This window comes from Neltuma alba, unplaced genomic scaffold (genome assembly GCF_004799145.2).
Source record: "Neltuma alba isolate B1F8T4 unplaced genomic scaffold, ASM479914v2 tig00012485_pilon, whole genome shotgun sequence".
NCBI lineage: Eukaryota > Viridiplantae > Streptophyta > Magnoliopsida > Fabales > Fabaceae > Neltuma > Neltuma alba.
In genome coordinates, this window is record NW_021636959.1 from 50,580 (window position 1) to 121,514 (window position 70,935).

At 33.5% G+C, this 70,935-nt stretch overlaps 3 protein-coding genes and 1 long non-coding RNA gene across 4 annotated transcripts; 3 read left to right on the plus strand and 1 right to left on the minus strand.

Annotated features, from left to right (window-relative positions):
- Positions 1-7,377: 7,377 nt before the first annotated feature.
- LOC114727562 (signaling peptide TAXIMIN 1-like) lies at positions 7,378-7,752 on the plus strand. Its single transcript, XM_028914261.1, has 2 exons — positions 7,378-7,530; positions 7,629-7,752. The coding sequence occupies exons 1-2, from the start codon at positions 7,400-7,402 to the stop codon at positions 7,750-7,752; spliced, it is 255 nt and encodes an 84-aa protein (XP_028770094.1). The 5' UTR covers positions 7,378-7,399.
- Positions 7,753-10,766: 3,014 nt separating this feature from the next.
- LOC114727560 (F-box protein At2g02240-like) lies at positions 10,767-11,652 on the plus strand. Its single transcript, XM_028914259.1, has 2 exons — positions 10,767-11,009; positions 11,113-11,652. Exons 1-2 carry the CDS (start codon positions 10,767-10,769, stop codon positions 11,650-11,652), a joined length of 783 nt encoding a protein of 260 aa, XP_028770092.1.
- A 25,266-nt stretch (positions 11,653-36,918) lies between these two features.
- Positions 36,919-60,430, plus strand: LOC114727561 (F-box protein At2g02240-like). Its single transcript, XM_028914260.1, has 3 exons — positions 36,919-37,211; positions 37,322-37,440; positions 60,115-60,430. The coding sequence occupies exons 1-3, from the start codon at positions 36,966-36,968 to the stop codon at positions 60,428-60,430; spliced, it is 681 nt and encodes a 226-aa protein (XP_028770093.1). The 5' UTR covers positions 36,919-36,965.
- Positions 43,062-46,938, minus strand: LOC114727555 (uncharacterized). Its single transcript, XR_003738589.1, has 3 exons — positions 46,675-46,938; positions 43,982-44,053; positions 43,062-43,477 (listed from the first exon to the last, which is right to left on the minus strand). It is a non-coding gene; the product is annotated as an uncharacterized LOC114727555 (long non-coding RNA).
- Positions 60,431-70,935: the final 10,505 nt, after the last annotated feature.

Sequence of the window (70,935 nt, forward strand, 5' to 3'; positions counted from 1 at the left end):
ATCCTCTAACTTCCCTTCTCCCTTTCTCCTCTGACTTCCCTTCTCTCTTTGGTGCCTCTTCTCACTCCCCTTCTCCCTTCCTCCTCCCATTCCCTTCTCGATCTCTTTAATCTGCTGCTCAAATGCTCAATACTTACCTTCACTTCACTGTTGAAGACTTATAGCCCCTTCATTATCTTTAAATGCTCGTTGTAAAGCTTGTTAGTGTCCTTCTGTATTTTATTCTCACAGAAGTGATGTGGAACAGTTATGGTGAGAAGCATAAATAGAGTCCTATCTCCTCCTCTAATTCTAATTTTCTATGTTTCAATCAAACTTCTTGAGATTTTGTGGCCTGGGTGATTTTTCATCATGAATATATTTCTTTTCCAATTCTTTATATATGTATGAATTTTTACTCTTCATACTGGATCTTCACATTCATCTTTCTAACCCAACTAGGCCATTAACCTTTGGTGAAAAAAAAATACCTAGACCATTAACCCTGTCCAGTCCAGTTTAGTCTGCCCAACCCAATGAATAGCGGGTTCTCTACCGAGTTGGACTAGTCTTCAGGTCAAAATGACCAGCACGAAGTGTAACATCCTAATTTTAATCTCTAAGACTTAAGTAAATTTGTGAGTAAATGTTTGTTGACATCACTTTAATAGTGGTTAATTATATATATAAACAATTAAAATATTTATGATTATATGTGTGTGTGTATATAACTATTTATATATGAACTGATAAATAAAACAAAAAGGTTAAGAAGTCCCACATCGACTAAATGATATGAAGATGAGACTCTATGAGCCTATAAATAGGTGGTAGTAGGGAAGAATTAAGAATGAGTTAAATATTTTCACACAAAACTGAGACTGTCTCAGTAAAGTGCCATGTACAAGTACGTAAACCGTTGGATCGGGCCAACATTTGGTCTTCTAGTCCAAGACATCTATTTCGTCAATTTCAACGGTTGGATTAGTGGTTCAATATCTGAGGTATGAGTTACTACATATGCATTAAACTCTTTATTTTCAGATTTTATGGATAGGACACTGAGTAGTAAAGTATTATTTTTAAATTTCTTCACCGTTAGATCAAGCCAAAATTTGGAGAAAAGACTCAAGACATATAATATTTTAATTTCAACGGTTAGATTAATAATTAAACATCTGTAGTGAGAATAATTTAACTTGTATTAAATATATTTTTCTAAGTTTTCGAAAATAGAACATAAGCTATAAGTTGAAGGTTTTGTACTTGGGTTATGAATAAATTATAATGACATGATTTAGAAATTTAAAGATAATATAAGCTAAAGAAACTTAAGAATTGAATCTAAAGCATAGTATTCATGTTCTTACTCCAGATCTTAGAAAAACTGTATGAGCTAGAATTCTGAGTAACAATTCGGAAACCTTAAAGAGGGAGTTATGGGTTAAAATTTGATAGGTAGCTTACCCAAAAGATATTGTAGTAACGTATATTTTTTGTTTGTAGATATGATAATTGGTTTGACGATCCCAAGTTCATGGTCTTAATCTTTAACTTGTAAGCACTTGTTGGACACCAGGTAACGTGAATTCTTACTTGTTTTCTCCTATCAGTTCCTCTAAGAGGAGTTTTTAATTAAATTGAACCCTTTTAGGATAGGCTTGAATAATATGGAATAGGAAAGCTATTTTGAAACTATCAGAAAACTTTATAGACATTTGAAAGTTGCTTGATAGAAGTGATTTGTGAAAAATGAATGAATTGCTACAACTTCAGGACTGGATAGGAGCCTGATGAGTGATTTGTGGATGCAATTGTGGACTTGGGATGCACTGTGTAGTCTGTTGTGGCGAAAGGTTATTTGTTGACCAAGGCAATTTATCCAAGTTGCTATTTTATTTGATTGTGTTTTATATGTTAGCATGAGCTTCTGGAATGATATGTTTATGCCCTTGATTATCTAAGAATGCTATTGCATGGTATGATATTAAGTATCTTATATGGTTAATATATGTTTTGAATCTCTTAAGATACATGTTCTTGAGATACCTGATGAGAATTTAGAATTGTTATGACTGTGATTAATTCGTTTAATATTCAGGAAGATGTGTGGTGATGGAGCTTGATATACACATATTACCACGTGGTTTGCCTCCATAACGCGCACTATGGTTGGCCTATTAGAGAGGGCAGTATCCCCTCATTTGCGACACTCCAGGAGTATCCCCGGGCAGTATCCCCCGAGGGCAGCATCCCCGTCAGGACACTGGGCAGTAAACCTATTGGGGCAGAATCCCCCTTTTCTGGAGGAACCCATGGCCCGCGTGTGCTCTGCTGACTTTGGCCGGTCCGCATCACACGCGTGGGAAGCTCGTCAGATTCATCAGTCACATGAGCAAGACTTAGCCCATGGGTTCAAGTCGACGGGTATAAGGAGGATATAAGGCAGGAATCGAATGATGAATAATGATAATAAATGATTAGTAAAGCAAGCACATATGTTGATATTTTCTTTTAGCTTATGTGTTTATGATATCTAGTATCTGGTATGTGATAGTAACATATTTAATGATTATCTTAATTGTTAGTCCCGCTTGGCGCCTCTTAGGGGTGCTGGTAGGTGAGGTACGTAGGAGTTTTCGTTACTGAGACGGAAGTCTCACTCCGTTACATCTACAATTTTCAGGTAAGCATAACAGAGGAGCCACAACGGGGAAGGAATCGGAGGTGTGAGGTCACCTTCATTTGTGATCACACCCCGAACACTGGTTATTTTTAGTCATTAGTTATTTGCCACCTAGGATATCATTATGCATATCTTTTTATATTATCAATGTTGAAACATTTATGATTAAACATTTATGAGGATGTCTTTGAAATGAGTTAAACTTTTAGATTAATTGTGACAAACTATGTCAATCAGGCATATGAAAGGCTTTTTATAACCATGTTAAGGGTATAGTCCTTTCCTAACATGGTTATGCATAATGAGTAAGTATAATCCTTTTATAACCATGATAGGTTATATTGGTAACTGTATCTCCCATTCTTTTATATCATGGTTATGACATAATAAGTAAGAAAATTTTGAAATAAAGTTTGTAACCTGTTTTCTTTAATTACCATGGTAATAGTATTGACATTCCTATATTGTATTAAATATGGCAAATTTCTAGATAGGGTGTTACACGAAGACCAAACTAGACCAGAACACAGGGTAATGCCTTGCCCAGCCTAGTCTGGTCCATGTTCAGCCCTAGAGAAGAATATGGCATATGTGGAGAAAATGGAAAGCAAAATAGCTATCATCCAAAAGGAGCTTATAAAGGAGGAAAATTTTTCATGTGAAGAAAGAGAGAGGTTTACAAAGGTAAACTACTCCAACACTAAAAAAGTATTTTTGATTATTTATGATAGTTCGATCCTCGTATTACATAAGAAACCCCAGAATGTTTAAATGTTAACTTATTGGAATTTAGGGAGAAAAAATTCTCTTCTCCTATGAGAGCGAAACTCTTTCCTCTGTGAGAGCTCAAACTACCCCTTTGGTGAGCATTTTCCATTGGCGTCCTCTCCTCGGCAGCCACCGGGGAAGAATGAGTTTGGTGTGTGTGAGATGGTGTGTGGGTGAGTTGACAATGTTGAATGCAAGATGTGGTGCAATGCGATTTAGGGATTTGAAGAAGCCAATGGCGGGTTCAATTTCGTTGCACCACGGCTATCGAAAATGCTGCTATTCTGGCAACAGCCACTTCACTCTTCGTCGGCAAGTATGGGCCCTTTTTGACCTAGCTCCTTTCCAGCTTGTTTCTTCTGCAATGTTGGTGCGTTTTGAATAGGGGCCCTTTTTCTTTCTTTCTTTCTTTTTTAATTTTCCAAATCAGATCTCCAGCTCCCCAAGCCATGTTGCCAAGTTAGATGCCAAATCATCATAATTGACACCGTTTGTGCCAACTCAGCAAAGTGTAATGACGCTTGACTAGCAGGGACTAACTTTTTGTAACGGAGTAAATTTGAGGGACCAATACCTCAGGTCTCAAATTCGAGGGACCAAAACCTAAATGGGCCTAAATTTGAGGGACCAAAAGTCATATTTTCTCTGTTTTTTTTTTCAAAAAAGAACACACAAATGAAGTTCACATAACTTCCCATCTCACAATGGAAATGAGTTAATTTTGCTTTTGCCAATAATGCTGAATTTCTTATTAACCTGCAAAATGAATACTAGTATAGCTTTTTTATTTTTTTGCTAGTTACATGCATCCTCCTACTAGAAGCAATTCAATTTGTGGTATTGTTGGGTATTAAATATAAACACTTTTTTCAGTAGAAATTTAAATCTTGACTTGTCAAGTTGTAAGAAACTAATCTATTCCACCGTACTCAACTCCTAATAGTAGTAGTTTTTTTTTTTTTTCCTAGTACAAGGCAATATAGATTTTGTGTTGTTTCATGCGCAATAAAGTGTCTTAGATAAGACACAAAACAAGTATTGGCCTGATCTAATATTGTCGTTCACATTTCAACCCAGTAGACTATGCTTACAGTCACAGAAGAATAATCTTTTTTTTTTTTTGGTCATAAGGGTGAAAACAGGCTAAGTCAAGTTAGGCTTTGTCCTTAACAGGCCTTTTTGGTAATAAGCTAACTTGAGTCTAACTTGTGGTCTGTCACAGGCCTTTTTCCTTGCTTAAGTCTGGCCTGTCAAAAACTTGACTTGGTTTGGCTTGGGTCTGTTAAAAAAAATCTATTTCAAAATATATAATAGAAAATACATGAATTAATTTTTTTAAAAAAAGCAAAATATACATAATACATAATAATTATTTTTTAATCTTGTCTTTTATTTAATTTTTATGTCATTTGACTATTTTAAGTCTTAATTATAATTAATATTATTGAAAAAATTTATAATTATATGTTAAAATTTGGAATGAGATTAGACATAAATACAAAATGAAAACTAAAATTAAGACAAATAAGTAGGGAGAAAAATTTATTGACTCATAACGAATAAGGAGGTATCATAATTTGATCAACATAACATATAAGTTAATTAATTTATCAATTCTTTCCCTTCTTTTTAGCTCTCCTTCTAGAATAATTTTTTTTTCGCTGCTATTTTATCTATATTTTTAAAATTTATTGACAGTAATATTTTAAATTATGTCCTCATCTTTACTTGGAAACTAAATTTCAAAATTCAATGATGCATTAACTGTGGAAAAAAATTCAAAGAACACATTAAAAATAATAGTATTAACGAATTTTTCCATATTATTATAATTTTAAACTTATAACAGGCTGAGGCCAAACTAACAAGCTTTTCAAAAGATATAAACCTAAGTTGTCAGGCTAAATAAGCCTTCAAAAAAGCCTAGACTTGTTTCTATTTTTAAATAGGTCAAACCACAGGCCTTTGACAAGCTGTCTGATCTATTTTCAGCTTCCTAACAAGTCAAAGGTTCTCAAATTTTATCTACTATCAACTTTATATATGGTCTCAATTTCCATCCCTGATCCCTTATGTAGATATGCTGTATATGCTATGACGATATGGGGGGGGGAAAAGTCGAATTCTTATCATCAGAACCTTCAACATGTTTCGTAACATGACATATGCTTTAATTTGTCTAAAATATTATTTTTTTTCTACATAATATTTAGAATTTTCAGCTAGGGAATTTTATTGAGAATAATTTTGACATTTTTGAAGAAACAACTAATTTTAATTAATTTTATTAATGTACGTAAAGTTATTATCAAGTGTTTACAACTGCAACTAGAGGGAATAATAATAGATATTTCTTGTATCAAACGGTCTTCCATGGCCCAAGCCTTTGCCTGTATTCGACTTCGACAGAATCCAGAGGCCCAATATAAGACTAAAAATCGGAAAAACCTTTGAAATAATAATAAGAAACAAAAATCAAAGTTTATAACTGCAGGAAAGTGGCGTGCGCAGAGAGAAATGTTTCTTAGTATCCGTTTAGGGTAACCATTGAAAGAGTAACTTATTTGTAATCTGATTTTTAGAAAAGTGAGATTAGATAATATGAATTGTATTTGGATCAGATTTTATAAAAATTAGATTGAGTAAAATATTGTTTAGATTATGATTAAGGGGGTGTTTGGATGAAGCCAAACCATTGTATGGAGAATAGCTTCTGGAGAATAGATTCTGAAGAGAATAGATTTTGAAAGAATAGATTTTTCTGAAAAAGTGATTCTGATAAAGTGAGAGTGTTTGGATAGTTGTTATCAGAAGTGCTTTTTTATATGTAGAAATTACTAAAAAGGACATAAATTTAAATGATAATTACATATAAGATATATTTCATAATATATGTTTACTTGAAGTAATAAATTTGTTAATAATATATATTTTGGCAACATAATAAATAAGACATAAATAATATAAATAAAAAAATTAAAACGTATATATATTAATAAAATAAGTAAATATGTTTTTTGTAAAATAATTTATTTTGCCAACAAAAAATACGATTATTTCTTAAAGATTTTAAAGATGAAGAAATCACATAATTTGTTTTCACAAAATTAAAGAACCACACCATGGGCCCACCACCAATGTTCAATTATTTCAAGCAGAAGCGGCTCCTCTGTGGCTTTATCCGAAACCAAGGTTTTGGGGGGCAAAACCATGGTTTCCCCCAAAACCATGGTTTGAGATTTTTGAGGGATGTTTGGCAAATTTTTTTTCAAATCATGGTTTGGAGAAATAGCCAAACACCCCTTAAATAAAAATAAGTTTAAGTTATAAAATTATCAAAATAGACATGAGTTTCACGAGAGAATAATGGGAAGAGTGAGAGGAAGTTATCATTATGACAATTTCTATCGGTCCTAAGCCTGATTGCTGCTACTTGAAAAAGCTGCCTCCCCAGCTTAAGGTGAATCGCGCGTTCGGCCCTCAAGTACAGTCTTGCACAAGCTCTCTCAAACAAGTTTACTTTTTCAATCGGGCTTCCACTGCAAAATGAACTATTTCTGGCCCATAAATCACTTTCCCAAACACACTTAGAGGGTGTTTGGATAAAAACCAAACCATAATTTCAGAAATGCTTTTACGGTTTACGAAATAAATATGTAGATAAATTTACCTCGTTTTGCGGAAAAATGTTTCTAAAACTATGGTTTGGAGGTTGCCAAACACCCTCTTAATCATGTTGGATCGAGAAGGACAACGTGGGATTCTGTGATTGGTTTCATTTCGACCAGTTTCGTTCTTGGAACAAGATTAGGCTGCTATTGTCTCGCCAATAATTCCTAATATACATAGACATAATTATTTAATTAATATATCTTGTGCTTTCCGTCAATTGTCATAGCTTATATTGTCCTTGATCTCTAAGAAGCAAGAAACCGGCATTAAACACAGAGAATAAGGAGGAGGAGGATGAAGAAGAAGTCCATCATGTGCTGCTCTGAAGACTGTAAATGCAGGCCTTTGGGGTTTCTGCTACGGCTTCCCTTTGCCTTCCTGTCTCTGCTCCTCTCTCTTATCGGTATTATTATCTGGATTGTTGGGTAAGTCTTTGTTATTCGAAGAGTCCTAAGTAAGAATCGTTGGAATTAATATCTCAGGAAAGATATCACTAGTAAGATGGATTCTGTGTGTTTTGTAGGTTGATATTAACATGCATATACCCATGTTGTCTGTGTGTGACCATTAGTATTGAGTTTTCTTTAGCTCGGATCAAAGCTCCAATATTGGTGATAGAGTGGTTCATCTCTAAGATTCCATGTTAGACATATATGGTTCTATTAATGGTTCGATTCAGAACATTCAAAGGGCATTGTACGTGCAGTTTAATTTTCACTGATTCATTTCTTCTGATTTTGTTTGATCATTTTCATGTTATTTTAATTTGTAAGCATGTCATACTTTTGATCTCTCTTATTAACATCTTATGATTTTTTTTGGGAGGAATGAGATAGAGAGAAGGGAGGAAAGAACAGGAAGAGGAGAGGGAAGGAGAGACAACAAGAGAAGAGGTTAGGAAATATTAATTCTTATTTGATTATCAAAACTGAAAACTGTAGTCACTTTTATAAAGCTTCTAGAAATATAAAATAATAATAAAATCCATAATTAAATCCTAATCATAATAAAAAAACAATAAAGATAGTTGCAAGATATTAAAGACAATTAATGTCATAAATCCTAATTCTAATGGATAAATGTCCTTATTTAAATCCCCAATGGATATTCTAGATATCTAATTAAATCCAACTTATTTCACATCTCATTCTCTATCATGTAATCTTGCATTGGGCCTTTGGATTCTTTTTTTCCCTATACAAGTGAAGGCTAAGCCCAATTAAGAAAAGCAAACACTAAAGAGATTGGATTCCATACACTCTCCAACAAGAGTTCTCGGGATTGGGTCTAGTGAAAGGAATTAGTCCTTCACAATGTAACGAACCAATATTTTGAATTCTTGTTGGGAGATGTATCCACAGTTAGTACCCAACAGCGTGTCAAATAGGATTGTCTCCAATAAAAAGATAACTATGCGTAGCCAAAAAAAATTGTACAAGACAAACCGAATCCTTACTGAAAGAGGTGTTTATATTTAGTACTCGACAATACCTTAAACAAGATTACCTCTAATAAGAGGATACTTGCACCTACAAAAAAAAAATAGTGTACTAGACAAACATCTAGTAAGCTAAGGAGGATTTAGATAAGCCCTCCTTTGCCCTTGCATCCGCTAAGCGGTTTTGAAAAGTCAACAGGTTATCCTCATTGTTTATCATGTATCTACGAAAACAAATAAACATCTGCCCACAAACTTTTGGCTCCATGCAATTTGGCGCCACAAGCATTGTTGAGAGAAGAAAGCCTTTTAAAACCAAGTCCTCCATAGTGTTTAGGCAGCAGAATTTGATCCAGGCCTTGGGCCTTTGGATTCTATTTTTTGGGAAGGGGGGGATACGCTTGGGCCGTGGAAGAACCGTTTCGTACAAGAATTATCTCTAAAGTTATTATTCCCTTTGCTCATTATTATAAACTCTGAATAATGAATAGCTTTACATAAACAAATAAAGTTAATTAGAATTAATTATTTATTATAAAATATAAAAATTATCATCAATAAAAGTCATTAATTAAAGAAATTTGGTTATTCAGTTAGAAAGTTTAGTAGTTAGTTGGGAAGTTGATTTTTAGAAAGGTTTAAGACTCGAGAAAATTTAGTCAACTGTTTAGGAATTTTTCTAGTAAAGTTGTTTGATGACGAATCCAGCCATTCTAAATTCATCAAATTTCTGATTGAGTTAGGAATTGTACCGGTGAGCTCGTTGTGTGAAAGATTGAGCCCTTTCAACGCATGAAACTCTCCAATAACTTGAGGAATCTTTCACTTAAACATGTTATTGCATAAACCAAAACTTATGAAAACAGTCAAGATCTTTTCTAGTTAAGTGTCTAATTCTTTATGTGCTATTTTTTTCTGACTTTTTTCTAAATAAATCTTCTTCTGCTGCTAGGTTTTTATCCTTGTGCTTTTAATATAGCAATGTGTATGCGAGCAGGAACAATTTGAAAAGAGAAGAATATGGAATATGCGGAGAAAATGGAAAGCAAAATGGCTATTATCCAAAAGGAGTTTGCAGAGGAGAAAGAGAAAGATTTACACAAGGCAAACTGCTCCGACTCTTAAAAAAAAATGTTTTTTTTCCATTGTTTTTAATAGTCTAATAATCCTCGTGTCTCATAACAAGCCCAAGAATGTTTGAATGTTAATTTACTGTATTTTGACAATTCTAACGTCAGCATGTATGGATGAGTTTTTTCTTTTCGCCCACCACAGCATATATAGATGATTTATTGTTTATAAACTTACGACATTCAATATTATCCGCAAAAAATTAAATCATATGGCTGAGTTTCAACTAATTATTCCGTAATATTATTCAATTTTTTGTGTTGCCAGGAGAACTACCAATTCATTTAACAGATCAACATATAAAAGCGCCAAACCTTGTGCTATTTAAAATATTACATGTTCATCCCAACGCATCGCATGGGGTCTGTATTAGTATTGTTAAAAGCAAAATCCAGTCGGACGCGTTGTGAGAGGGGAGTTATGTAAACTTTGTTGTGTGCGCTTTTTCCCGGAAAAGTCATGGTGAATTATTTTGATGCTCATCAGGGTTAGTCTCCATACCTCACTATCTTATGAATTTCATTATTTTTTTGATAATATAATCTGGGCGAGTTGTTAATGACTTGTAGCCCTTCAATTGATATGTTCTCTCAATTGAATTTTTTTTCTTCCTTTGAATATAAAACTGAGTAACATTAAAATAAAAGCAGAGTACAACAAGAAACGACCTGCTCTCCTTCGTTAACCTGTTGAAACAGAGGTGGGAGGTGGTTTAGGATAAAAGATTCCATTCTTAGCAATTAAGGGATCTTATTAATAATTGGATTGTGATCTAATGGTGTTGAGGTGGCAGTTACAAATTTGTTCAAAAAATAAACAAAGGAATTTATCTCAACACCTGCCACAATCGGGGACCGAGAACAGTGGATCGCAAAAAGCCAGAAGACTTTTGGGGAGCTGTGATAGTTCAAAAGTCAAGAGGAGGGGAAAACCGGGAGAAGTGAAGGCTGTGGAATAAATAATAAATAATATACCTAAAAACGAAAGAGAAAGCTTAAACGCAAGGAATTCCTGGCGTGTATAAAAGTAGCCGTCCGCACCCCGAAGCAGAACACTACACTAGCCATACCTCCATACAAAACTCAGGCCCTTATGGATAACCTCCCCGAAGCTTGCATCGCCCACATCCTTTCCTTCACATCCCTCCCCGACGCCTGTAGGCTTTCCTGTGTTTCTTCCTCCTTCCTTTCCGCCGCCGTCTCCGACGCCCTCTGGAATTCCTTCATCCCTTCCGATTGCCTCTCCCTCCTTTCTCCTCCTCCCTCCTTTCCTTCCAAGAAGCATCTCTTTCTCTCTCTCTCCCAGCAACCCCGCCTCATCGACAACGGTCTTAAGGTATTTCTTCCCCTTCTTTCTCCTCGGTATCTCAATCTTATTTCATTTTTAACTCTTCCAGTCTTACTGCCTTGATCTCATGTCTCTTTATATATATGCACAGAGCTTTTGGCTGGATAAATTTAGTGGGGCAAAATGTTTCATGCTGTCCTCGAGAAGTCTCTTTATTGTCTGGGGTGAAACTCCCGTGTATTGGACGTGGCTTTCGGTGCCGGAAAGCAGGTTTACGGAGGTTGCTGAACTTCGTGACGTGTGTTGGCTGGAAATTCGAGGGCGCATCAACACGCGCTTGCTGTCTTCTTCAACTCTGTATGCCGCTTACCTTGTGTTTAAATTAACCGCTCACACCAAGGGGCTCAAAAACAAGCCGACGGACGTCTCCATTGGGACTGCCGGGAATAAAAACTGGCGAGTCGTCTATTTGGTTCCGAGAAAAGCACAAAGCCGTGCCATTCCAGTAGAGAATCTTAATCGACAGTATCCAAACAAGAGAGCAGATGGATGGTTGGAGATCGAATTGGGGGACTTCTTCAACGAAGGAATAGATGACCAGGAGCTAGAAATGGCTGTTTGTGAGCTCAATGGACATTGGAAGAGGGGCCTTGTCATTGAAGGATTAGAAATTAGGCCCAAACTCACTTAGTGAATGGTGAACCTGCGCTGCGAGTTTCTGATAGATCTTATTTATCTCCATATCAGGTCAGTGAAGTTATGTAAAATTAAGAGCTTCACTTCCTTCTCTATCGAATCTTTGTAATAGTGTGTGTTAATCGAGTTGGACAATACTATGGCCTTCTTATTGCAAAATTAAACAAAAAAAAAAAAAAACGTACAAAGGCCAAGGCACTAATCAGTAATCACAGCAAAGAAAGAAAAAACCACTAATCAGTAGTCAGTAATCACTGATCTGTATGTGTGTGTATTCTTTATTATATTTTGAGGTTTTGAAAGTCAATGGCATTAAGGTCAAGCCTTTGAAGCCAACTACAATTGAGGTTGAGGCCAATTATGGATTGCAAGTACTACCATTTTTTGGGGTATTATATATTGTTTTGTTGTCACGCCTTGAAAATTGAAAAGTGACCAGCATAGAATATAAGAACTCGTATTTCTAAAGTTTTTAAGATATACAAACAAATACTTAATAATTACAAAAATCTTAAGGGTTCATCTGTTATTTCTAGTTCATATATAAATTTATTTCTTATTATCCCAACAGTAAGTTTTTTTTTTTGGTAGAGATTTTGGAAGAGCTTTCCTTGCAAGTCTTTTTTTTTTTTTTTGAAAATTCTACAACAGTCCAATAGTCGAGTAGCAAAAGAGAGCTTCGTTCCATAACCACAATATACATGTACATATATCCCAATGTATCAAAAAGAAACAGGGGTCTTGCCTATAGGCTACATGGAGCACCTAAACTACAAAAATAAATACTTAAATGTAAACTTAGATTTACATTACTAAAAGATGTTTTGAAACGCATTTACAAGTTTTGATTATCAATGAGTGTCTTTGCTGTTCAATTGGAGGTATAGAAGCAGTGATGCTGTCTGAAGACAGAATGGTTCCCATTAATAAAAATAATTAAGGTAAAAGAAGTGCTAAAAGAATAAATTATGCAACATAATCATGTAAAATAAATAATTTACCATTGCTTTTAAATTCTTAATAAGCCGTGAAAACATAAAATAAAATATATGGAAAGCTTTTGATATGCAAATTAAACCCAACATAAAAAAAAAAACTTATTTATAAATTCAAATCACAAAATAGGGTGAAAACTCTTTTTAGTTGAGGATTTCAACAGAACGAATAATAAGTACGGACACACAGTCCACGAGATAAGTAACTAACGTGCGCAATCGAAGCAATGAATTCAAACGCAAGAACGACACCCATGAATATCAAGCAAGATGTTAACCATGATGTACCATCACAGGCGCAACCAAAACCATGAATACAAGCCGACCGAAGCCACGAATGACAAGCGCGGCTAAAGCCACGAATTACAAGCATAGCTAAAGCCACTGATACAAGTGTGAGAACAATTCCCATGAATAACAAGCACGGCTGAAGCCACGAATAACAAGCAAGCTTGATATTAACCATGGTACACTAAGGGCTAACAGTACTGTTGTTAGCAACTAACGTTCTGTATTCAGTACTTAGAAAAAAAAGAAATTTTGAAGCATGCATGGGGTCAATATACCATTAAATGAAAGATATCTTCATCCTATAATGAAACCTCATAAAGAAAGAATATTTTGTAACAATGATCCAAGCATGAAAGTTTCAAATAACATTTTCAAAACTTTCTTTCAAATTCCATTAGTGACTGAAGAAGGATTCTTCTCAAGGAATATAAGTTCGCACAGGGACATTTTCAAAAACATATAAATCATTACTTTGTCCGGGCATTCAAATATCAATAAACAAATGTTATAGTTCCAACAAGCCTATTTTCAATCAAACAATATTTAAAACAAAAACATTGATAATATGAACAAATATAACATTGAAAAACATATCATTTATAAAAATTATCATGGAGCTCTGTTCACTAACTAGCTATTTATCTTAATCATACTATTTACTTTCATTTATACAATTCTGCAACTCTTCAATCTCGTAGTGTAACAGAAACAAAGTATTAATACTCCAACCAAAAGAATTTTTCATAACAATTTATTCAATGAAATTTTAGTAAATAATTCTTCTTCAGTAAGTCTCAATAAATTGAAAAAAAAAACGAGCTTATGTGTATAAATATTTCACTCAATGCCAACATTCAAGGGGTTTTATTTAAATTGATTTGTGGATACTGCACAATAATCCAACTCCTTTTTTTTTTTTAAAACACTATTCCATAAATCAATTTATAAGTGTCCACCAATCTTAGTTTAATTAAATTCTTCTACAAGATTGCACAGCTATTCCAAGCACATCTTAGCTCAACTCACACAGTAAATATCACGCTATAAAAATCAACAACCATATAGCTCTTAAGCATCCAAATAGCTAGTTACAACACCTTCATTATCATGTTCTATTACTGGCCAAGCAACTACAAACACCCTTAACACAACACAAAGCTGCATAAGTTAATTTCTCAACACTATTTACATATACATAACAAGTGATTAGGTTCCATAGTTCTTATTTTGCAATCGTCAAAATATTAATACAAACATATCCAAATAAAATTCATTCCCTCATGTCCAGACCAAACAAAATCTCCCTCGTTCTTCATTCACACAATTCGTCTAACACCTTAAAGGCATTCAACTTGACTCAACAACCAAACATAATCCACAAGTCGGCAGCCATGAGTCATTTCTAATATATAAACACAAGTATATATGTTTCTGCATTAACATTCAAATAAACATCATATAGTCCATCGAACCCAAAATTTATCAAAATTCAATGCAACACCATAGCAACGCCAAAAAAATGAACTAACAAAACCAATATAAACCCACACACCCACGTCCATTAGTGAAGAAGATTAAATAGAAAATAGGCAAATTAAGTCCAATCTACTCCCCACTACAACAGCAACAAAAGCAGGCGAGAAGAATAGTGAAACTCCTCTTAAATACACCGTTACTCAAGCAAAATAAATAAATAAATGAGTAGAAGATTTTAGCTTACATAAATCCCTACTAGCAGCGGCTATGAAGGGAGAAAAGGGGGGGGGGGGAAGGAATAGAGCTCAATCTTTTCCAAGCTACCAAGGCACCAATCAGAGCAAAGAAGAAGATAGAATGGCAAAGCTTGAAGGAAGAAGTGCAGAGATCAACATTACTGGCACACCCGTAGCACACAAGCTGCCAATGAACGCACGGACAGGAGAGGATAGTGGGCGAAGTGATTTTTTTTTTTTTTTTGGCCAGAGGGAGAAGTGATGGAATCACAAGATGGAGTTATGGATTTTGAGATTCACATTCCAGGAGCTCTCCCCCCAATTTTTATTTAAACTTAAATTTTCAGATTTTTTAAGGGCAGTTTTGTAATTTAATTAAAAAAATAAAAATTCTTCTTTTTAACAAACCCAAAATTTGAAGTAAATGCATGTTCAACAACCTCTATTGCCATTTAGCCACCGACTTTTCTTGATCACTAGAACACAATAAATAATAAAAGAATTAATTAACTTATAATTACATTGTCAAGATTTTCACAATTATTATTTTACTTTTCTCCATTTTTTATCAATTTTTTCTTCTTCTTTTGAAGACGTGCTTTCTTTCAACTATGCCTATTGTCATTTTGCTTATCTCTGGTTTTTAAGTCAATTTTTTCTCTTCGTTTGAAGATGGGCTTTCTTTCAACTATACCCATTATCATAAAAAGAAAATCATACCCATTATTTCTTTTTGTTTTCTCTGTTTTTTTTAATTTACTTGATCAATTAATTAGTATTGTAGATCTTAAGAATTTTTAAATTTTGACAAAGCTCAAAAGTCAAAGAAGAAGGATGGGGTTTTTGAATGGAAAATGAGTTTTTTGGAACTCAAACAAAGCTGACCTTTGATCAGGACGACGTGACGAGAAAGCAACAGAAAAAGAAAAGAAAGGAAGAACACAATTATAGACTCCTCATTTGTGACTGATAATTTATTCTGGTTTTTGATTGAGATATAAATATATTTATAACTAAAGGGAGAATTAATGAGCATGTTTGTATCTATGCATGCAAACTGAACAAGGTTGGTTTGAACTGAATGACAGGGGCCAATTGACATGGATTTTTTTCATCCAAATTAACGCAGTACTGTTGGCGAATCGATTTTTCCCATAAAAAAAATGAAATTTAGTAATTTGTAAATTAGAAGGCTTGTGAACTTCATTAATACAACGGGACTTGAAATGAAAGTTGAGGTTAGATATCAACATAAGTAATTAATAATGTTACTAAGAAGGGGCATGAAAAAAGTTGTGCTTTTTTACTTCTATTAGGAGAGATAATTGAAAAGAAAATGGGATGAGAGAGGATTGAAAATAGAAAATTAAAGATAGAATATTTTCTTTCGCTATGTTTAAATAAAAAAGAGAAAGATACTAAGAAAAAAGTGACTAAATTCATGATGATAGTAATATCCATATGAATAGGATACGGGCAACCTGTCTCTTTTTTATTTTCGAATTTCTTTACCTGACAATAAATCTTTGGGAAAATCATTAAAAAAAGACTGCTGAAATTAAAAATTTACACACAACAACCCATTCATAAAAATTGTTGTTAAAACTCATACTAATGTTGTAACAGGTCCTTGCATTTTTTATTTTTTATTTTGGCAGTTCTTTTAACAATTTTTCCTAAATTCCAGCAAACATATGGGCTTTAATTAAAAAATATGGGCCTTAAGTTGAACTGTTGGACCCAACTAACAAAATATTTGGGCTTGAAAAAAAAATCCTAGAATTAAATATCGCAGCATTTTGTCATAAAAGAAGAATTCATATCATTTTTGACTCTGGCCGCTGCAAAGAGAGGCCGAACAAAACATTTCAACAAACCAATTTAATTTATTCAAATAATTTAGTAATATATAAGGCTAAAGTGATCGCTAAGTATAATATGGAAGATAGATATTACCATGTTAGAACTAACAGAAAAGATTAGTCTTCCATAATATAGTGAATTAAAATTCGAATTCCCATACCCATCGTCCGTGGGTTCAGCTGGCGAAAGGGTGAGACATATGACCAAGTTGGCATGTGTTCGATCCCTGGGGAGTACCACTTTGTTGTGGTTTCAGTCGCGGCGCTTGGGGAGGCATCCTAGCTCCTGGGTGCCTAGGTAAACTTCTGAGGGTAATTGACGGCTCGCCCTGTCCAACATTGGTATGACCTAGGAGGAAGGGAGATTTCACCCTGCCCTTGGATCGTGGGTGAGTCCAACCCCTTTCCAAAAATTTAGTTATCAAAAAAAAAATTCGAATTCCCATTATGAGATATACCTATAATTAGTACCCAACTATACTTCAAATAGGATTGCCACCAATAGGAGAATCACTATGCCTGGCAAAAAAAACCAGGTAAGATAGATTAATCACTTATGGGACCTACAAATTAAAAATACTAAAGTATCCAGATAAAATTTTTAAAATTATTCAAAAAAATTAATGTATCTTACTTGTAGGAAAAATGACATAAAAAGAATTTGAAAATTGTATTATTCCAATTTAAGCATCTAAGATGTCAAAATCTCAGGGAAAGAAGTGGTTTCTGATCTAATATTTTTCAAATATAGTAAAATGTCTAAAATGCCCTTGCATCAAAGTTGTTTTTCCAAAAAGCTAACTTGGGTTGGGCTAAAAGTCCAGCCCATACATCACCCAAAAAATAAGTCCAGCCCATTCATCAAGAATATTGAGTCCCGCTCCCCCCGCCCCCGGTACAGAGGAAAAGAGAGCCCCAATCTTATATGCTCGTCACAAGGAATAATAATGTACTAAATTTTTTTGCAAACTTGGTTAAATGCTATACTTAGCAACTGATCTTACGTTTGGACCCAAAAAAAAAAAAACAACTAATGTTGGATAAGGTATTGGTGTAATATTTAATTAGTCCCTTTTTCTTGCCATCTAATCGCATCTTTTGTTCATACTTTAACTCTTTTAAGTACTTATTTGGTATCAACTAGAAATTTTTCTTTTGTGCCATGCATGGAGTATTATATTTGATTTGATTTGGAATTCTAGTAGATTATATTATCTTAGATAGCTCAAGATTTACTTAATTATTTATTTCTCCCTTTAAGCCTCCAACCGAAAGACTATTTAATCATAATGCTTCCCATTTAATTCAATATATTTAATCCCAATTAACATATTATTCATATTCAAAATTAATTACTAATTTTTTGTTTGAGCCTCTAATTAAAAATCCCATTTAATAATGATGCTCTTTATTTAATTCAATATATTCAAATCCCAACTAAGATATTATTGAAATATGAAATTAATTATTCAAAGGGAAAGAACAAAGTTGGCAAAAGAAAAAAGGGAAAGAACAAGAAACCATTGAGACGGCCAACGACTTCACCCAACATTACATCTAACACCCTTAATTATTGAATTGAGAAAATAAAATATAAAAATTCTTTTGTTTTTCTTGCACGCCCCCAGGCTCGAGAACAGCATCCAAATGGCACCTACCTATTGAACTTCTGTTGGTGCTAATCACTTCACTATGATCATGAGATTTCTCTCTCGATACAATTTTAAACGTTGAAATTTAAAATTTTTAAAAACTAATTTTTAAATAAAAATTATTTTTTTTGGAAAATTAGCAATTAAAAGATGACATTTATTTCAGATTCTGCATAGATCAATGTATTAAACTATTAAGGCTCTGTTTGGCTCAATGGCAGGGAGAGAACGGGATGCTAATTGGGAAAGAGGAGTTATGATTTTGTTTGGTTCAAAGCGAAGCGATGGGAAGGAATTTTTCTTATTCGGTTCAGAAGGGGAGGGGAGGGAAAAGAGAGCTAATTATCAAGTGACAAATAAACTCTTATTTCTTTACTTAGATTTATTATTATTTTATTACAATATTTATATTAAAATTATCATTCTCTAATTTATGAGTCTCAAGCAACTAGTCACAGCACCTATACGCGACACAAAAAATTATATCCATTTTAAATAATGATTTTGTTAATTATAACATATAATTTCATTAATTTTATAATTATAACGTAATATATGCGTGTATAAAAAATAAAATATATACATATCATAAAAATATATACAGTTGTCCCGTCATGAAAAAAATATTATAGCCATGATAGAAATATTAGCATGACAACAATCAAATATTAAATAATTAGTAAGGATAATTTAATCAGAATGACATATAAAATTTCTCTCCTTTCGAAAAAAAATCTTAAGTTTGAAGGGGAGCAGAGGGAGGTGAAAGGAGCACTAAAAACAATTTTTTTCCCTCCATTCCCCTTCATTTTTTAAACCAAACATGCTGAACCCATATATGTAAAATATAAAAATAAAATTATATTAAACTTGAACCGTCTAATTTTGACCTGGACAGTGTAGATTTAGTGCTAATGACTTAGGTGGTGACCATCGAAATTGAATCCCCTGCCTAAAGTTATGCCTCTTGTGCGCAAAATCTTTAAAACTTTTGTTTTGATTAATTAGGTAAACAAAAAAAAATTTCCAATTTTTCAAAACACTCGGTGTATGCTTCCTCATGGTAATGGCCAACGAAAAATATATAAGGCTGAACTGGACAATTAAAAGGGGCAACCGAAGGAGACCCTGATAAATGGAAGTTAGTTAAACAAAAAACAGAGAGCAAGGGAAAAGCTATTACTATATTACATTTACGGAAAGAAAAAGCCATAAGATGCAATAAGCAAGATCAAAAGTATGATAAATTCTGAATCAGAAAAAATAATCGTGAAAATTAAACTGCACGTACAATGCCCTTTGAATATTCTGAATCGAATCAGTAAAAGAACCACATATGTAAGTCTAACATGGAATCTTAGGGTGTGTTTGGTATGAGGGATTTGGGAGGGAGGAGAGGGAAGGGGAGGGATTTTAATTATTTCTCTTTGTTTGGAGATATACAAATTTTAGGAGGGGAGGAAATTTTAAAAAATTTTCCTTCCCCTCTCCTCCTCAACCTCCCCTCCAAAATTGGGAGGATTTGGAGGGAAATGACAATATTTTATCATGTTGTGACTATTATGTCCATATTTTGTCATGTTGTGACTATTATGTTCATATTTTGTCATGTTGTGATCATTATGTTCATATCTTAAATAAAATAAAAGCAAAATTGTTCATATTAAAATATTTTCCCTCCCCTCCCCTCTTTTTTTATAAATCCAAACAAGACAATATTAACATCTTTCCACTCTCCTCCTTTCCCCTTCCCTCCATTAAAATCCCTCCCCTCTCCTTCCTCTCATTGAGCCAAACATATCCTAAGAGACGAACCACTCCATCACCAATATTGGAGCTTTGATCAGAGCTAAAACAAACTCAACCATGATGAACACAAAAAGGCAACATGGGCACATGCATGTTAATACCAACCTGCAAAACACACACAATCCTTCTCACTAATGATATCATTCCTGAAATATTAATTCCTACGATTCTTACTTAGGATTCTTCGAATAACTGAGACTTACCCAACAATCCAGATAATAGCACCTATGAGAGAGAGGGGCAGAGAGAAGAAGGCAAAAAGAAGCCCTAGCAGAAACCCCAGAGGCCTGCATTTACCGTCTTCATCAGAGACGCACATGATGGATTCTTCCTCCTCCTCCTCCTTATTCTTCATGTTTAATGGCTGTTTCTTGCTTCTGAGAGATCAAGGACAATATAAACTACAATATTGACGGAGAGCACAAGATATATTAATTAAATAATTGTGCGTATGAATATTAGGAATTATTGGTGAGACACGTGTGTGTGTGTGTAATAATAATAATAATAATAATAATAATAATAATAATAATAATAATAATAATAATAATAATAATAATAATAATAATAATCACCCCGTTCCAGGAAAGAAACTGATCGATAAGAAACTAATCACAGATATGAATTCTTATTCAATCATTAAAATTGAGTACAAACGAAAACCCTAGTTCTTTTTATAAAACTTCTAGAAATATAAAATAATAATAAATTTCTAAATCAAATCCTAATCATACTCAAAGATAATAAAGATAATAGCAAGATATTAAAAAATAAATAGTGTCATAAATTTTAATTCTAATGGATAAATATTCCTAGAGTAAAATACTCTGACCTCCTTCTATTTTATCTTAATTACATGGACCTCCCTCTATTTTGATAACATACATTTTAATTCAAACCATTAACATCGTTAAGGAATATTCTGAAAAGATTCTTTCCATACATTTTTTAATTAAAAAATAATTAGAATAAACCTTGTTTCCTACTTTATCGCTTGTTCTTTTAAATATGTAGTTTATCTTTTAATATTAATATTTATTAATAATCTATTTAATATTTAATAAATTAAGACATAACTTTATAATTTTATTGAAAATACGTATATACAATTACAAAACATTTTTTACTAATATGTATTTAAAAAATTACATCACAAGTAAGTTTAAATAAATAAACAAGATTTATTGTAAAATAAAAATTTATATTTATAAAATTAATAAAATTTATGCTATGGTAATAATTGAATAGTATAACAAAAAATATTAAAATATTTATTAAAATTATTTTTTGATTTCAAATAAAGATGTATGATATGTTATTAAATGATAATTATTAAGTAATATTTGTATAAGGAAGGGACAATTTGGTCAAAATAATGGGTCAATCCTTTGATTTAACGGTCAACTAACGGATGGGTGGGTGGGAGTTGAATTTCAAAACTAGAAAGGAGGTTTGTGCAATATATATTTTGATTTTAAGGGAAGTCCATATAAATTTCCAAAATTAAAGGGAGGTCTTTGTAATTTAGGTTAAATAGGAAGGAGATTGATGTATTTTACTCATATTCTTATTCAGATCTTAAAGGATGCTCTAGATATCTAATTAAATCCTAATTATTTCATATATCATTTTACATCATGTAACTAACTAAAAATAATATTTTAGGAAAACTAATTACACACATCTATATAAATAATTAATATAACTATTGTTTTAAAAAAAATAGTTTATAGCTAACTCAGATATTTAGAATTGGAGAAGTTAGAAAGATAGAGAAAAAGAAATTAGGAGAACAACCTATGCTTCTTTAAATATTAATTACTGTTGTTGTTGATCAATTATTCGTTTCTTGTTTTTCTTCTTCTTCTCCTTCCATTTTCGCCCATTGAATAGTTTACTTATGATTGGCGGTTTATGTTTCGGTATTGTAAAAGTAATCATCTCTGATAACTTTATATATGGTTCTTTTTTTCCCCCCTGTTGGTGGACAAAACTTGAGTTTTGGAGATGAACCATGTACGAACCTAACAAGAAGACGTAGCGAAAACGCCGTTAAAATTAAATAGAGAAAATAAAGTGCAATGAAAAGGAAGTGTTGAACATAAAGTAATAAAATAATGGAAGCACAAGACAATAGAAAGGGAAATTAGAAGCATTCTTTTTTAATATTATTGATTTATTTAAAAACATCGCCTTCAATTTTAATTTTTTTTTTTAAAATTCTTTGTCACCTTTCAAAATTCATTTCCTTTTTGTTTTTTTCACATCTACTAGAAATGTGTATAGAAGATGCATCGCTTTTAACATATTACTTTCGATCTTAAATATAAGATCTAGTTTGTACTTTGTAGTGTAATTTGCATTACAAACTAGATATTATATTATGACATTTAGAACTAGATGTAGTGTCTTGTTCACATTTGATACCTGACAGTATTTTAAATAGAATTACTTCTGGTAGAAAGATGCATGTGACTAGCAAAAAAAATAAAAAAGCTATACCAGTATTCATTTTGCAGATTAATAAGAAATTCAGTACTATTGGCAAAAGCATAATTAACTCGTTTCCACTGTGAGATAGGAAGTTATGTGAACTTCGTTTGTGTGTTCCCTTTTGGGAAAAAAAGATTATGCTGAATTATCTCGATGCTCACTAGTTTAGTCTCCACACCTCACTATCATATTTATTTTTTAAAAAAAGTAAATAAAGGTATTTATCTCAACGTTATTGCATTACGATCTAATAATTAAATTTCTTAATTGAGACTCCATTAAAGGATCACAGTCCATTGTCCAGAGGCTTACAAAAAATAACTTTGTATTTTCTTCGCACACGCACACACATCATAGTTTTTTTTAAAAAAAATAATTAATTACTATGTAAATATTTTTTTTAGTCCGCTCATAGAAAAAGCACAGGCCAATCCCATCAAATTTTCTAAACCTCTCACAACGTCATTTCCAACTCAAAATGATATTCGCGAATAAACATTGACTTCAAAGTCTTTTTTAACACAAGAGACATGATAATGCATTTTCACGGGTTTGATTTTTCCTTTTGCTAATCCTTTTATTTTCTTGTTGTTTTGTTTTTCCACATTTAATTAGTTCGACCTCCAGCGAAGAGTCATTATACCCAAAAAAAAAAAAAACAAGTTCTTCGATGCGTCTTTATTAGTTTGATTTTTCTTATTCTCCTCTCCCTCTTACGGTCTTGTTGCAATTATTTTTTTCGTGAATGAAGTAAATTTGGTATATTTCGAAATTTTTAAGATCTGTTTATGATCTGATCTTGCCCAAAAAGTATAAATAGATATATTTTATCGTTTTTTACTATGAAAAATAATTATTTATTTTAAACTTATGATATAAGAAAAACGAATAGGAAAATGATTAATGTGATCTCCCAAGATTAAATACGCTAAAATATTAAGCAAAGAGCACAATAACTCAATAAAAAAAGAGGAAACCTTTAATTAAAAAAAAAAACCAGGGCCGGTTTCTAACGCTTCTCTTCCTCTACTTTAGCGGATCATTCACCAGACTTACAACCCATTGAGGTTTGCCTCTGAACATGACAACCTGAAACAACATTGCTCCAAATGCGTTCACATATATCCCAACACCACAGGTTTCCATCCAAATTCGAATCCAACTTCAGAACTTGGAAGTGGTTCTTGTCTTTCCTCATGGGTAGTGCATGGAATCTTAAGTTGAAAGCCACGCAGCTCTTTGTTTCCTCTAAAGGAATTCCTTGAGAAAGTCTCAAATTGTTGGCCCCTAGGAATGCAACCTTCAAGTTGATTCTTTGAGAGGTTCAAGACTTCAAGAAAATTGAGATTAGTCAACTTAGTAGGAATTCTCCCAATAAAGTTGTTTGATAAGAAATCCTTCCAAATTCCTCAAATTTCTTATTGAGATAGGAATTGCATGGGTGAGCCCATTATGTGAGAAATTGAGCCCCTTCAATGCACGGAACTTTCCAATAACTAGAGGAATCTCTCCTTCAAACATGGTATTCGACAAATCAATGCTTGTGAAAACAATCAATATCTAGAGTTTGCATAATTCAAGTACTGCAAAGCCAGTTTTTCCATCTAATCTTCTCATAGCTTCGAAAGATTTGAAGAATGATGCAGGTAAACGACCTTTCAAATTGTTGCTTGGCAGGTCAAGTACTCTTAACATACGGAAGTCATGGCTTCTATTGTCCTTAAAACTGGGGATAAAACTGTGCAATTTATTCCCTCTAAGAACAAGTACTTGCAATTCTTCAAGCGCTTCCAGCCAGTGGGAAAGTACACCCTCTATGCCCTTGTTGCCCAGATCAACATCTCAGCCCTGTGCAATTGACCAAAGATCGAGGTAATGACCCTTTCAAAAAGTTGCCATTAAGATTTAGGGTTCTTAAATTGTTTCCCACTTCAAATGATTCGGGTATAGTGCCAGATCCAACACAGAAAGAGTGAGGTTAGAGCTGACAATGCAGTGTGGAATGGTGCCTGCGAAATAATTATGGGACAAGTTAAGAATATCAAGTGTGCTAGCATTGCAAATATAAGAAAGGAGCCCTCCTTGAAGATTGTCGCAACTGAAGTCAAGAAACTGCATGTAGTTCCATGACAAGTGGTGCCACAAAACATTTCTGGCGTGGCAGTTGTGAGAGAAGCTGGAAAATTGACCTTGGAATTGGGCCATGCAACTTATTGTTAGACACATCAAGCCGTCCCAGTGAATAAGCGGATATTTCAACTATATGACCAGTGAATTGGTTAGATGATAAAATCAAATGATTTAAACATGGTAGAGTAAAAGGCGAAGAGGGAATTTTGCCATGGAAGCCATTGTTTTCTAGAATTTGGAGATCTTTAAGATCTGAAATTGACTAAGGAAATTAGCAACTAAAACCACCACAAAAAATTTGATTTTCAACGCTGCCGAGAGTCAAAAAGTTGTGACTGAAAGTTTTCAATGGCAACTCTTTGCCACCGTCAAGTCGTTACTATTGCGACTAATGCTAAAGGGTGCCTTCAATGATAACCACATATATTGCTGCTAAATGTGACTTTTGGCAAAAGTGGCCAAAAAAAAATAATGACATGTTATCAAACACTTGACACATCGTGCCATGTCATCCAACCACATCGCCCACCCACACCTACCATGTGTAACGCCACATCATCCGTCAACTTGCCACCCACCACATCACCTCTTCACTACCATGTATCACCACGCCATCACCGCCTGCCATGCCGCGCCCCATTACAGCATAATATTTTCACCTCCCAAATGCACCTTCGCCAAACCCATGACCACATGTTGCAGTGTCAAGCCTCTTGCCATATGAGCTATGATCAAATCCCATCTTTTTGTTGCAAAATGAAATATATGTAACACAAATGTTTATTAACACATATATGATATAAATATATAAATATTAATGTACAAATATGTTGAATTTACCCATATTGATGTATATGTTAGTATTAATATTAAAATGAATATATATAAATATAAAATATAATATTAATATATAATGACATGATATTTATGACATTATTTTTAAATAAATTAAATATATAAATTCAATAAATTATTTATTTATTTTTTCCCACCAAGACTGTTTTATTTATATTCAGTGGGTAATATTATTTAATATATTAATTTAAAATAAAAATATTATTTAAAATTAAAAAAATCCTTATTACGTCATATGTATTTTTTATTGCTTTAAAATTTATTTTCCATCTAAATTAATTATATAATTTCAAGAATTTATTGGTAAGTTTTTACCGTTTATTTTCAGTTTGTATTATTTTTTATTTCTTAACTATTAATTTATTAAAAATTGTAGAATAAATGCATGATTTATATTGATATTTCAAGATAATACTAAATATAATATCATATAAATATATTAAATATATTTTTCAGACAAAAATATGGCTATATCTAATTTATCTATAAGGATATTTTGATTAAGGTGTAAGGAAAAAATATCATATCATCTAAGGATAAATTTATTAAAATCTTATAGGTTTAATTATATGATTCATATTTATATTTCAAGAAGTTCTATATAGGTATAAAAAAATTAAGAAAATTAGTTAATGTAGTTTTTTGTATGAAAACATGTGTTAATTTCTTTAAAGTACGCCTATGGTTATTTTGCATTAGAAACCATCTTTTGGTTAATAATTCTGAATATGTGCAAGGAGAGTTTGTAAAAAGAATAATAAATTCAAGAAACAAAGTAGATTGAGTCTTATGTTTAAAACAAAAAACAAATTATTATACTAACTCCTGTACTTAAGATCAGGGGTACTATTCTCTAACTAATTGTCTTCTTTTCTCTTGAATCAGAGCTTTTTGTTCCCTTTTTCCCTGACATGTGATTATGAAAAATTGGATGGAAACATATACACTCTATCGCTGCATATTTTATAATTAAATAGGTGTAGATTTAAAGATATATTTGATTAAATTTATGAATATTTATACCTATTGAATTAGTTTATTTTATATATCAAATTATTAAACAATTATTTTTAAGTATATACACCAGAAGAAATTAAAGTTGGACCATTTTCACCTTGGCTATATATACTAGTTTAATAAAATATATATATTAGTGATCATTCATTTTAAATTAAATTATTAATTTAAGCACAAAACCTTTTAATTATCTTATTTTTTTTCTTCATGATACAATAACACATTTAATAATTTGATATGTTAAATGTCATATTTCAAAAACCAAAAAAATTATTATAATTGGTGATAAAGAAATGACTGATATGGCTACTGAACATCAAACTTTCAATAGCAACGGTTATAGTCGTCGCTAAAAGTATCACAGTCAGTGATGACTATTATTGTCGTCGCTGATAGTCTCGCTACATAGTCGCCGCTAAAAGTTGCCACTTTTAACGGAGACTTGAAAGTTAGAATTTTAGCAGCAACTTTTAATGTCGCTGGAGAAAGTCAAGTTTCAGGCGCTACTTTTTAGAATTGTTGTCAAAAGTCATTGTCAAAAGTCTTTTTTTTTTGTAGTGAATTATTTGAAAAAAATTGAGAATAGTGAGATTTTCAAGATTGGAAAGTGATGATGAGTTTTGACTAGAAAAATTGTTGTTTGAGAGGTCTTGCAAATCAAGTTGTGTAAGGTTCCTTAAGGATGGTGGAATTTCTCCAATGAATTGGCATGATGAGAGATCCAATAAATTTAATGATTTCATATGGCTAAAGGAATGGGGCAACTTTCCTATGACATTTGGGTTAAAATACAAATATCTTTGTAGTTGGGGAAATGAAAACATATGTTCATCCAAATTGCTTTGCAATTCAGCTTTACTAATACGAAGAAAGACCAGAGATGCACTATAAAAAAACAGGGTATTAGTGATAGAATTTAGTGACGAAATTTTATTTCGTCACTAATCCATCGCTAATCACACACAAATTCCGTTACTAAAATTAGCGACAGAAAATTTTATTCGCTAAATTAGTGAATGATTAGTGACGAAATTTTATTTCGTCACTAGGTTAGAGACGGATTAGTGATGGAATTTTATTCCATCACTACATGCTGTCACAAGTCTGTTACTAATTTTGTTTTAAATGATTAGTGATAGAAAAATTCTTTTACTAATTTTCGTCACCAATCCATCACTAACTCTCATTTTGTGACGGAAATTAGTGAAGAAATTTTTCCATCACTAATTTCCGTCGCAATTCCGTTACTAACCCATCGCAAAAAAATATAATATAAATATATAATAATTATTTTTAAACTTATTATTAAAATAAAGAGAATATATCATAATTTTTAAATAATATATTATATAAAAATTAAAAATTAAAATATTATAAAATAAAATAAAATATATAATTTACTTATTATTTATTAAATATTTGAATAAAAATATAAATTATTAGATTTTTTACTAAAATATAAAAATTAAATTCAAATAAATAATAATATATATTAAATTATTTATATAATATTTATATAATATTTATTTTTGTAAAAGAATTTCGCAGGTGCTTCTCAGCTCAACTGACAAAGGCTTCCGCACGGGCGTAGGAGGTCTTAGGTTCGAACTAATACTTCTTCACAAATTGACTCAATTTGTGACGTGGCGGCACATGGACGAAGAGATCATGTGGCAATATGGGCGAGACAGAGGAGTTGGTGAGGCGTCAGCCATTGATGACGTGGCAACTCATAGTGATGAACACATGGCGACGAAGTGGTATTTTAAATTTACAAAATAAAAAAATTTAGCAACGGAAATTAGTGACAGAAATTTTTTGTCACTAATCCATCGTTAATTAGTGACGTCACTAATTATTTAGTGACGACGGAATTAGTGACGGAAAAAATTCTGTCACTAATTTCGTCACTAATCTGTTGGTAATTTTGATTAGTGACAAAAATTCTGTTACTAATTTGATGTTTTTTACGAGGAAAGATTCTTTAATAGGTGACTCAAGGGTATTATCCACGCCACTTAGCGAAATAACCTTTATATGAGTGGCAATTCTTGTGAGTCTCTCCCAAGTCTTTTCCTTAAGAATGAGATAATTCAAATCCTCATAGAGGTGAAATGAAACCAATTTGTGAAGATGAGAAATCTGAGATGGAACTTCACCACTAAAATTACAAAAAAACCCAAGGATATATAGGTGTGTTAAACTTACACGTTGAGAAAAATTAGATGGTATTTGAGACCCCTAAAAGTCATTGAAACGAAGGTCAAGCCTTTGAAGAAGGCTAAGCTGGAAGAGAGAACTGTTGGAAGGAGAGCCAAAATGTAGAATATGAAATGGGTAGAAAATGTAATCTGGTTCTTGTTCAGTGACAATAGTCAAGAGTTACAGACGGAGCTCTTATATAGAGCTGAAACTTAAAGACTCAAGATGACTCGTAAGTAAGCTATTTTGACTATTTAACCAGACTGACAACTAAACCATAACAAAATCTAAACTGTATTCTAATAAAGACTTTACCATGAAGTCGCTTACAATAAAGATCAAGGTCAATGACGTAACCCTATGGATTGCAGGTGACCCCATCCCATAAGCAGCTATTCGTACCATTTTTCCAAGTTGATCTCTTGGGGTATGATATGATTTCATACAAATCATAAATCTCAGAAGTGAAAGAAGAAGGATGGGGTTTTTGAATGGACAATGAGTTTTTGAAGTCTAGCAAAGCTGAGCTTTGTTCAGAAAAACATGATGGGAACGCAAAGGAATAATAAGAAGAGAGAGACTTGGAGACAAGTTAAAGAATATAACACTACGATAAATTCCTCATTTGTATGTGAATGCGAATTCTGGTTTGATTGCTGCAACAAGTGAAGAGAAATAGCTGCTGTATTAATAATTATAAGTGAATGGAAAAGCTGGGCGAGAAGAAAAAACTAAAGGAAAATCTTAAATCTGTATCTCTGCAAGCAGTGTATCTAAAATGCCTTTTATTGGCTTGATTGATCATATTCTTCTCCTAGTACTTTCAGTGTCTTGCTGTTTCGATTTTCCAATCCAGATCAAAAAATTGTAATAAATATCTACAAAATACAGCTAAAGGAAGAATGAGTCCATTTATATCTGTGCACGCCAACTGGAAAAAAGCATTAAAGAGGCTTCACATGGTGACGTGTGTATCCGGTTTGTGACATTGATTTTAATTCTCAAATTTTATTCCATATTTTTAATACATTGTCCATATATAGTAAGTATGTGATTTATGCTCAAATTCATGACAAATTGACAAGTACTAGAGGCTCGTAAATAATTTTCTTGAAGAAAAATTTAGCATACAAACACCCACATATGTCAGGTAATGTCGGAAAGAACTCTAAAAAATGTTGCCAAAAGAAAAGCTTATAACTTGAATTTCAACTGTAATAAGTTAAATGTCATTTTTTGCTATCAACGCTAAAAGAAAGTCACACGCGCGCGCGCACAAAAGATCGAAATTGTACAACTACTTATATTAAAAACAAAAAAAAAACTAAAATTAAAACTGAATTATCATTGAATTTTATGATATACTCGACTTAAATAAATTACTAAACCATAAGGGCCAATGAACACGAATTTTCCCATATCCTTCTGACCTCTGATTTCCAAGAAGTTCCCATTATTACTAGTTCATCTCATTCACATTAATACAGTACTGGAGACGAAACAATATTTTTCCAAGGAAAAGTGACATTTATTTAGTGTAAAGTAAGATTGATTGATCGCTTAAGGAACTTAATAATTAAACATCCTGAAATAGCCAAAGTTATTGCTGGAAATTTTTAAGAACTATTCTTGGTTCTTTTTGAAATTATAATTTGATCTTTGTATTTAAAAAAGAAATAACATCAAAATAAACTCTTGTTTGAAGGACCAGTCCCCCAGCGTTAGAAAGCAGCATGCGAACCAACATGAATTGACCGACAAAGTCATAATCCATAAAAGAATTTGAGTTTGGTTTTTTTTTTTTTCCCAGGGAAAGGAGTGAGAGAAGGTAGAGGATATTTTGACGGCCCAGCATGCTGCTGAGTCTCATATTGAGAAATTTCACAAGTGTTATGGGGTTTATAAGTTTAATGGGCTCTCCGTCCTAATAGACTAGTCTTTTAGAATTGGGCTTTCCCCTTGGGTTTATGCTCATCACATTGGTGCTTTCATTAAGAGTCGCCCAACCAGAAAGGGCTACATGCGGAGGATTCTGACTGGTAAGAAGACCGAGTGAAGTGTCGTAGAATGGAACCGCCAGGGACGTCGGCTCTCAAGAGGGGTGCTTTGTTATGAGTCCCACATTAGGGAATTTCATAAGTATTGTGGGGTTTATAAGTTCAATGGGCTCTCCCTCCTAATAGGCTAGTTTTTTGGAATTGGGCTCTCCTCTTGAGCTTATGCTCATCACACATGCCCAGTCAGCATCCACATAAGCAAAATAAAAAGTGGTAATACCACATAAGCATAACTATGTTAACTTTAGATCCAAGTCTTTCTAAAACTACAAGGACCAACATTTCAAATGGAATAAACTTGAAGGACAAAAACACCTGTTTTAATTTTAAATACAAATTATAAGGACCAACAATTATATTGATTTTTTAAAATAAAATCTTGGCGAGTTGTTAAGGACTCGGATCCCTTCAATTGATGTTCTCTAAATTGATTTTTTTTTCCTTTGGATATAAAACTGCATGCCATTAGAATAAAAAGCAGAGGGTACAAGAAGAAAAAGACCTACCCCCTTAGCCCCAAGAAACATAGGTGGAGGGTGATTTAGAGTAAAAGATTCCCTTCTAAGCTATGGGAGAATTTTACTGACTGGTCAGCAATTAAAGGAAATTAATAATTGATAATTAGATCGTGCTCTAACTGTGTTGAGGCGGCAGTTACAAATTTGGAGCCGGAAGCAGTGAATCGCCAAACACAATGAAGACTTTTGGGAAGCCGTTATATTTGACTAGAACAGCCGCAATATCCGATCAATTATTGTTGTGTTTGGATGTTAGAATTGCTACCCTCAGTCTTAAATATAAAAACCAATTAAAAATTTAATTTAGTTTTAAATATAAAACTTTAATATTTTATCTCCTATCTTTATTCATTTTTTCTCAAAGTTGTAACAGCTGTCGTAACACGTGTATAATTACTCATTTTGAAAACAAAAAATAATTCTCTAAAGACTAATACAATAGATAAGAGTTAGTCAAAACATGTAAGTAATACTTCTTTAGTCCTAAATATAAAATCCATTTTACAGTATAAATTATATTGTAAAATAGGTCTTATATTTAGAACCAGAGCAGTATTATAATAGAAAGAATAAATCCTAAGAATGTCCCTTAGGCTGACCCTTGACTCGGCTAAAGAAAGGGTGATACTGAGAGCTCTAAAAATGTTGAAGCCAGTCATTATGCACCAAGTGACGGCTATAGCTCGTGGTATAAAACAATCTACCCTCCTACAATCACATCTCAGCACAACCCAGTCCGGTTCCATATGCATTTTAATAGTTCAATCTCATACAATCCAGTATCCATAAAACCATTCTCACATTTAATACTCATTCAGCATCAACAATAAAATCTCAAGATAAATAATTCATGCCCACTTAGCTAACAAATTTATCAAAACACAAAGTTCATAATTTTATTTCATACTTTTGATATATAAAATATCATAACATATAATGATAACATTTATAACATCAACATATACTTATAATATCACATCAATAAGCATACAAGTTAAATTAGAAAGTAATTACCTCAAGTTCTTAACATAAAAACTAATTTGAGAGGATTTAAGACCTAGTAGCCCATACCATGTTCACTCTACAATAATAAAGTTATAAACATATATTAATAAGAATGCTAACTAATATAATAATAAACAGCCAGTGGCTAAATTTCCATAATTAGCTCACTTAAAAATTGTTTAGAAAAAATGACAATAATTCCTTTTTTCCTCTAATCATCCTTCCAAATCAAAATTCCTAGAACTTCTCAACTCTATTTCACTCATTAAAATTATTAACAAGAATAATTCTTTCAAAACTTTCAAAAATGTCCAAAAAAGTGCTTGCTTTAGTTCATAGGAAAATAACGATGTATCAACTATTTTCCAAATCATCATTACAATCATATTTCTTTCTTCCATCAATCATCCCTCACTCATTAGAATCATCAAATTACAACATTCTCCCTAGTTTAATTCAAAACACCTAAATTTTACTAGTTAAAATTCCTCCAAAAATAATCAACATTCATGTTCCAACAAAATCCTAAAAATCCAACCATTAAATCTTTAATATAACCTTCAATGAACTAAATTAAGAGTTTAAGTTCGGAATTAATAGCATCATTACCACAAATTACAATTTTCCTACCTAACCCTAACTTAAATTTCCTCAAATTAACTATTGAATTAAAAATCTAGATCATAGGACTCCTATTCTAACCCCCTAGGCTCCAGTAATATCACAATAATAAATTAGAAGCCTTAAATATTCAAAATCTAACAAGCACAATTTTTTTCCATGTCAACTGTGACGACCGTTCTTCCAAAACCCATTTAGATTAAATCCAACAATTTATTCGAAAGATTAACCATGATAGAAAAGAAGAAATCTTAAAATTTTAAAATCATTATCATGGTTAAAAGAAATAAACATATATCACGAGCAACGTCGATAAGTAACTTGGGCCTTGGACTTCCAAAGTCCAGGAATATCATTCAACCCTTAGCCCAAATAAAACTCATACTTTCAAAAGAATGTCATGTGCAAAGTCTTAGAGACCTCTGGCCTTCTAACGGCTCTCTCATCAAATAGCAGTAATCAAAAGTATTAATTTACAACATCAGAATAGATGAGTACTATGTGGCAATATATAAATACTCATCACATGACAAAAAGGAAGCTATACAAAATAAACTTTATAGCTAAGCCTCCGCCATCTTCCCCTAGAGCTATTACTTGAAAATGTTAAACCACGAGAGTGAGACAAACGTCTCAGTAACCAACTTTTCAACTCATCATACATATTAACATGTGCATGTGAGGTGTCAAGTAGGACAATCATTAATTCTCAAGAAATATAGATATATCCATAAAAATATAATTTCAATCATTCAAACCTTCACTATGGGGGCCAACACACAAGCCACAAAAGTGTATCCCTCACTATAGGGGATAAATCAGACATATAGGTCTATCCCTCACTTTGAGAGACGAATAAGAAGCCACAAAGGCTTATCCCTCACTTTGGGGGACGAAGGAAGAAGCCAATCAATGTGTACTAATAGCGGCCTTACCACGTGGTAGAATAGGGCTCAATCCAAAATCCAAATAACAACCAATCATTCACAATATAACAAAAAAATATCTCAATCTTTTCTCAGTATAATCCATAAGATATAAATCGTATATCTTTCCAAACTTCTCAATCACAATTCCAAAAATCCCACAAGACAATTTTTATAGCTCAAAAAGTATAACATATCTACTCGAGTTCCAAATAACAAATCACTATTATAAAATAGTAAAATACTCACAAACAATATATTAGCACATATAACAAGTGGAAAGTGGTTACCTCGTGCCAAAGCAATAGTAAGGATTACTACAAGGTCAATCTTTTGCTCAACTAATAATTAATCTACACAATTAATATAAGCACATATTAATATGAGCTAATTAATTAATAATTAAGCTTATATATTAGTTAAATTCCTAATTTAATTTAATTTTCATTCTAAATTCTCACAATTCTCATAACCCAAAATTAAGTACTTTGGAACTAACTTGTAATCTTCTAATAAGCCAAATTATTTATTTACATCCTCTAGATTATTTACTTCAATAAAAATATTTATTCAATATTTCTAAATATGAAATTATTATATTTTAAATTTTAAACATCCCATTTGAAGTTTAAACTTCAAAACTAAATCATAAAAAATTCAATAGTACCTCAAATATTTATATATAAATAATCTAATCAAAATTTTAATGGCATATATATATTTTTTCATAAATAATAAAATTTAGCTAAAATAATTATTTTAAAATCTTTAGTCACCTAATAAATAAAACTAAACCGATTAAAATCTCAATAACATGTTAAACAGTCCAAATAAATTATTTAACTTAATTTTAACCGGTATAAATAAGATATATCTCATAAATAACATATTTTTAATTAAAAATTAATTTTTAAATACTAAAATCAACAAATAGACAAATCTAAATTGGTAAAAATGATCTACTATAACAGATCTATAATACTGTGGTTAACACTCATCAAAACTAAATACTTGCTCCAAACTCTATATAAAAAATTTTCTCTAAACAACACAAAATTACTATCATTAGATAGATCTGACTGAGTAGAACAACTTTTATAAAAGAAGTTTTATAATTATAAGTAGTTTTACTTACCAAAATGATCTGTAACTTTGGAGAAAGAAACATGAGAGAGAGCAACGCTGTGACTGGGAGAGAGAGGAAGGAGGAGAGCAAATGACGAGGGGCAGTGGTAAAAAAAAAATGTTGGGGTAAACTGAAGTTAAAAACCCTAGCTAAAACGAAGAGAATAACAGTTTAGAACCTTTTTTTTAATTTTTAAATATTTAAATCCTTCAAATAAAATTTAAGATGTCACATCGACAACCCAGAAAAATAAATTAAAGAGAAAAAAGCAAGATAAAATAGGATGTAAATAACTTATCAAGATATCTCAAATGAGACCAAGCAATCCCCTTTTCTCCTCTCAAACTCCCCCCCCCCCCCGGCCCCCTCACGGCACTCGACGAATGTGTGAGGAGAGGAACAAAAAGCTTCTGACGCGACGGGAGGAAGAAAGGAAAAGAAAATAAAGGCTGCCTACTGCGAGCGTGTGCAAATGAACAAGGGAAAAAATAAAATAGGGGTGGGGTCATGTGACCCCAACAAATGATTCCTTAGTACATAAATTTTTTTAATTATTTGTGGGGGGGAACATGTGAGGTATCAAGTTCCCCCTCCTTGTTAGATAGTGGCTGGCATGTTTGCCACCTACTATTAAAATTCAAAATGCTAAACTAATTACTACTAGTTCAGATCCTATTTATAAGAACTAATTGACTAATTTGAGAAGATTAAAAAAAGAAGTTAAGTTAGTCATTTGTAATAAATAGGTATTGTCTTTTCTAAAATATCCTTACTAATCAATTGTATTGGGCGGAGCTATTATTATTAGAAGAACTATCTTAAAAAAATATATAAATATGAGAGATAAAGTGGATTGGGGTGTTATATTTAGGACCAAAATAAAAGTCAAATAAGGTCTTATATTAAGGACCGGAGGTAGTATATCATTTTAAAATAATACTTCAAAACACTTATATTTAATTTTTTTCCTCACTTTAATTTATAAATCTTTTTTCGAAAAGTTATTTCCAATTTGACTAAATTCTCTTTATTCAAATAATAACATTATAATTTCAATTACTATTAATTAATAACAAATATAACTTAAATCCTAGGAATTAAAACTTGGGATGTTACAAAAATACTTCTTATAGTAATTGCGGTCGTTAAAATATTTTCCTTCTAATATACATGATTAAGAAAGATATTTTAAGGAAGGCAAAACTTATTTATTACAAATAAGTAACTTAACTAAATTTTTAATATTATTTTATGATTTTAGTCATTATTGGATTTCTATAAATATAGTACTTAGATTTCTTTCTTTTGTAAGGAATTGAGACTTGGATTTCAATTAAGGATACAATATTTTTATTTCAATTGAGAGTGCTTAATGAAGGGGTTTTTTTTTGGATGAATCCCAGGATAAATTAAAATTTCTAAATCTTTTTATAGCAATGAAGAATCGTGACTATCCTTGTTAATCCTTCCATGTCTTGTTTTAAAGCGGAAGTCAGTTCATTGATGAAGAATACATACGATGAAGGCAAATGAATTCCAATCAGTCCCAAAATAAACAAAAGAAATAAATAATACCACTAATATAACTCACTTATAACATTTTCTGGTGTACTTGGAATCATATTAAATTGATAAAATTGTTTAATTCACTCTCATTAGAGTTTTTTTTTCTCCCTCTCTCTCTCTACATTTGCAACTGATTCTTATATCCCTCCTCTCTTTTTTCTCTTTCCAATAAGAATTAATTAAAGATAAAATTAAAAAATAAACATTAAATATACTACAAATGATTTGGGACAAAAACTTTCTCGATTAGTCACTTAACCGGAGTGGTAAAAACAAAAGAGAAGACTTAAGCGCTAAGGAAAGTGGTGCGTCACCGCGTCGGGTTGACGCAAGAATTTCTCCTGAAGAAAGAGCCCACTTAAGACTTAAGCGCGAAGCATTAATCATACTTCCTTTTGGATATTAAGTGCCCACTCCGACCTGAAGCTGAACACTACACTAGCCATACCTCCATACAAAACTCCGGCCCTCATGGATAATCTCCCCGAAGCTTGCATCGCCCACATCCTTTCCTTCACATCCCCCCCTGAGGTCTGTAGGCTTTCCTGTGTCTCTTCCTCCTTCCTTTCCGCCGCCGTCTCCGACGCCCTCTGGAATTCCTTCATCCCTTCCGATTGCCTCTCCCTCCTTTCTCCTCCTCCCTCCTTTCCTTCCAAGAAGCATCTCTTTCTCTCTCTTTCCCACCAATCCCACGTCATCATGAACGACGGTCTCAAGGTATTCCTTTCTCTATTTCATTTTTAACTATTCCAATCTTAGTGCCCTGGTAATTCCTCTTTTACTTAGATTTAAGGGTTTCAATCTCATGCCTCTTTATGTATATTCAGAGTTTTTGGCTGGACAAATTTAGTGGGGCGGAATGTTTCATGCTATCCTCGAAAAATCTCTCTATTGTTTGGGGAAGCACTCCGGAATATTGGTGGTGGCCTTCGGTGCCCGAGAGCAGGTGAGCCAATAATAGAAACGTTACTTTGCCGTTTTCATGACGTGACCTGCAGAACTGCTGCGTACCTTGCAGGTTTAAGGAGGTTGCTGAACTTCGTGATGTTTGTTGGCTGGAAATTCGAGGGCAGATCAACACGTGCATGCTGTCTCCTTCAACTCTGTATGCCGCTTACCTCGTGTTTAAATTAACTCCTCACGCCAAGGGGCTCAAAAACAAACCAGCGGAGGTCTCCGTTGGGATTGCTGGGAATGATAATGATGCTCACAAGCGATTCATCTATTTGGATCCAAGAAAAGCACAGAGCGAGAATCTTAATCGACGTCAGGCCAAAAAAAATAAAAAAATTCGACAATATACAAATAAGAGAGCAGATGGATGGTTCGAGACTGAATTGGGAGACTTCTTCAACGAACGAAAAGATGACAGGAAGCTGGAAATCGCTATTTGTGAACTCAGTCCATGGTGGAAGGGGGGCCTTGTCATTGAAGGATTAGAAATTAGGCCCAAAACACAGTAAGTGAATTGTGAACCTCTAGTGTTAATCGAGCTGGATAATACTATTTTCCAAATCATCATTACAATCATATTTCTTTCTTCCATCAATCATCCCTCACTCATTAGAATCATCAAATTACAACATTCACCCCAGTTTAATTCAAAACACCTAAATTTTACTAGTTAAAGTTCCTCCAAAAATAATCAACATTCATATTCCAACAAAATCCTAAAAATCCAACCATTAAATCTTTAATATAACCTTCAATGAACTAAATTAAGAGTTTAAATTCGGAATTAATAGCATCATTACCACAGATTACAATTTTCCTACCTAACCCTAACTTACATTTCCTCAAACTAACTATTGAAATAAAAATCTAGATCATAGGACTCCTATTCTAACCCCCCAGGCTCCAGTAATATCATAATAATAAATTAGAAGCCTTAAATATTCAAAATCTAACAAGCCCTTTTTTTTTTTCCATGTCAACAACCCAGAAAAATAAATTAAAGAGAAAAAACCAAGATAAAATAGGATTTAAATAACTTACCAAGATATCTCAATGAGACCAAGCAATCCCCTTTTCTCCTCTCAAACTCTCTCTCTGCCCTCCCCCCCCCCCCCCCCACCTCACGGCACTCGACGAATGTGTGAGGAGAGGAACAAAGAGCTTCTGACGCGATGGGAGGAAGAAAGGAAAAGAAAATAAAGGCTGCCTACTGCGAGCGTGTGCAAATGAACAAGGGAAAAAATAAAATAGGGGTGGGGTCATGTGACCCCCACGAATGATTCCTTAGTATATAATTTTTTTTAATTATTTGTTGGGGGGCGGGGGGAACACGTGAGGTATCAAGTTCCCCCTCCTTCTTAGATAAAATTCAAAATGCTAAACTAATTACTACTATTTTTGGTCATATTTATAAGAACTAGTTGACTAATTTGAGGAGATTGAGGAAAGAAGTTAAGTTAGTTATTTGTAATAAATAGGTATTGTCTTTCTTAAAATATCTTTACTAATCAATTGTATTGGGTAAATCTATTATTATTAGAAGAACTATCTTAAAAAAATATATAAATATGAGAGATAAAGTGGATTGGGTGTTATATTTAAACCCAAAATAAAAGTTAAACAAGGTCTTATATTAAAGACCAGAGGTAGTATATCATTTTAAAATAATACTTCAAAACACTTATATTTAATTTTTTTTCCTCACTTTAATTTATAAATCTTTTTTCGAAAAGTTATTTCCAATTTGAGTAAATTCTCTTTATTCAAATAATAACATTATAATTTCAATTACTATTAATTAATAACAAATATAACTTAAATCCTAGGAATTAAAACTTGGGATGTTACAAAAATAGTTCTTATAGTAACTGCAGTCGTTAAAATATTTCCCTTCTAATATACATGATTAAGAAAGATATTTCAAGGAAGACAAAATTTATTTATTACAAATAAGTAACTTAACTAATTTTTAATATTATTTTATGATTTTAGTCATTATTGGATTTCTATAAATATAGTACTTAGATTTCTTTCTTTTGTAAGGAATTTAGACTTGGATTTCAATTAAGGCTACAATATTTTTATCTCAATTGAGAGTGCTTAATGAAGGGGTTTTTTTGGATGAATCCCAGGATAAATTAAAATTTCTAAATCTTTTTATAGCAACGAAGAATCATGACTATCCTTGTTAATCCTTCCATGTCTTGTTTTAAAGCGGAAGTCAATTCACTGATGATGAATACATACGATGAAGGCAAATGAATTCCAATCAGTCCCAAAATAAACAAAAGAAATAAATAATACCACTAATATAACTCACTTATAACATATTCTGGTATACTTAGAACCATATTAAATTGATAAAATTGTTTAATTCACTCTCATTAGAGTTTTTTTTCTCCCTCTCTCTCTACATTTGCAACTGATTCTTATATCCCTCCTCTTTTTTTCTCTTTCCAATAAGAATTAATTAAAGATAAAATTAAAAAATAAACATTAAATATACTACAAATGATTTGGGACAAAAACTTTCTCGATAAGTCACTTAACCGGAGTGGTAAAAACAAAAGAGAAGACTTAAGCGCTAAGGAAAGTGGTGCGTCACCGCGTCGGGTTGACGCAAGAATTTCTCCTGAAGAAAGAGCCCACTTAAGACTTAAGCGCGAAGCATTAATCATACTTCCTTTTGGATATTAAGTGCCCACTCCGACCTGAAGCTGAACACTACACTAGCCATACCTCCATACAAAACTCCGGCCCTCATGGATAATCTCCCCGAAGCTTGCATCGCCCACATCCTTTCCTTCACATCCCCCCCTGAGGCCTGTAGGTTTTCCTGTGTCTCTTCCTCCTTCCTTTCCGCCGCCGTCTCCGACGCCCTCTGGAATTCCTTCATCCCTTCCGATTGCCTCTCCCTCCTTTCTCCTCCTCCCTCCTTTTCTTCAAAGAAGCATCTCTTTCTCTCTCTTTCCCACCAATCCCACCTCATCATGAACGACGGTCTCAAGGTATTCCTTTCTCTATTTCATTTTTAACTATTCCAATCTTAGTGCCCTGGTAATTCCTCTTTTACTTAGATTTAAGGGTTTCAATCTCATGCCTCTTTATGTATATTCAGAGTTTTTGGCTGGACAAATTTAGTGGGGCGGAATGTTTCATGCTATCCTCGAAAAATCTCTCTATTGTTTGGGGAAGCACTCCTGAATATTGGGGGTGGCCTTCGGTGCCCGAGAGCAGGTGAGCCAATAATAGAAACGTTACTTTGCCGTTTTCATGACGTGACCTGCGGAACTGCTGTGTACCTTGCAGGTTTAAGGAGGTTGCTGCACTTCGTGATGTTTGTTGGCTGGAAATTCGAGGGCAGATCAACACTCGCATGCTGTCTCCTTCAACTCTGTATGCCGCTTACCTCGTGTTTAGATTAACTCCTTACGCCAAGGGGCTCAAAAACAAACCAGCGGAGGTCTCCGTTGGGATTGCTGGGAATGATAATGATGCTCACAAGCGATTCATCTATTTGGATCCAAGAAAAGCACAGAGCGAGAATCTCAATCGACATCAGGCCAAAAAAAATAAAAAAATTCGACAATATACAAATAAGAGAGCAGATGGATGGTTCGAGACTGAATTGGGAGACTTCTTCAACGAACGAAAAGATGACAGGAAGCTGGAAATCGCTATTTGTGAGCTCAGTCCATGGTGGAAGGGGGGCCTTGTCATTGAAGGATTAGAAATTAGGCCCAAAACACAGTAAGTGAATTGTGAACCTCTAGTGTTAATCGAGCTGGATAATACTATGGCACTTTTCTTCCAAAATAAAAAATAAATAAATATTTTCGTCAAATTACAAAAGCCAAGGCGGCACTAATCAGTAATCACAGCACAGATTGATGGATTTAATTAAGAATGTTACGGTTGATCATTCTTTATTCATATGCATGTGCCAGCTCGTGCGACGAGAGGATCATAGAAAGATTATATGTGGCCGATGCTACTTATCAAACCAAAATCCGAATCTATGTGGCTATGTAAAAATCAATAGCATACACGTACATATGTATTACTATTACAAGGAGGGTCTCCGCAAGTCTATCTAGAAGTGTGATAAGTGACATAACGATTTTTTTAATTATTTTTAAATAATGAGATTGAGTCCTCTTTTTTGCAATTTAATAAACCAGTTAATATTTGTTTGTATACTGCACATTTCAGTTACCCCACGTTTTATTTCTAAATATTTTGAATTAGTTAGGTTTTTCTGAAAATTGTGGCTGTTTGTAACTTAAAAAATTTAATTTAGCGTGTTTTATTTTTCCCCCCGAAAATATGTCACTGCTGTTATTTTTTACTGGGGATAATTATGTTAATGTTGAACTAATTAATTATTAAATTTATTATTTGTGCTTATTGAAATAAATATCTAACTGACAGCTTTGTTTTGGGGAATAACAATGGATATACATACAAAAAATAAAACGTTGGTTATAAATACCATTACTTGTGAGTTTAATCCGGTGGATACTTCCGCACCGTTCGTTTGAGGGAATGCAAATGATTGAATATTTTGTTGATTTTTTTTATTCCTGTAAATAATGTCACATGTTGAATTCTCTTACACTACTTAGTTATATTATTTACATAATATTCCATAAAAAGATTGACCTTTGCCAAAAAATAAGGATATGTAGCAGTTTTGATAGAAGGAACTTGGAGGGGGGAAAAAAGATGAGATGAGATGTTCAAGGTAGTGGCTATTTTCATAAGATTTTAGTTTAGATTAATTAATTAATTAATTAATTAATAATATAAAAGTATGAAATTTTCACTAAACCATTGCACCTTAATGTAGACGGGAACTGAAGACATTTAAAAAAGAATTGCTATAATTAAACATATGATATGCATTTACTTGCCATCAAGTTATCTATTTTAATTTTATAATATATTTTTGGGTTAATCTAGGATTGTACTCTTCCGGTTTTTAATGTAGAACCTAATTATTAAGTTAATTTTAGTCTTAAATATAAGACCTATTTATCATATTTATCAATTTCTTCTAAATTATCCCATATGAATACTTTCTCAACCATAATCAAGTAGAAGAAGAAGAGAAGATATTAGGAAAGATGACTATAGTATTTTAGAAAAATATATCATATTTTTTTATAATTAACTAGCTTACCTAACTTCCTTAATCTAATTAAATTAGTTAAATAGGTCTTATATTAAGAACTAGAAGAGTATCCTACATGGCATACTATTAAACCAGGTAATAATTTACATTTAAGACACTATTTAAAATCCAGAGCATTATAAATAGCAAAACAACATCATGTATAAGAAAGATTTTGACAGGGCAACTATTTATTAATTATTAAGTTTGACCTCTAGAATTTTATTATGGAAAAAATATATCATGGGTCACAAAATATAGAAATTTATGTGGCGGGCTTTACACAGATCAACATTTTTTGTAACCTCCTACTCTATAAACCTTTATGAAAGCAGATTTAAAAACTATGGTTGAGAGTTTACACTAAAAATGTGGTATTTTTAAAACTTTTTATCTACTTTGACTCAAAACTTATAACTTTAAACTTTGAAAGTTTTATATGATATAATAAGACCTGAAATCGTACTACCGTGATCTAATAGCAACAACAATTTATCAGAGCTATACAGATGTTTCTACAGAAAACTCTACTTTTCTGTTTCAGCTCTAATAAATCATACTTGGTAAATCCTAAACCATTCATACTATAGATAGGTCATTAATATATGCATATATGTATGCTAAGTACCCAGTTATGCTAAGTTACCCCAAAAACACTACTCGTTATGGAGGTACATACATCCAATAAGTGAAAATTACATAACCTCACAAAATGAAATATGAGCATCACAAAAGGAAGGGGGAAACAAACACAAAAATATTCCAGATTAATTAACTAACTAAACACTAAGCTCTTCTTCCTTCCACCTTAGCTAAGCTTCCACCAGCTTCTCTTTTCCTTTGGATGAACTGGGCCCTATGGTTAAATAGAAAGGAGGGGTGAGATTCAAAGAATCCCAGTAGCAGTAATCATATTTCATATATTATGCATGGTATAAAACTGAGCATGCAAAATAAGCCATGGAGAACAACACCTTACAAAATAACTGAACTGAATAACTAACTGAGGCATATTCGCTGTTATTTAACTGAATCTCATATAACTGTTGCGCATAACTGAGTAACTGAATAACTAAGCAGCTGCTAACTGATTAACTGAGATTAACTGAGCATATACATACTGAACAGCTGCTAACTGATAACTAAATAACTGAGTAGCTGCTATCTGATCAACTGAATAACTGTACAGCTGTTAACTGATTAACTATTAAATGCACATATACTGGATAGCGAAATACATGCACATGGCCATGGCAATAACTAGTAAGGCAATTTACATGTTCTCATGCTTAACTATAGCATTATGGCATAAACAGACATGTAACCAAAGCAAAACATATAAAATGATGATTAAAGGTACCTTCCGCCTGCTCTCCTGTGCGGGTACCTTGCTCTTGGTTTCTTCTTGGTGAGCTAGGACACCAATTAAATCCTAACATTTCAAGTACATATATAGGATGAGTTAAAATTAGGATTCTGGTTAACCCATAACTAGCTAAATCTTTTTATAACCCCCGCTCAGGTGTACTCTCTTCTCTTAAGGTAGTTGGTCATTTTGGCCCAAAATTTACACTTCATCTACGTATTTCTAAAAGTTTCTAACACTTCCCCTTTCTTATGTTTCTCTTAACTTCCTATTCTATTATGATTTAGCTAAGACAGTACGATTTAACTTAGTTATTAACTCTTCATGCTTCTTAAATAATTGCTTAGCATACAGGAACACAAAACAACAAACTTAAATCATCATTCAAATACTCTTCGATCATAAATAGCTATGTAGAACATTAACTTGACATTTAGAGATATTTAAAGGAATTTCAAATTAGTTCCTCAGGTTTAGTTTAGTCTTATACATTTCACAAACATGGATGGTTTCATCAAGCATTTCGGTTTCCTTTATTATCTGTTTTGAACATTCAATCTCACTCACATAGCTAAGAATAACAGTTTAACATCTAAACATATAATTCAGCTTTTGGCTTTATCACATGTATTGATATTAATCAACAAGGAGTTTTTCAGCTTATGACCCCTAAGCATTTAATATAACAGAAACCCATAACATATAAGGTAATTATTCACTAATTGACAGTGTCAATCATCAACTTGTACAAAAATATTTCATGACAATAATATTCAATTTCAGCAACTAGAAAACATGAATAAGAAAGTCCATTACACGCATCCCTATAGACCACCTTGCATTCACTTGCTTTACTCATATTCTTACAAGTTTATAATCAACTTTTAACCATCAGACGTTTCAAACAGTAGCACTATATAACCTAGAAATTATTTTCTAGTTTCATAACATAGGTATGCTTCTTTTAATTCTTTAACCATTCAGTCTACACAGAACGGCTCCCCTGAAGATTTTAGCTCTTATGTCAGATATTAAACCATCATTCAAGAGTCTCTAGACCCAGCTCATAAGTTATTATAATGGCTTAATATTCAGAAGTATAAACCAGCAAGTTCTCATACATTATTCAGTTCCAATTTTAACAATATATCATATAAACTACAACTCAACAGATTCCAATTTCAAGAACACTGTTTCGGTCATTATTTAAGCATCCTTAAAACATACTCTAACGCCTTGAATCTCTGGTTTAACATTCAGAAGCCCCAAACAATAATTTATAATCAGTTTTCAAACTCAATAATCCTAATCCCATGACTCATGGCAACATGCAAGTATAGAATTCCTATCCAATCTCCCTGCTCCAACATTTTCGAATCCCTTTAGAGACTCTTATTTAATATCAATGACAGCAGCATCACATTTAAATCACTTCCCCTTAGCTCAAACAAGAAAGAACCCGACTGCAAGTGTACGTTTGCATTTATAGATCAAAATAAGGGAACTTACAGATAATTGGCTTTCTCACATAAAGCTTCTATTTTCAGCATCCATCTCATCCAGCAACAATAATATAACACGCATATATATATAAATATATATATATATATATATATATAGCTTAGTTATTCAAGCTTCAATAATTCAGTTTGGCCTCATGACAGCATCCTTCTTAAATCTGAATTATCATCCTCATTTACTAGCTATCATCATTTTCACTTAGCTTGATTATCATCCAACAGTCTCACGGGTTCCCTTAAGAATCTAGCAGCATTTTAATAGTTTATACCACTGTTATAATATCAATAATAGCAGCATTTGAAAGTTATATAAAAATACTCCAGCTTCACATATTCAGATCACACAACCACACACATATTCTTAGCAGCCAGAGAAATTTCTTCTTTTTCTTTTCTTTCTAGTTAGCTCGCCCAAAGTTCAAATAAAAGAATAACAGCAGCACGGACACACACCCATATCAATGTATAGTATTCAAGTGTTTAATGTCATCAAATCCAAAGCCCAAACAACTTTTCTTTCCATTTTATCATGAAACCCAATGCTATATCCACCATCACAGAGCACACATGTATGCTTAACTATTCAAGCTTCAAGTTTCATCAATCAGCAATCGTTTAAAGTACTCAAGAATGCAATTTCAGTTCCAGTATTGGACACCGCAGAAGATCAAACAGGGGCGTCCCTGCTACGGCTAAATACCAAAACAGATTTAAAGACACAAAGCTTCAATCTCGGAAATATGACCCAGAATTTGAATGACATGTACCACATAAGAGACATCAAAACAAAGTCACTGATTTTATATCAATTTTATTTTTCAACTACCCAAGCTTTAATCTTCACCCAATCGGTGATTTCTCTCCCAACTGAACCCATCTCATCGGTTAATGACAATGATTCAGAGGAAGGAAATAACTCGAACAATACGAAGTTTTACGAACACACACACACACACACACAAACAGTAAGCATCGGGTTTCGAAATCAGAAAACAGAATCAATCCAACACATGCAATGCTAAATATTAACTTAATCTATCTCTAGTTATAGTTTCGAACCTTTAATCATCATTTTCCCCTCACTGAGAACCAGAATTCAATCACCCCTTTCCTACTGAAATCATCTAATCGAAGAAATAAAAGATGGGAGAAGACTTAGGAGTCCACCTTGGTTCGAAAGCCGACTTGCACGTAATCTATCTCCTCCCCGAAAGCTTCCCTGCTTGGATCTCCCTCCCAGTGTCAGCTCTCTTTCTCTCACTCTCTCTCTCGTTCTCCGTCTCTCAATCGGCCTCCCCACAGTCTCTCAGACTCTCACTCTAATATAAGCCATCAAGCTTACTTGTCTAAGAAAGAGAAGGGAAGCGTGTTGAAGGAGATCTGATATAAGGGAAACAGTTGGCTGAAGGTAGTGAAAAGGAGGCAGAGAACATGCCAGGAACGTGAGAATTTGGGAATGATCATCGTGGGAAAAGACGCGTATAATTAGGGTAAAAGACAAAAAGTTATTTTTCGCTTCACAAGTAACTCTTATCCCAATTTTAAAATTGATCTTCAGCATTTTGTAAGAGTTTTCTTTCTTTTTAGCTTCTTTGGCTCACTAAATAACTTTCCTAAATTTTAGAGGCTGAAAATTAACGTATAACTATTTTTCTTGAATTTCTCAAGAAAATAAGCCTTTTATTTAGGAAAATAGATTTTAAATTATCTCTACCCTTTTATTCATCCATAAACACATTTATCTTCCAAAACAGTCGTCTATAATTTTTCCTTAGTTATTTTAGGTCACTATATATTTTTAATAATTATTCCTTCTTTATTTTCCTATATTTCTTACTCAATAGTAGACTTTTATAGAACAATTATTTTCCTGAGGCCTTAACTAAATATTTATACCTCTCAAACATCTTATAAATTTGTAGCTATAAAATTTGGGATATTACATTTTTCAATTACACATTTTACCACCGTATCACATATACATCGCATGTTGAGTGGTTATACACACATGCATCGCTAATAACATTCATTTTCTTATTGTAACCATAGATGAATTTTTTGCAATATAAAGAGTGGGAGCCGTTAGATTTATTCCCGTCAGTAAATTACTACTGTTTTTATCACACCATCCGTTTTCTCCAAGTATTCACATGGCTCCTACATTCAATTCAGTTCGTGCTATTAACCCATGCAAACAAAATTGAGAGTCAAAGTTCATGTGGTTCGATTATGGACTATGCCTGGATGTTACTCTCATGGAGATATCATCCATGGAAATGATTCTGAGGGACAAGGATGTGAGTGTTTTACTGATTAATTTAGGTTTGTTACTTCCTATGTTCTAACAGTTATTTTTCTACACAGTGACAACATCCACGTTATAGTTAAGACTGCCTTCCTTCTACGACAATGCTAGAATTTTGAAGAAGGAAAAACATATGTGGTGTCGTATTTTTATGTTTTTTCCAATACAGGCTCATACTGAGCTTGTACCCAAATTGAAGACGTGAAACCAAAATATTGGCAAATAATAATAAATCTGTTAAGTTGTTGAAATTATTAATTATTGAAGATTAAAGATTAACAGATAAACCCTCAGTTGATCAACACATAGCATATTATACTTAAGTTTTAATAGCCCCAGATTTAGTTAAAATCTCCACGTCCCCAGCTTAATTTGAAACAATCAAGGTTTTTTAAATATTTTTGTTTCATCTTATTATGAAAATAATTATTTTTATTATTATAATCAAAATACATAATATAATATCTTAAGTATAATGGAACATAATGTAATAATATAATATATCATCACATGCCTTATATTTAGTATATCATTATGGCTATAATAAATATAATATTATACTCCCTCCGTTCCTTATTATAAGAGACAAATAACCAAAGTACGTTGATCAAAAAAATAGTTAAAATTAGTTAAGAACAATTAATGTGTAAAAAAATATAATTTTTTTCCAAAAATACCCTCATTAATAAGGAGAGAGCATGAGAGAGAACAATTAAATTATTAAAAGAAAGAGAAGTTGGAGGGAGAGAGAGTGTGAGTTGGAGATAATAAATATGGGTAAAATAGGAAATCAACACAAAAAAGTAGAGACAACTTTTAAGTGTCTCTTATATATAGGAACATGTCATAAGCATCAAATATCTCTTATAATAAGGAACGGAGGGAGTATAAAATATGATGTATAAATAACTTTTAAATATTACGTAATGTATATTTAGATTATTTGTTCTAACCTCTTGTCCGACCATTCATGTCAAGTGTGTGTGATGCATTGCGTGTTCCCATATATTGGGTAAGCTGTCAAATTCTCCCATAACCACCAATATTTGCGATATATAATCTCATTTATTTTACCTTCAATGATTGGAGGCTTACACAAGCGTGTGATATGTAATCATTTTGGGTAAGCCACATAAAAGCATCATCTTATCCATTTGGAGGCAAGGTTGTCCTGTTTGGGGGTGATTTCAGACAAATATTACCTGTCATCCAAGAGGAAGTTGTGAAGATATTGTGTATGCTACAGTAAATGCTCATAATTCTGGAATGATTGCAAGCTTTTTAAGCTAACCAAGAGTATGAGGCTCATGAGTTCTCAAACAGCAGCCAACAATAAAGAGGTACACCACTTTTCCAATTGGGTGATATCCATAGGGGATGAAGCTGTCCCTACAGAGAATAATTCTGAGAACTTGATAACCATGCCAGATGAATTTCTGTTGAAGTCCAACACTACACCACTGGAGTGTATTGTGAAAGCCATATATCCTAATTTGTTACATCATTTAAATGATAAGCCATATTTCCAGGAACTATTCTCGCTTCCACGCTAACGGATGTTGATGAGGTGAATAATTATATTTTTGATATGATTCCCGAGGAAGAAAAGATTTATTTAAGTGTTGATAGTCTCTCAAAGAAAGAGAGGGGGTGCACACTTCTATCAATGTCAGGTCTTCTAAACCACAAACTAAGGTTCAAGGTGGTTGCTGCCATTATGCTGACATGTAACATTGACAAGTCTAACGGTCTATGTAATAACACCCGTTTAATTGTAAGTAGGTTGAAGCAAAATGTTATTGGGGCAGAAGTAATGACATCAACTAGTGCAGGTGCAAGCGTATTGATCCCAAGAACAACCGTTACGCCTTCAAACACATCTCTCCCATTCACTTTGCGTAGAAGGCAGTTTCTAGTCATGCCATCTTTTGCAATGACGATTAACAAAAGCCAAGGACAAAGCTTGCAAAATGTCGGCCTGTATCTTCCTCCCCCTGTATTTACCCATGGTCAGCTATCTGTTGCACTCTCACGTGTTCGGAGGAAGGAAGGCTTGAAGATATTATTTTAGATCAAGATGGAAATGCAACAAAGAAAACTCGTAACATTGTTTACAAAGAAGTCTTTTGCAATCTGACTATTTGATTAATTAAAAAAAATCCTTAGTTCTATTTTTCTCCACTGATCTTCAACGCTTCATTAGCTTAAATGTGATTAATTAACCAATTCGATATTACGTAGTTAAAAACAAGTAGCATAATTTTTTAAACTACACCCACGCATCGCGCGGGTTCTGTACTAGTTGCTTATTAAAATAATCGTAAGAATATAATTATTCTCTATTGTAGCACAGCATATTCTCATGTTTGTGTGTAGAGGTGTGTGTTTATACGTATGTATTCTTTATTATATTATGAGCTTTTGAACTCTGAGAGCTAAAAAAGAGAAACTCTTAAATTATGCACATTTGAGCTCCTATTAATTTATTAGCTCTTTAAGGTTGTATTTTTCAAGTTTGTTTCATCTAATTTATTTTCCTGGCCTTAATCTTTTATCAAATTTATATTAATATATATATGTGTGTGTGTGTGTGATGCAAATAGACACGTGAACTTTGAATGATGAGTCTTCAAGCAGTACGGTAAAGAACCTTAATTATGCACCTTGTGAATGAAATTAAAAACCATATATCTCCTTATCATTTAAGATTTATTTATATTATGGTGGTCTTATCCAAAAATAAATAGAGAAATCAATATATTTTACCATGTTTCTTCACTTTCAAAAACAATTTGGAGATTATTCACAAGACTATTATGGATATTTTAATTTCTAGCCCTTTTCTTCCTCTTCTTTTGGGGATCATTCCCCAGACTCACTAACCCATTGAGCTTTGCCTATAAACAAGACAACTTGAAACAATGCTGCTACAAATGCTGCTTCGCGCACATACATATCACAAGAAAAAGCATTTGGAAGCTTGGAGCATTAAAAGACGCATTAGAGACCCTTTGCCGTTGGGTACAATGGGTATAATATGATCTGGGCCCTGAAGGTTCGAAGCTGTTGTAACTGGAATGAACAGTTTTTGTTAAATGACAGAGGTTTTGGCCCTTGTTTGTCGAAAGTTGATGGCAATGGCATGCCTGTCATCGGCAACACTAAATTAAAAAATTATAGTTTTTCTACATTATCATAGCATGTGCGACACATCTACTTATGCGACAAGGTATCCCAATTCAGGCCGCATTATAAGTTGATAAGAGATAAAGTTTGAGAAGCTTTTTGACCTGTTGAGAAGCTAACTTTAAAAGTTTTCTTTATAACCGTCGTTTTTAATTTTTAATTCAAATAATCTATGTTTAATGAGCATCTCAAAAAAATTCAAAAATTGGACTCTTTTTGCTGTGTCACTCCACCCATTACATATAACATCATTCTATCTCTTCTGGAAAAAAACAGAAAGATTATTGTGTCTCTTGGTTGAGTGTTTCAGGTCTACCTAAAACACACTTGTATACCTGGAATATGATCATTTCTAGTAGGAAGATGCCTGTGTCTACCAAAACAGAAAAATATATAAGACGCCTTTTGTAGTGTATTACACTACAAAAGACATCTTATATTTAAGACCGGAGGAATATAATAATATTCATTTTGCAGATTGAGAAGAAAATGTCCCTTAGCAGACATTCTATAAAATTGGAACGACGCATGACGAGAAGAAATGCATTGATTGAGTAGTATTGGCAAGGGTAAAAGCCATTCATTTCCACGGTGAGAAAGGAAATTATGGTGAATTTCGTGGTGCTTTTTCTTTTTAACGAAAAAATTATGGTGAATTATGTTGATAACTAGATTGTGATCTAACCGTGTTAAGGCGGCAGTTACAAATTTATTTTTTAAAAAAAAAACAAATGAATTTATTTTAACCCTCTCTCTACTTCTTCTCCACTTAATATTTTCATCATTAGATCAAACTTCAATGGCTAAGATTTATTTTATAAGGATTATTATTAAAATATTAAATATTAAATAATAAAAAATATATAAATAATTTATGTTGTTAAGTGTTAAAATTTGATATAAGTAGTTTAATATGACAAATTTTTATTATATTTAATATTATAATAATCTTTTTACTTAATTTTAGATCTCAATCAGTGGAATTTAATCCAACAATAAAAAAATTAAGTAGAGAAAAAGTGGAGAGAGAAGTTAGCGGAGATATTCTTCTCCGGAGAACATATGGCCAATTGAGTTTTTTGTACTGCCAAAAGAACTACCAATTCATCTAGCAAAGCAAAAGGCACCTAACGTTATGTGCTATTTAAAACACTACATGTTCATCCACACGACGTCGTGTGGAGTCTCTGCTAGTATTGTTAAAAGCAAAATCAAAGTCCACTCATTCCCGTTGTAAGATAGGGAGTTATGTGAACTTTGTTGTGTTTTTTTTGCATTTATTGGAAAGTTATGGTGAATTATTTGTATGCTAACCGGGGCTTGTCTCCCTACCTCACTATTTTATGAATTTCTTTTTTTATAATAAAATCTTGGCGAGCCGTTAAGGACTTGGATCCCTTCAATTGATGCTCTCTCAATTGAATTTTATTTTCTTTTCTTCGAATATAAAACTGAATACCGTTATAACAAAGCAGGGAGTACAACAAGAAACAGACCTACCCTCCATCATTAGCCGCTTGAAACATAGGTGATGGAGGGTGATCTCGGGTAAAAGATTCCCTTATAATCTATAGGACAATTTTATTAATTGGTCAGCAATTAAAGGATATTAATAGTTAATAATTAGATTGTGAGCTAATGGTGTTGAGGGCTTGAGGCGGCAGTTACAGATTTTTTTTTAAAAAAAAAAATCGAAGGAATTTATCTCAACACCGACGATTAGGGAAAATATATAGTAATACACTAATAACGCCACAGTCAATGACCACAAGCAGTGAATCGCCGAAAGTAATGAAGACGGAAGACCTTTAAGGAGCCGTTATATTTGACTAGCAGAACTGCAATATTTCAACCATTATTATTTATTTCAATATAATGTTAATATTACTGCCTTGAATTTTAAATATAATAGCTAATTAGAAAATTTAATTTGATTTTAAATATAAGACCCCAATTTACTTTATCTTCTTATTTTTATTCATTCTTTTTCAAATTAGTCCCCAACTTCCCTTAGCAATTGCGCTTGTCAAGATGTTTTTACTTTAATATACATAATTAATAAATGTATTTTAGTAAAGATAAAACTTATATGTTACAAAAACTAATTTAACTAATTTTTTAATATTCGTAAATGAGTACTTAATTGTGATATTAATTTTTTTATGAAGAAGTTGTATTATTTTTTGATTTTAGTCATTGTTGGATTTCTATCAATAGTACTAAGATTTCTTTTGTAAGTAACTGAGACTTGGACTTCAATTGAGAATACAATATTTTCTCTAAAGAATTACATTCAAGTTTTAAGAAAGAAAAATAATTACTAAAAAAATTATAATAACAGCATATAATAATAAGTTTTAAAGTTCAGAATGACAACCTCTAGGACTTATTTTGTAGTTTTTTTCTTCTTTGATACCTCATTGTAATTCTCTCTATTTTCTCTCCTCAGTTTCTCTCTCCTATTCACCTTTTTTTCCTTTCTTCCTCCCTTCTCTGTCTTCCCTCTCCCTTCGTCCTCTTCCTCACTTCCTCTCCTTTCTTCCTCCTCTTCTTCTTCCCATTTTATGTCACCATAATCTAATTCTTAGTATCCCTAAATTGAGAGTTAGGGGTTTTTTTTCAATTTTATTTTTATTAATTTTTTCTCTGCATATATTTATGAATCTTTTTCATATCTCTCACCTTTTGCCCTTTATTCAATAAGAATTAAACATACAACAAATAACTTATATTTAAAACCAAGACTTCTCCTTACAAATAACTTACATTTAGAATTACTCCTCTGGTCCTATTTATAAGACAGAGAGAGAAGATCTTTTTTGGTTCTATTTATTAGGCACTAAGAGAAATTTTTGACATAGATGTACAATTTTACCCCTCATTTATTATTGTGTTGACTTTGTTTACATGGGATATAATATATATTAAATAGGGATAAAGTTGGGAAGTTATTAAATTTTAAAAGAAAGTTAATGAAGTTTAAAATTTTTCTTAGTCTATGTGAAACATGTTTGAAGTGTCTTATAAACAGGACCAGATAAGTATATAGTCGCATTTCTCAACCTTCACTTTTTTAGTTTTGCTCCCACCTTTTGCATGTCTTGGGCCTGATTGGAATTCATTTGCCTTCATCGTATGTATTCATTAGGGGTGTTCATAGTGCCCGCATGCCTGGTGTGCCGGCCCGAGCCCCGAAAAAAAATGCCTGGCCCAGCCCGAAAAAATGTAGCCCAAACAAAAAAAGAGCACTTTTGGGCAGGGCCCAACACGGGCAGGGCAGGGCGGCGGGCAGGGTACCCTACCCTGCCCAGAAGTTTTTATTTTTTATTTTTTTTTCACTTTCACTCTCCAGTCTGGCAGTCTCCACTCTCTACTGACCACTCCATCAGTCCGTCTTTCATCACTTCATCAGAAATTCAGAACCCTACCCATTTACCCAACGCGGCAACACAATTACTCCCCCCCACTTTCAGTTCTGAGTCACTCCAATGCTCCCTTGCCTGTCGGTCTCGGACTCTCGGTCTCTCCCCTGCCTCTCGGTCTCGGTCGCTCCCCTGCCTCTCGGTCTCGGTCGCTCCCCTGCCTCTCGGTCTCGGTCGCTCCCTCCCAGTGCAGTCTCCCACCTCCGCGTGCTGTGATTACTCACTGCTGCCTCTGATTTGAAGACTGAAGCTCGCCGAATACTCCAGCTCAACGAGTTGTTGCTCGCCTGGATCTTGCCTCTCGCCGAGTAGTCTCTCGGTATAGACCATTATAGACCATTTCTTCCTCCTTTTTCACTATCTGGAGAAATATTATGCTCTACAAACCTCACCTTGTCGGTCTCGGTCACTCCCAGTCTCCCACCTCACCTTGCTGTCTCTCCTATCTGAAGCTCGTCGAGTAGTCTCTCGGTATCTCTCGGTCACTGTCTCTTCAATCTCAAGCTCGCCGAATACTCCAGCTCAATGCCTCAACCACCATCACGTCTCTCGGTCACTCGTTGCTCCACGGCTCCAATCTCCACTCGGTGAGTTGCGACAGCACGGATTCCTTTCTCCAGTCTCCACGCATGTCTCTGTAACATATGATTGTATTTGATTCTGGTTTGATTCAGTCGCCTGATTGTGCCATTTGATTCTGCTTGGATTATTTCTGATTTTCTGTTTCACAATTCATATAATGCTGTTTCTATGGAGGTGCATGAGATATTCAAATTCAACATCTAATGCTGTGTTTTGTAATTGTATCTATAAGCTCATGCCTGCCGTGTCTATTCAAAAAAAATAATTCATGTAATGCCATGTTTGTTTTAGTTTGCAAGAATTTGAGATAATAGAGAAATGGTTCTGCTTTAGTGCTTCTACCGTGAAATGAGTGGCAGAGTTGGAATAGCAAAGTCATCTGTAATTACTGCCATGTTCGTTTTAGTTTCCAAGCATTGCTCGATTTTTTTTTTAATAATTCGTTTTAGTATTTGGAATAGCGGAATCATTTTAAATGAATCAATTAAATCAAATGGTATATCGTGAGTTGTACTTTATATCAATATTATTGTATCAATTCAAATTTCTTGCCATGATTCATTTCTCACAGTATTTCTTCAGTCTCCACTTGTGTTTGTATGATATAATGCTATTTGATTCTACTTTGATTCATTTGAAATTTCTGCTATTTGATTCTGCTCCTATTCATTTAAAATTTCTTGCTATTTGTGTAGTGATATATTTTTAAAAAATAATTTGTTCAATTATATGATATTGCAGCTGCAATGGATGATGAAACTTCTATTACATCACCATCCCCGGTTGTTGGTGGAAGGTCTCAAGCTGCTTCAGCCCCTCTTCAAACACCAATCTCGATTGGACCTAATCAAACACCAAATCCTAATAGACCTAATGAAGTTACTGCCCCTAGCCCTATTGTTCCTGTTCAACCTCCATCTCATCCTGTCCTCCCTCCCCTTGCTCCTTCTCCTACCCCTACTCCCCCACAAACAAATTCTGTCACACCAGAAACAAGTATTGATGAAAGGGGTACAAAGAGAAAGGCAAGAGAAACTAAGCACACATCAGAGGTTTGGGAATATTTTGTTAGATTGCCAATAGAAGAAACTAATGGAGTTCACTTAGCAGCTTGCAAGTATTGTCATACTACTTATAAAGCTTATCCAAAACGTCATGGGACAAATTCTTTATTAAGGCATATCCCAAAATGTTCAAAGAACCCTCATAAAGCCACTACAGATAAAAAGCAATCTATGTTAACTCTTTTGTCGGGCAAGACTAGTGGCCAAGGAAGATCTTTAGTTACACATGTATATGATGAGAAGCGATGTAGAAGAGCTTTAGCTGAATTTATTATCTGTGATGAGCAACCATTTAGAATTGTGGAGAAGCCTGCATTTAAGAAATTGTTGACTGAGTTTGAACCTCGCTTTTCAATCCCATCAAGAACAACAATTGGAAGAGATGTGTGGCAATTATATCTTAGAGAAGTTAAAGTATTGAAGAAATTTTTGAAACAGAGTACTAAACGTGTTTGTCTCACCACAGATTGCTGGACATCAAATCAGAATTTCAATTACCTATGCTTGACAGCACATTTTGTTGATGATGAATGGAAGCTTCACAAAAGAATTCTCAATTTTGTTATGATTGAAAATCATAGAGGTGATACTATAGGGAGGACCATTGAGCAATGCTTGTTAAATTGGGAGATTGAGAAAGTGTTCACTATCACTGTGGATAATGCCTCAGCTAATGACTCAACTTTGGGATATCTTAAGAGACGTTTGAGGAGTTGGAAGGGCTTACTTTGTGATGGTGATTATCTACAATTAAGATGTTGTGCACATGTCTTAAATTTAGTGGTCAATGAAGGTATTAAAGAAATGAAAGACAGCTTTGAAGCCATTCGAAATGCTGTGAGATATGTTCGTTCTTCTCCTTCACGCTTCCTAAGATTCAAAGCTTGGGCTAAAGCTGAAAAAATAGACACTAAAAGTCTTGTTTGCCTTGATGTATCCACTCAATGGAATTCAACATACTTAATGTTAGAAGCTGCAATGAAGTTTCAAAAAGTGTTTGAGCGAATGCGTGATGAAGATGATGACTATATTTCGTATTTTAGCTCAAGCACTTCAAACTCTAGGCATGAGCGTGGGGCTTCTAGTTCTGCTAGGCGTGAGCAAGATAGCTTTTTTGGTCCTGTTACTGATGATTGGAATAATGCTTGGATTTTCATCAAATTCTTGAAGGTCTTCCATGACATAACATTGAAATTTTCAAGCTCCCTTTCTGTATCGGCAAATGAATGTTTCCACCAGATTGCTCGGGTTCAGAAAATGCTGCAAAGAAATATCACAAATAATGCTAATAGCTTCTTGAGAGAAATGAGCACTAGCATGCAGGTGAGGTATGACAAGTATTGGGGTCAAGCAGACAATATGAATCCATTGCTTTTTGTGGCTGTCATTTTGGACCCTTGGTATAAACTAGCATATGTGAATCATATGTTTGATCTTCTTTATGCTGATCCTGAAGTATGCTTGATTATGAAGGAGAGGATTAAAGATTGTTTGTATCGGTTGTTTAATGAGTACTCCGCTGGGGGTTCTATTGACTCGGGGACTACCTCCACAAGCACAGCAGGTGCAACATCATTGCCTTCTTTTGATGATGATGATGATGATGGTGAAGAGGATCCAGGTCATAAGTGGTTAGAATCTATGAAACAAAGAACCTCAACAGATCCTCAAACTGAGTTAGATAGATATATAACAACTGACTCGAGAGATGAAATCCCTTCTGCAGCTGAGTTTGACATATTGTTATGGTGGAAAGCTAATTCAGAAAAATATAGAATTCTCTCACACATGGCACGAGATGTATTGGCTATGCCAGTTTCTACAGTGGCTTCTGAGTCTACCTTTAGCACCGGAGGACGTGTGGTTGATCATTATAGAAGCTCTTTATCTTCTAAGATGACAGAAGCACTAATTTGTAGCCAAAATTGGCTACAACCTGGGCTGTGAATGTCTGAATTTGTTGACAAGCTTCGGGAGTTTGATAATTTTGATGAGACAAAACATGTCCTTCAACTTGTTAGTAATCTTTTTTGCCCCCAAATCTCAATAACTCATATTTTACTTCATAATTTGTAATGTCATTGTTCTTTGATTTTTTGTCCTAGATTCTGCTACACCTGGAGCTGGAGGGGAGAATTTAATGGCTATTGGTAATTGAAGGGTCATTTTATAAACATGACTAGTTAAGCTGGCAAGGTGAATCGGTGCTTCCTTTAAAATCTAGAAGTATATTTTTTTTATTGTTTACTTTGTAATATATTAAACTTTGTTATTTTTATTTGTATTTTTTTCAGGTGTTCCATCCTTTTTGGGAAATTATGGAGATTGATGCAAAGTGCAAACTGTTCAATTTTCTAGGCTCCAATTGCAATATTGAATCTTGTTTCGAATGGATTATTGATGTTATTCAATTGGATATTTGTTAAGACTTATTTTGGACTATTTCTGAATGATTTTGGTGTGTTAAAATGTAGAATTATGTAATGTGATTTTTAGATATGGATGGAGTTGTTTTTTTTATTTATGATTTGAGCAGGACATCGGTTTTTGGGCAATGAAGCCCGCCCTGCCCAAAATGGTTAGGGCTTCTACGGGCAGGGCTGGGCATCGGGTTGCATTTTGCGACCCTCACATAGTTCGGGCTGGGCATCGGGCTGGGGTCGAGCCCTGCCCAGTCCTGCCCACGTGCACCCCTAGTATTCATCATCAATGAATTGAGTTCCCCTTTAAATCAAGGCATAGTAGGATTGGCAAAACAAAAGGACACGCAGTTTTGGGAAACCACTCAAGAAGGGACACTGAAATCTAAAAAGATAAAATAAGAAGGGAGTGGTGATTCCTATTCCTATAATCACGCGGGGCACATAAAAAATCAACCGTAGTTGTCCGGTTGGGCGTACAACAGTTGGATCAGTTTTGCAAATTTTAACTGTTCAAATTTAATATAAATGACTTAGATTTAATTTTTTATAATTTAATTTTTTAAAAATATTTTTATTTAATAGGTAGATAAACTAAAATAGATGTAATCTTTTAATGGTAAATTTTTTTAAAAACTATTTTTATTTAAACATTATTAGTTAAAAATTTTAAATTTAGACACTTAAAATTGTATCTGAATGGTGCAAATTTCACAGTCGTTGAGTATCTAGTGCTTATCATTGTCATGAGTACCGAAACTAATTTCACAAATTTGTCTACATTCTCAAGCTCGGACCCAAATGCATGTTTATTACTTGAGCCTAACACATGTTTATGCATATTCTAAATTGTGTCTACTCCCTTAACTCTAGCAACACTCGGTTCTTGGTTGAGTGTGAGACCCGAGTGATAAATAATAATAATTAAAAAATAATAGAGAAGGCTTAAGGGCTGACGAAAGATCGCACTTAAGACTTAAGGGCGAAGCATCCTGGACATATAAGCTGCCCTCTCTGCTGCGAAGTCGAACATAGCGCTAACTATGCCTCCGTACAAAATTCAGACCCTCATGGATGATCTCCCTGAAGCTTGCATCGCCCACATCCTTTCCTTCACATCCCCCCGCGACACATGTAGGCTCTCCTGTGTTTCTCGCTCTTTCCGCCGCCGTCTCCGACGCCCTCTGGGCTTCCGCCATCCCTCCCGATTGCCTCTCCTCCCCTTCTCCTCCTCCCCCCTTTTCTTCCAAGAAGCATTTCTTTCTCTCTCACCAGCCCCAACTCATCGACAACGGTCTTAAGGTATTCCTTCCCCTTCTTTCTCCTCGTATCTTCTCAATTTTGTTTACCTCTTCCAATCTTAATGCCTTGGTAATTTCGATGCTCTTTTATTTAGACATAAGGGTTTCAATCTCATGCCTCTTTATGTATATTCAGAGCTTTTGGCTGGATAAATTTAGCAAGGCGGAATGTTTCATGCTATCCTCGAGAAGTCTCTCGATTACATGGGGAGAGACTCCGGAGTACTGGGGGCGGCCTTCGCTGCCGGAGAGCAGGTGAGTCCATAATAGAAACGCTACTTTGCCGTTTTCGTGACGTGACCTGTGGAACTGCTACGTACCTTGCAGGTTTCAGGAGGTTGCTGAGCTTCTTGATGTGTGTTGGCTGGAAATTCGAGGGCGCATCAACACGCGCATGCTGTCTCCTTCAACTCTGTACACGGCTTACCTCGTGTTTAAGTTAACTGCCAACGCCAAAGGGTTCAAAAACAAGCCGGTGGAGGTCTCCGTGGGGATCGCCGGGAATGATAATGATGCTCAGAGGCAAATCGTCTTTTTGGATCCACAAGAAGCACAGGGCGAGAATCTTAATGGACAATATCCAAACGAGAGAGCAGATGGGTGGTTGGAGATTGGGAGACTTCTTCAACGAAGGAATAGATGACAGGGAGCTGGAAATGGCTGTCTGTGAGATCAACGCTGGCCACTGGAAGAGGGACCTTGTCATTGAAGGATTAGAAATTAGGCCCAAACTCAATAACTGAATGGTGAACCTCTACGCTGCGAGTCTGTGATCTTTTTTCTCTCGATATTAGGTCAGTGGTTGCTGTTATATAGAATAAAGGGTTTCATTTCCTTCTCTGCGGAATCTCTTTGCATAATGTGTGTTAATCGAGTTGGATAATACTATGGCCTTTTTCTCTCAAAATAAAAAATAAATAGTTTTGTGCAAATTACAAAGGCCAAGGCGGCACTAATCAGTAATCACAGCAAAGAATGTTAAGGTAGATCATTCTTTATTCATATGCATGTACCAGCTCGTGCGACGAGAGGATCGTAAAAAGATTATATGTGGTGGATGCTATTTATCAAACCATAATCCGAATCTATATAGCTATACCAAACAATTAATAGCATACACGTACATATTGCTTATTAAAATAATTGTAAAAATATAATTATTCTCTATTGTAGCATAACATATTCTCAAGTTTGTGTGGAGATGTGTGTGTGTGTGTGTGTGTGTGTGTGTTCTTTATTATGTTATGAGGTTTTGAGCTCTCGGAGCGAAAAAAGAGAAACTCTTAAATTATGCACATTTGAGCTCCAATTAATTAGCTCTTCAAGGTTGTATTTTTCAAGTTTGTTTCATCTAATCTATTTTGCCGGCCTTAATGTTTTATCAAATTTATATTCATATATACATATATGATGCAAATAGACACTTGAACTCGGGTAAAGAACCTTATTTAAGCAGCTTGTGAATGAAATAAAAAACCATGTCCCCTAATCATTTAAGATTTGTTTATATTGTGGTGTTCTTGTCCAAAAATAGACAGAGAAATCAATATGTTCTACCATGTTTCTTCACTTTGGAAAACAATTTGGAGATTATTCACCAGACTATTATGGATGTTTTAATTTCCAACCCTTTTCTTCCTCTTCTTTGGTGGATCATTCACCAGACTCACTAACCCATTGAGCTTTGCCTGTAAACAAGACAACTTGAAACAATGTTGCTCCAAATGCTGCTTCGCGCACATACATATCACAAGAAAAAGAATTTGGAAGCTTGGAGCATTAAAAGACGCATTAGAGACCCTTTGCCGTTGGGTACAATGGGTATAATATGATCTGGGCCCTGAAGGTTCGAAGCCGTTGTAACTCGAATGAACAGTTTTTGTTTAATGACAGAGGTTTTGGCCCTTGTTTGTTGAAAGTTGATGGCAATGGCATGCTTATCATCAGCAACACTAAATTAAAAAATTATAGTTTTTTTAATATTATCATAGCATCTGGGACATCTACTCATGGGACAAGGTATCCAATTCAGACCATATTATAAGAGATAAGTTTGAGAAGCTTTTTGACTTGTTAAAAAGCTAACTTTAAGCTTTTTGACTTGTTAAAAAGCTAACTTTAAAAGTATTTTTTTATAACTGTGGTTTTTAATTTTTAATTCAAATAATCTATTTTTAATGAGCACCTTAAAAAAATTCGAAAAATAGACTCCTTTTGCTATGTCACTCCACCCATTACATATGAGATCATTCTATCTCTTCGGGGGAAAAAACAGAAAGATTATTGTATCTCTTGGTTGAGTGTTTCCGGTATACCTAAAACACACTTTTATACCTCAAATAGGATCATTTCTAGTAGGAAGATACCTGTGTTTAACAAAACGAAATCTATTTTCTTATACATGAAAAAAATATATATTATGCTATCAGAAAAATCTATCATAATATTCATTTTGCAGATTGAGAAGAAAATGTCCCTTAGCGGACATTCTATAAAATTGAAACGATGCACGACGAGAAGAAATTCATTGATTGAGTAGTATTGGCAAGGGCAAAAGGCATTCATTTCCACTGTGAGATGGGGAATTATTGTGAATTTCATGGTGCTTTTTTTTTTAACGAAAAAAATTATGGTGAATTATGTCGATAACTAGATTGTGATCTAGCGGTGTTGAGGCGGCAGTCACGAATTTATTTTTAAAAAAAATAAACAAAGGAATTTATCTCAACACCGACCATTATGGGGAACATATGGCCGAAAGTAATGAAGATTTTTGGGGATTATATTTGATTATTATTATATTATTTTGATGCTAGAATTACTGATAATAAATATCAGAGCTAGATAGAAATTTAATTTGATCTTAATATAAAATTTCAATATATTTATCTCTTATATTTTTTCTCAAAATAGTCCCCACAGTGATTACACTTGTCAAAATATTTCCATTCCAATGTACATTAACAAAGACATTTTAGAGAAGACCACACTTATTTATTACAAATAATAAATTTAACTAACTTTTTTAATATTTACAAATTAGTTATCTTGTTTTTATATCATGTAGTAATAGAGGTAGTATTACATTATGATTTTAGTCATTATTGGATTGGATTTCTATAAATAGTACTAGGATTTCCTTTGTAAAGATGACTTGGATTTCAATTCAATTAAGAATACGATATTTTCTCTCCCCAATTTCTCTCTCTTACTCGCCTTCTCTTCCTTTCTTCCTCCCTTCCTCATCTTCCCCCTCCCTTCGTCCTCTTCCTCACTTCCTCTCCTTTCTTCATCCTCTTCCTCTTCCTTTTTTTATATCACCATAATCTAATTGTTAATATCCCCAAATTGAGAGTGCTTAATGTGGAGATGTTTTCAATTTTATGCTCCTTATAGTTTTTCTCTCTCTCTAAATTTATAAATCATTCTCATAGCCCTCCCTTCTTTCTCTCTTTCCAATAAAAATTAAATATGCTACAAGTAACTCACATTTAAGACCAAAAATTCACCTTGCAAGTGACTTACCCCTAATACCATACTATTCAAGGCATGGTAGGATTGACAAAACAAAAGGACAAGCAGCTTTGGGAAACCAATAAAAAAGGGACATTGAAATCTAAAAAGATAAAATAAGAAGGGAGTGGAAATTCCTATAATCACGCGAGGCACATGAAAGGTTAGGCGTACAAAAGTTGAGCGCATTCTTAGGCTCAAGCCCAAATACATGCTTATTATTTGAGCCTAATGCGTGTTCATGCATATTCTAAATTGTGTGTACTCTATCACCCCTTAAGAACATGTCTTGATTCTTGGTTAAGACAAGAGTGGTAAATAATTTTAAAAAAATAGAGAAGGCTTAAGGGCTGGTGAAAGAGTGCATTTACGACTTACAGTGTTTGGCTCGACAAAGAGAAGGGGAGGGGAGGAAAGGGGAGGGTAGTTACAAAAAAGAGGGGTGGAAGGGGGAAGGGAGGGAAGAGATTTTAATAATCTCCTATTTGGATTTATTGAAGGGGAGGGAATGGAGGAATTTTAATGATACCTTATTTTGTTCTTATAAAAAATTGACTATTTTAACCTCATAAAATTTAAATGAATTTTCTCATTTTTTAAAAAATTTTGTTAAGATATAACTATATATATAATGCAATTCACTAATTTTGACTTACAAGACACAGTCATACGCCTATAGGATATTAAGATGAAAAGTCGTGAGTGATAGATTTCAATTAGAAAAAAGACCTTGAAGGTGAAAGAAAATACCGACAGCCTCTTGGAATTAGAAGAAGAGAAAAAAAAAGGGTTAAACAATGCTCACTAATTTTGGAGACAACTATCTTGACAACCTCTTGGTAGATGTTCAAAAGAACTCTTTTATATAGAAATGTTTACGACTAATTAGGGGTTAACAAATCAAAAGGATATATGAGGAATTAAAGTATTTTATTTAGGCTAATCTTGAAATATAAAATTTTATTTCTCACCTCTCCTCCAAAAAACCCCACTTCTGGAGGGGAGACTAGAAGGAAAGAGAAGAAGAGGAGAGCCTCTTTCCTCTTTAAAAAGTATCTTAACCAAGTAAGGCGAGGGGAGAAACTCCCCTCTCTTTCCTGAAAAATTGTATTAGCCAAACAAGGGGAGGGAAGCAACTTTCCTCCCCTCCCTGCTGAAAACCCCATACTAAACATAGTGTTAAGCACGAAGCTTTCGTGGCATAAGTAGCCCTCTCCGCCCCAACGCTGAACACAGCATTAATTATACTTCCATAAAAAATTCAGCAACTCATGGATCATCTCCCCGAAGCTTGCATCGTCCACATCCTTTCCTTCACACCCCCCGCGACCCCTGCAGGCTCTCCTGTGTTTCTTCTTCCTTTCTCTCTACCATTGTCTCTGACGCCCTCTGGGATTCATTCATCCCTCCCGATTGCCTCTCCTTCCTTGCTTTTTCTCCCTCATTTTCTTCCAAGAAGCATCTCTTTCTCTCTCTCTCCCGCAAATCCCACCTCATCGAAGACGGTCTTAAGGTATTCCTTTCTCTATTTCATTTCTAAGATTTCAATCTTAGTGCCTGAGTAATTTCGATCCTCTTTTACTTAGACTTGAGGGTTTTAATCTCATGCCTCTTTATATTTAGAGTTTTTGGCTGGATAAATTTAGCGGGGCAAAATGTTTCATGCTATCTATCAAACCATAATCTGAATCTTTATGATTATATAAAAATTAATAGCATACACGTACATATTGTTTATTATAATAATTGTAAAAATATGATTATTCTCTATTGTAGCATAGCATATTCTCATGTTTGTGTGTAGGTGTGTGTACAAATATGTATGTGTATTCTTTATTATATTATGAGCTTTTGAACTCTCAGAGCTCAAAAAGAGAAACTCTTCAATTATGTATATTTGAGTTCCTATTAATTTATTAGCTCTTCAAGGTTGTATTTTTCAAGTTCGTTTCATCTAATTTATTTTCCTGGCCTTAAATGTTTTATCAAATTTAGTTGCTGCTTGAAGACGCAAATAGACACGTGGATTTTGAATAATGCGTCTTCAAGCAGCAGGGCAAAGAACCCTAATCAAGCATCTTGTGAATGAAATTAAAAACCATATATCTCCTAAGCATTTAAGATTTGTTTATATTGTGGTGGTCTTGTCCAAAAGTGAATAGAGAAATCAATATATTTGACCATGTCTAATTTCTTCACTTTCAAAAACAATTTGGAGTTTATTCACCAGACTATTATGGATGTTTTAATTTCTAACCCTTTTCTTCCTCTTCCTTTGGGGATCATCCACCAGACTCACTAACCCATTGAGCTTTGCCCGTAAACAAGACAACTAGAAACAATGTTGCTCCATAATCCAAATTAATATAGCTATATAAAAAATTAATAGCATGCACGTACATATTGCTTATTAAAATAATTGTAAAAATATAATTATTCTCTATTGTCGCATAGCATATCCTCATTACCACCACCCTGAATCCACTCTTGACTTTTCTACACTTTATCCTTCTGATGGTGTAGCAGCATCCTTCGGACCACATCGGAAGCAATATTCACCTGCATGCTTCTCCTCACCGCCGACGGCCACCATTGGCGATAACTGATCGTCTAAACTAGAGCCACATCCTCCTTGCGTGCTTCGTATCCATGAAGAATTCGCTCCAATCTGAAGACCATGATTGCTATTCCAAGGCCAAAGCCGCAAGGGGACAAATGAAGGTTGTGAAGAGTTTGCTCAAACCCAAAAGTTTCTCCTATTCCAAATCTAAAGCCACAATTGTTATTTTGTAAGTACGAAATGAATAGTAACCCAAGAGTAAAATGCAAAATTTAATTTACAGGCTTTTATTAATAATTCGGTTGAACCGTAATACTTTCAAATACATAATAAAAGTGTATAAATAATGGATGTGACACACGCAAACTGAATGATAGAGGCCAATTGATACAGATTTTTTCATCCAAATTAACGCCGTACTGCTGGGGAAACAATTTTTCCCATTGAAAAAAAAATTTTAGCAATATGTAAATTAGGATTAATTAATCACTTAAGGAGTTTGCGAATTAACGTCCCGTTTAGTATGAAACATTAAGAATAAAATATGAGGATTGTGATTGAGATTGAGAAAACCCATTAAAAGAATATTTATTATAAGGATTGTTTTTTATTTTGGGTTCAGTAAACTCATGTAGGTGTTGATCAGAAGACAATGCAATCTCCCTCATAAAACATCATTCTATTCTTTACTGAAAGTGTAAAACATGTTTGGAAGGTGGCATCGTTAAGATATTATTCATTTATCCTTTTCATTTGGTGGATAATTTATAAGCATTTCTTTATAAATATCTTTTAAACAGTAAGACCTATCTCGGGGAAGAATTATTGTAGGACCTCCAAAAGAAGGGGGAAAATATAAATAATACTAAGAAGTGACACAAATGATGAACAGGTTAAATGAACTCTGAAGTAAGTAGTTTTCAAAATTTTAAAATACAGAATCTCAAACATAACATAAAATAAATTACCAATGAATTTGATGACATATATGAAAATTATTTATTCATCTTAAATATATTATTAAACGATATATTACATTACTTTTTTAACCAAACATTTTATATGTGGAAGTATATTAATGTTTTATAATTGTTGTCTCTTATGATTCATCTCTAAATTTGCCGCTGTTTATGCATTGATAATTGATTATATTCCTCCTTCATTGCTCTTTTAGTTACAGCATGACCAATCAATTAGAATTTTTGTAATAACTCACTAAGCTCTGCCAAATTCCTCGAGGCCTAATCCGATTATTCAACCCTTAATTATTTGACAATAACACAACATATTTTCTCTCTTTTTATTTTCCAAATACATAGAGATTTGCAGTTATGTTAGATCAAATATAGTTACAATTATATTTACTTTATAATTGTGTTAAAAAATATGCATGACACACATTATTATATCTCAAATGTTGTCAAAACCTAATTCCACTAAGCAATTGCGAGGTTTTGGTCTTTTAGCACAATGTTTTCACATACAAATATTAGGACGAGAAGTAATGCAAAGAAAAGATAGAAGGCTTGTGAACTTCATTAATACAGCGGGACCTGAAATGAAAATTGAGGTTATATATCAACATAAGTAATTAATATTAATAATGTTACTAAGAGGGGACATGAAAAAGGTATGCTTTTTAGTTTTTACTTTTATTAGGAGAGATAACTGAAAAGAAAATGGGACAAGAGAGGACTGAGAAAAAAGAAAATTAAAGATAAAATATTTTCTCTCATTATGTTTAAATAAATAAGAGAGAGATACTAAGAAAAGAGTCACTGAATTCATAATAATAGTAATATCCATATGAATAAGATATGGGCAACCTGTCTCTTTTTTATTTCTGAGATAATTTTAGGAGGGAAAATGACAAAAAAAAAAAGCTGAAAATTTGTAATTGCCAAATAAGGAATGTCAACAAAAATTTCTTATCACAAAAATTTCTTATCATTTGCAAATTCAATGATTTCCAGTTTCTTTTTTGTTATTTTCTCATTTTAGAAAGCATTTTTTCAAAATTTCTTCACTTGCAATGAATCTTCAGCAAATATATGGCTTTAATTAAAAAATATGGACCTTAAGTTGAACTGATGGACCCAATTAACAAAATACTTCAGGCTTGACAGATCCTAGAACTAAATATCGTAGCATTTTGTCATTAAAAAAAAATTCATGCATTTTGGTATCCACCCGCTCTTAATTTAAGCTGAACAAAAAATATCAACTAACCAATTTAATTAATTCAAATAATTTATAATATGGCCAATAAATGTTAGTCTAATTAATCAGGAGTTAACTTATAATCTGTAAGATCAGGTATGCCTTGAAACCTAACTCACCTAAATTTTTTTTATCAAATTATATAATAATTATTTAGTAATATGTAAGGCTAAAGTTATCGCTGGGTAACACGTAAGATAGATTAATCACTTATGGGACTCACAAATTAAAAATTCTAAAAATATCCAGCTAAAATTTTTAAAATTTTTCGAAAAAATTAATGTATATTACTTATACGTCAGCATTTTTATTTTTTATTTTATAATAATCTAAAATTAAAATTTAGAATTTAGTCTTCTGTTTAATTTCATATCTGATAATGATTTTGTACGTCTTTGTAGATCCTTGTATTCAAAATTTTCAAACATCTAATATTTGTGTGATATATATATTAATATTTTTTGGTTGTTTTATGTAATAATTTAATTAATTAAACATTGACTTACAAGTCTCAAATCACAAATACTTTCACATACAGACATTGACTTACAAGTCATAGTAGAGTAAAGACTTGGCAATGGTTTTGTGCCCCAGAAAAAAACAAACACTCGTAATGCCTTTCTATTGGTTTCATTGCCCTTTTGCTTTTTCTTTTTTATCAGAGGGGCAAGCAAGCTTAAGGTTGCAATAAACCCGTGATTTCTTATTTAATTACAGCAGGGCTTTTATTTTTATGTCCCTAATCTACAAAGTTATTGAGTTATGCTTTTCTTCTACTAATCCTTTTATTATCTCATTGTTTCGTTTTTCCACGTTACAAGTCATTATGCAAAATCAAGTTTTGTGATGTTTCTTTATTAGTTTGCTTTTTCTTCTTTTCGAACTCCTCTCATGGTCTTGTTTTAGTTCCTTTTTCCATGAAACCATTTCCGCACATTAAACCAAATTAAATTAAAAGATAATACAATCTCTACTAAAATCTTTATTTCTGGTTCCTTTTATTTATAAACAAAGCTAGGAAAATACCATTAACCCCAATTTTCAATCCTAATTAATTTAGGATTTAAATGCTAATTTTGAGCTTAAATGGATTTTTATGGATTATTTGATTGATTGGTTGGTTTTTGGATTTTTCATAAAAATTAAGATTTTGGATTAAAATATAAATATTTTGTGATTTCCTATTTTCAGCTTGGAATTAATTTTTCCTATTTCTTTGGAAACAAGTCTCATATTTTTAGAAAGATTATTTTTAGAAAGTTTTGTAATTTCTTGCCTAATTTTTGTACATATCTAATATTCAATTTTAATATAGATTATATTATATTTGGATATAATCTATATTAATGGATACCAAAAGTGTTCAAATTGTCTTGTCTCAGTAGGTTCGTCCCAGTCCCGATGACTTTGGAACGGGACGAGACAAAAAGACTTTCAGAACAAGACAGTTCCGGAACGGGACGGACACAAGACAGGATTGTCCCGTCCTATCCTGGGATATGTAATTCTAAAAAAAAAAATTTACAAATATTGTCAAATAGAGTAAATCACTCGCTTGCCCTATTTTCTAATCCATTGTCCCGAGTGCCGCGGCTTTCCTCTCCTCCCTGTCTCCACCCTGAAATTTTAATACCATTTTCCATCTCCCTCTCGGCCTCTCCACCAGACTCCAGCCTCCAATCCTTAGTCAGCATCCTGCGACTCCTTCTTGCCTTCACTCTGAATTGATTGTCTCTCCCCGCTGTTGCGCATCGTTGTGAAGCTCATTCCCTTCGCTCTGCTCTGCTCTAAACCCGTCGCCATGATAATCTCGCCCAATCTCTCCCCCCGTCACGTGAGTCGCCGCTCTGAACTCTCCCTTGCCATCGCATTGCCATGAATAAGCTCATTCCTTCTTGCCTTCGCTTTGTTGTCTCTGAAATCTCTGATTGCGTCGCCGTGATTTTCTGCTCGGCGCTCGCTATCCAGAATTCTAGATCTCCCTATCGTCTAAGCGATTCGGCCTCTCGCGCTGTGCTCTCCAGCTCATCATTGTCTACACCAGCTCGTGCTCACTCTCCCAGCGAATCATCTCCTTGGGCCACCGTTATCGTGTTCTTGGTATCTCTCTCACTCCTTCTTGCTGACTCTCCCAGTGCCGTCACGATTTTTTCTTGGTCCAACCTGATGGACGTTGCAGATGTTTGGGATGGACACGACTTCTTCTAACGCTAGAAGACCACTGGAAGACACCCGGAACCAGAGCATGTCGTGAAAGAAGCAAGCACACTAGGCAGGCGTGCTTCGACCATGTCTCCCAGTGTCGCGTTACGAAAAGGGAAAAGTCTATCTTGTATGATTGATCACAGTCCGCAGTGAGAGCCTAATCTCTGGTCTGATTTCTCCCCTTACACCTAAGCAGAAGCAAGAAAGAAGAAAGCAGGTGCACTCAATCGAAGCTCTGCAGTCTCCGTCTTCTCGCGCGTAAACCGTCACTGCAGAAATTTGCTAGGTATTCCCTTCTAAGTTATATGTTATATGGATTTGCATAGTTTAAGAAAATAAATTGGGGAGCCTGAGTGCTGCAACGTTTCTGCATATATAAATGAAGTGTGAGATCGATCTGAAAGTCGCATGTGAATTAGGATACATTTGGAAACTCATGCGATAGAGGCAAATGGTTACTATTATTTGTCCAATTCAAAGGCCCATAGCTCAAAACTAGCTCAAAACTAAGGCCCAAAAAAAAGAAAGAAGAAAAATCAGTCAGGCCATTAATTTTAAGGTTCAAAACAGAATTTGAGGGGGGAAAAAAGGGCCGGGACGTCCTGTCACCAGACGGGCGGTCTCCACCCTCCCGTCCCATGAACCCCCCT

Excerpts from the sequence above, each read along its gene's own strand:
- LOC114727562 (XM_028914261.1), top strand. The coding sequence starts at position 7,400 with ATGAAGAAGAAGTCCATCATGTGCTGCTCTGAAGACTGTAAATGCAGG. Across the intron at positions 7,531-7,628 it reads ATTATTATCTGGATTGTTGG|GTTGATATTAACATGCATAT; the intron begins GTAAGTCTTTGT and ends TGTGTTTTGTAG.
- LOC114727560 (XM_028914259.1), top strand. The coding sequence starts at position 10,767 with ATGGATAACCTCCCCGAAGCTTGCATCGCCCACATCCTTTCCTTCACA. Across the intron at positions 11,010-11,112 it reads TCATCGACAACGGTCTTAAG|AGCTTTTGGCTGGATAAATT; the intron begins GTATTTCTTCCC and ends ATATATGCACAG.
- LOC114727561 (XM_028914260.1), top strand. The coding sequence starts at position 36,966 with ATGGATAATCTCCCCGAAGCTTGCATCGCCCACATCCTTTCCTTCACA. Across the intron at positions 37,212-37,321 it reads TCATGAACGACGGTCTCAAG|AGTTTTTGGCTGGACAAATT; the intron begins GTATTCCTTTCT and ends ATGTATATTCAG. Across the intron at positions 37,441-60,114 it reads CCTTCGGTGCCCGAGAGCAG|GTTTCAGGAGGTTGCTGAGC; the intron begins GTGAGCCAATAA and ends CGTACCTTGCAG.